At 41.1% G+C, this 72,089-nt stretch overlaps 1 protein-coding gene across 1 annotated transcript; it reads left to right on the top strand.

The window, feature by feature from the left end:
* Positions 1–13,012: 13,012 nt before the first annotated feature.
* Positions 13,013–52,941, top strand: UMODL1 (uromodulin like 1). Its single transcript, XM_065740850.1, has 20 exons — positions 13,013–13,130; positions 19,955–20,120; positions 20,522–20,624; positions 21,183–21,375; positions 22,599–22,739; positions 23,465–23,584; positions 25,280–25,534; positions 25,977–26,089; positions 27,665–27,884; positions 30,820–30,957; positions 31,989–32,666; positions 35,526–35,638; positions 42,636–42,849; positions 43,782–43,919; positions 45,755–46,212; positions 46,699–46,841; positions 47,520–47,756; positions 48,534–48,693; positions 50,973–51,057; positions 52,754–52,941. Exons 1-20 carry the CDS (start codon positions 13,013–13,015, stop codon positions 52,939–52,941), a joined length of 3,981 nt encoding a protein of 1,326 aa, XP_065596922.1.
* The last annotated feature ends 19,148 nt before the right edge of the window (positions 52,942–72,089 follow it).

Genomic DNA, 72,089 nt, shown 5'->3' with positions numbered 1-72,089 from the left:
GCATGTGTTTGCTGTTGCAATCAGCCTAGCTCTTACTTCCTTAAATCCCTTGCATGTAAGGCATAGAATTTTTGTAGCTTGTTATAAATCCTTTTCAGACTTTGCCAGGGGTCCTGGTCCATCCAAGCCACTAGATCTCAGAAAAGAACAGCAAAATAAATGAAAATTTGACAGATGAAATCCTATTTCATATGCCTCCCACTTCTGAGGAAGTGAATGTGCAGATTTATCTCGTGTAAGTGATACATGTAATGATATCAGCAGTATAATGTTTTTGAGGAGGATGATATACCTTGACTTCCACATTTCAATGTCAGTTTTAGACACTGGATCTCATAAAGAGCTCTGGCACTTGAGCAGGACAATATTCAGTGCTTTTTATAATGTCAGAAACTAGTTACAAAGATGAAGAATGATGGACTGTGTTGTGTGCTGGTATTTATTCTGGGTGTTTGAATGATAAATCAATGTTAATCAGACAACAATTGTATTATCAGCCTTAAATGTAGTGTTGTCATTACTATATATATATAAAACAAAGACTCTATCTTTCTCAGCAGCAAATAATGAAGAAAGTACTCCCTGTCCCAGAGAAACTGCATCCAAATATCACAAAGAACAGAGTTACGTGCCTCTTTAACCAAAGCCAGATGTTGGATTTCAAGAAGAGAATTAAAATTTATTTTCACTAGAGAATTTTTCTCAAGCTGAAGGTCAGCATGGGAGAAAGCACACAGGAAGTTTCCCTACTGGCATTTGAGCTAATTAAGGGTGCAGAGCAGATTCAGTAGATAACTCACTGCTTTCATAAGCCAATGAACATTTTGAAAACTACCTCCTTTTCTCAATATCTAGTAAAATGTGATCGAGTTATTTTTAGCTTAATAGAGCTAAATCCTTGTTTTGCTTTTTTTTTCAATCAAGAAAATAGCTCTCCTTCTATTCTCACAGTATGTAACTACAATTTTCTCTTCACTTGAGGATGCTGAAAGCTGCATTCAAGTCCATTTGTGCTCTGAAGATTGAACTCCAGATCACCTTCTTGCAAGACATCCCTCCTTTTTCTTTAGATTCGCAGAGAAGGTGGATGGTTCTTTTTTTTTTTTTGTCTTTTGTGAACTAGTAAACCTGTGATGCATTGTTATATTTTTTTCAAGCCAGTATTTTGATTTTTTGCTTCCCCTTTTGGCACTGTGGTATAGCAGAGAAACTGTAAACGTTTGTGGGAGCAATCCTTCCTTTTAGGAGACAGGGATGATTTTCCTGAGTACCTGGGGAAGCAGACAAGAGATTACTAGGCTGCATGGAGGAGAGAGTAAAGGAACAGAAACAGTTTTCCTGGCATCAGAACTGGCTCAGAGCTGAAAAAAAAAAAGTGCTGTAAGGGAGTGTGGATCTTCCTCGGGATTTTGGGAAATTCCTGCTGTAAGGAAGGAGCCATCCTCCTGCCTGCACAGAGTCCTGCTGAGTGCACCCCTTCCCCTAGGACTGGGAGCCAATTAGACTTCCTCTCTTCTGTTACTTAATTCAAAAGTATTGACAGAATAAACCTCATTAATGTACAGAAAAACAGTGCCAGCTGGAACTTTGTGCCGCTCGGTTTAAGCGGAAGCTTGAATTTGACAGACATTTCAGATGACAGAAGATATTTGGTGGGCAAAACCATGGTGAATGTATCTGCAACAAAATGTGGAGTCAGGGCAGGATGCCGGTAGCCTCCTGCTGAGTAATTCAGAGGGAGTTTTAGCCAATCAGTGCCTTCCTGGATAGTTGTTCAATTTTGGGTTTGCTCTAATGGGCATCTTGAGAAGTGGTTCTTACTGGTAGTTCATTATGTGCTTTTGGTGGAAGGAGACAATCAAGGGCTTGGAGAACCCATAGATCCTTTGATTCTAATCGCACTGGTAATTTATCATGAATCTCAAGGTAGAAGTAATTTCAAAAATAACAGCTACACTTAACAGAATTCCAGGAATTTTTTGGGGTGGAAGGGGGATGAGGAGGAGCGGGTCTATAGAGAGGAGGTAAGCATTTCCTCACTGGATGCAGTGCAATCTATGAAACTATGGGGGAATTTGGTATTTGTTCAGATTCCCACAGGGACACTGATTTGGATTCATTGCTTGTCTGATCATTTTGGCACAAAGATTAAATTGGTTATTGTTTTTCTTGCGGCTGAAGCTTCTGTTCCTTACTGTTTTAAATTATTTTGTTTTTGTGCATGTCTGAGAAGCCTATCCTCCCCCATCTACTTTATAATTAGTAATCCAGTTTGTCTGGGTTGGTCACAGTTACAAGAATTAACAGGAAAAGGAAGGAACAATATATGTCCTCCAAATAACTCACTGCATTCTTTCTTCTAAAGAAACTTATTCAAGGGTTTGTACCTTCTAACAAGATTAAAATGTGCTGCTCTTTCTTTTTCCAAACCTTTCTTGAAGTCCTTCCTCAGTATTCACACAGCAGGAGGGGGGTGCCATAGTTTGAGTACAAACTGTCTGTATACAATAGCTTCCCTTAGACCAGTGTTTCTGCTTGAAAAGGCTCCACTTTCTTGATGAGCTTCTTGCTTTTAGTTGAACTGCCTCAGAACCATGCGGAAACAATTTTCCTTTAGGTCCTTCAATGTGAGTTGTTTCCCATAAGTGCTTAATTATCAGATTGTTTATTGATTTGTACAAATACGAAACATTGTCAGGGGTTTGGCTTATGGATCAGATTCTGCAAAAATGTAGGTAAATCTCTCATCAGAAACACACGCAGTTCTGTGTGTACTGTAAGAATCAGGTCTTTTGCTGACTAAAAATGAGAAACAGATTGTACACTTTATTTTATGCTTCAGACCTGTTTAACAGAGGCAAGTAGTGTGTATGTGCATACAGAGATGGATCAATGAGGGTAACTGACAGTGGATTGCATAGTCTTGTCATTTCCACCCATATTGTGGCTGCAAGTCAGGCATGTTTGGGAGATGTAAGAATTGGGAAGTTAATCTTCTTTCAAGAGGAGCAGCATACGCAGCTACCTCTACTTGTCTTTTGATTGAAAGTATCTTTACAGTCATTGCTGTTCTTGAGTCCTATAGTGTTGGATCAACAAAAAAGACCCATGAGACTGGTATCCTTTGCTGCAGTGAGTCAATGGTCCAGCCAGTGAGATAGAGAGGAGAGCCTCTGGTTGCACAATACCAGCCACAGTAGTCTTGCCTGCATGGGGCCTCCAGATTGACTTCACCAGAGAGCAGAGTTCAGTGCAGCCCCTTGTTCCCTTCTTGAGGAGCTGCAGGCTGCCATGAGGCCTCCCATCGGCCTTTTTTGCTCTGGGCTGAACAGACTGAACAGCAGGGGCCTCCGTTGCTTCTCACACACCTTGTCTGTCAGACCTTCACCATCTTTGTAGCCCTCCTTGGGATGCTCTTTAATACCTTTATGGCCTTTTTCTACTGTGGCACCCAAACCCACACCCAATGTTGGAGGTGAGGCTGCACAGAGCAGAGGGGATAGCCCCTTGCCTTGCCTGGCAGCAGTGCCAGACCTGGTGCACCCCTGAGTACAATTGATTCTTTTGGTTCCAGGATGCACTGCTGTCTCAGATTCAGTGAGCCAGCACCTAGACCCTCCAGGTCCTGTTATGCAGGGCTGTCCCATGGCCACAGGCTCCCAGACTTCAGGAAGCATTTGGACAATGTTCTCAGACATAGGGTTTGAATTTTATGTGGTCCTGTGTGCAGTCAGGAGTTAGGCTCCATGATCCTTGTGGGTACCTTGTGAGTCACGATATTCTGATTCTAAAATTCTAGACTTCCATGGATTACGCTGAGCAGAAGAGGCCTTCTGACTTTTCTTCCAAGTAAACCTTCCATAGAAAAGGAGCCCACCACCGGAATATGAAGATACCTGCCTCTAGAGTTATAAACAAGTACACGATGAAATGTCTAACATAGAATGTACTTCACTGCACTGCTGCTAAACCATGTAGGGGATGTGACCAGCCCTTGCATCTGATACCAGACTCAATGTTGGAAATGAGACCATGTCATCAAAGCATGGGAGAAAACAAGACCTCCTCTGTGCTGAGATTGTGCAATCAGTGCTCAGTCAGAGGAGCAATGGCAGGCAGAGGTTCAGCATGACTTCCGCCTGACTCATATTTTTTTTTCCCCCCCACTGTTACCAGTAAGAACTTTTTCCTCATGAGTCACTTTAATACAGTTTGTGCGTGTTCAGGGAAAAACAAAACTCAAAGATTTTCCTGAGGAACAGTTTATCTGGAAGACAGAACAAATCACTGAATGTAGTTAAGGGCTATTTTGTCTGCATAGATGGGCTACTTAACTCATTGGGCTTCCAGTGAATATATTTTTTAACAATTTTGTGAGTATCTGCTGGTCTGGAATGCATTTGTATCCAAAATATGTCTGTAAAATATGCCACTTTTTTTATTCTTTTCTAAAGCTCAAAGAAACAAGAACCCCTTCAAAAATCTTCCACATTAGCTACTGTCCACTGTCACATAGACGTAGCATATGATGGCAAAATAGTAGTTTCCTACTTTTTTTTTTTTCAGATGACAGAGGCAAAAGTGTATTTAACGTATTGTAAGCATGGCTTCCATGGAGTCTGAAATGTATTTTCTGCCACCTCATGACTTCACTGCACTGGCAAATTCAGCCTTTGGGTCTTGCTCATGGCCACGCACAATGCTGTGGTCAGGGAACCCAACTCTCTCAAATCTCAGAGCAGCATTTTGACTCTGAGAGCAAACAGCTGAAGTGTCAGGCAGTTTCAGTCTTCTGCTGGGAGTAGGCATTAAGGTGTTCATATTGATTTTCAGAAGCTGGAATAAGTTTGTATGTTGATCACAGGATGGGTTTATTTTATTTCATCTTTAAGTGCATAAAAGCTTCTTCTGGTTCAGTCTTTCTGTTCCCCCGTTCTAATGCTTTCTGATCTCACTGTCTGATTGGGGCCAGTTTTGACAGATCAGCTGAAGACTCAAAGGCAATAAATTTCTTGCAGGCTTTACAAAGATCAAGAGCGGAGAAGAGAAAGAAAGCGTCTGAAATGCTGACTAAGGGAAAGGCTGTGGTTTGAGCTTAGCTCTTTCTTAATATCTGAAATATCACAGCACAATTTTGCCTGCATGTTACTAACTCAAGTGGGTTTATTTTCACTATGAGGACCTTAGGAGTGATGATACCTCCATCTATTCTGGTTAACTGCTGTGGCTGTAGTCTGGGCTTTCTCGGGCTGACAGACTGTTATCAGATTTATGTGATGGGAGACTGAAAGAGGTTTGGAGAAATTTACTGGCAGCTGATGTTGAGAAGTTGAGTTGAATGAATGAATGGTTCTGAATACATATGGATTGACATGATGGCTTCTGAAGTGCGGAGCGGCTTGCGTTAGATTCCCATGAAGCCCAAATTCGTGGTTCTGTATCCAGCATACTAACTAATTTGTCTTGAAACATCATGACTACTTTTGGTATTTGATATAGAGATTACTTCATAGAAAAAATAATGTAAAGCAAAAAAATGATGTTGCAGCAACCGGTCCGTGTCAAGCTCCTGACCTAACAAAGATCAGAATCTTCTAAATGACAAAGTAATCAGAAGTGTATCTCTCTAAAGAGGTGTGTAAGAAGTATGATGATGACAAAGTCTGCCCTTAGACACAGTGCTGTAATTACTGATAGTACAGTCTAGGTGAGTCAAGTCCTCTGCATTCCATCTCTGAACATCTGCTTCTCACATAGATTTTACCTGGCTTTTATTGGCTTATCCCTTTCTTATATAAATTGTGTGCTTTGAATTGATTTAGACATTACAAATGTAATTGCAGAAAGTACAAACTACAGAGCCAGGAGAACTGATCAGCTCTACATTTCTGGCCAAAGTGGGCTCTAAGGAGCTTCTTCCAGGGTGCACTCCAGAATGCTACCAGCCCCACATAGCCACAATTTTTATTCCACTAAACATCTCCTCTCCATTCCTCTCCTTTGAGCTTCCTCATCACCAAAATGAAAGTGAGCATATTTTCCACTGGGATCCTAAGGTAAAACATAGTGGAAAGGAACAAGAGAAAAAAAAGACCAGAACCAACTTTACCTGTGAAATGGTCACTAGAAGTATCATTATGTGTAATCAGTCATATGTGCACATGTGGTCAGTTTTCTAGAATGATTGATCAGTCTATCTAACTTTGCTACAGAAGTCTTTATTGATCTGCATTAAGTAAGCACAACTCATTACAGCAATGACTATAATATGAGGAACATATGCTACTTGCCTGGGATGCAGAGCATCATCTTAAACTTATTGTAGTTGCTTACTGCAGTGAAAGAACTTGTCTGGAAGATTAAACAGAGTTTATAAACCGTAGAGGGGCTGAATGTTTCCACAGTCTGATAGTTGATAGGACAAGGGGTAATGGTTTTAAACTAAAATTAAGGAGATTTAGGTTAGATGTTAGGAAGAAATTCTTTACCCAGAGACCCTGGCGCAGGCTGCCCAGAGAAACTGTGGTGCCCCATCCTTGGAGGCACTTAAGGCCAGGTTGGATAGGACCTGAGCTGGTGGGAGGCAGCCCTGCCCATGGCACAGGTTAGGGCTGGGTGGGTTTTGATGTCCCTTCCAGCCCAAACCATTCTATGATTAAACAGCCACCAGTTTTGTTTGAAAAGGAATTTCTTTATATGTATTTATGAACCATTTTGTTCACTCCTGCACTGAAATGTCAACTCACTGTTGTTTGCCTTACCCTGAGTATATGCCTGCTACAGGTGACAGTCATAAGACTGAGCTGTTGTTATGCAAAGTTGTAAATGTGCTTTTTAGTTGTCCCAAAGCTGAGTGTGTAACTAAATCTTTTAGAACAAAACTGTTTATAACTCTTCCGAGAATTGTCTTCAGCCATGGAAGTACTCAGCAGTGAAGTGGGTGGCGTTTGTTTCATAGCTAATTCTGGAAAGCACCAACTGTTTGAGATGTATGGAAGTCCTATCCAGTAACTTAGAATCTAAGTGGGAGAACACAATGGATGTGGAGGTACTGGTAGATGGCAAGCTGGATGTGAACCAGCAATGTGCCCTCGTAGTCTAGAAAGCCAAACATGTCCTGGGCTGCATCCAAAGAAGCATGGCCAGCAGGGCAAGGGAGGTGATCCTGCCCCTCTGTTCTGGTGAGACCTCATCTGGAGTACTGTGTCCAGATGGGGAGTCCTCAGTACAAGAGAGAGATAGATCTGTCTCAGTGTGTCTGGAGGAGGGCCACAAATATGATCCAAGGGGTGGAACACCTCCTCTGTGATAATAGGATGTGAGAACTGGGACTGTTCAGCCTGGAGAAGAGAAGGCTCTGGGGAGAGCTGAGAGCAGCCTTTCAGTATCTAAATGGAGGCTGTAAGAAAGAAGGGGACAGACTGTCACGGTCTGTTGGTATAGGACAAGGGGAAATGGTTTCAATCCGAAACAGGGGAGATTTAAACTGGACAAAAGGAAGCTTTTTACAATAAAGATGGTGAGGCACTGGCACAGGTTGCCCAGAGAAGTGGTGGATGCTCCATCCCTGGAAACATCCCAGATCAGGCCAGAGAGGACTCTGAGCAACCTGATCAAGCTACAGATGTCCCTGTTCATAGTAGGGGAGTTGGATCAGATGTCCTTCAAGTGTCCCTCCTAGCTCAAACAATTCTATGTTTCTATGAAACTCAATCTAATTCAGATGTCACTTTGGAATTACCTATATTTGAATTTGACTGGGACATGCGCTTCTTGCAGAAACTGACTAGGCATTTTTAGGAACTATAGATTCTTTTTTTTTTGTAGTGCTCTCTGAAAATTTTCAGTCAGGATTTTTTTTTTTTTTTCAGAAAAGTTTGGATTGATCATTGAAAAAAAATGTAAAAAACTGTGAAGTAAATCTTTTTGCAAGCCTTCTTTTTTTTTTGTTGTTGTTGTTTAAAATTTCATCTTTTGCTTATTTCTTTAGTCAGATTACATGCTCTGTACAGTCTAAAGGCAGAGTCTCCCTGCTGCCTCCCCATGCCATTGGGAGGTATAAATGGTGCACCTGAGACTCACAACCCAACCAGACTGCCTGGTGCAGGCAGGAGGAAGAGTCCTGTGGTACACATTCTCCTTTGGCACAGCTGCAATGTTTCCAAGATGGTATATATAAATATATTCGGTTGTTATGTAGGTGTTTGTTCTCCTATACCCATTTTCACCAAAGGCATTTTTCATTTGAAGGCCATGACCTTGTGAGTACTGGAAAGGTATTTGCCTGGTAGTGTTTTATGGAAGTGATGTTCTGATATTCTGCATGTTGAGAAATGAAAGACTCTGTGGTTCCAACTCCCTTACATCTGTCTCTATCTTAAACACAAATCTACCTAATAGACTGTTATTTATATTTTAGTACAGGTCTGAACATATTGCAACAGCTCAAAGAACTGAACCTGTGATTTTCCATATCTCACTGTTAGCTCCTCATAAAAGATTGTGTTTTGTTCAGTCCTTTATGCTGTATAAGCCAAGTGATGTTGAATTGAAGTTTATTGTTCTGCATTGTAAAGCTGCAGGCACATTTCCCCTGGGAACCTGCCGTCCTGATTTATGTGATGAAAAGAAAGGGATTTTAGTGCCTCAGATGTACTGATTCATGATCGGACTACTAGGGGTTGGCCTGATATTGCTCTAGTTTATGTGAAGCTGAACTTGCAATGAAATGAGGAGCATTGTGAGAGCAGCCTGTAAAAGTGCATATGTCTAGTAAAAATCATGGACAGAGACATTGTACTCCTAAGTGGGTTTGTTTTCAAGATACAGAGTTGTAAGACCTAAAAGCAGTGCCACCTGATGTGTGAATGAAAACAAAATTCAAGTTAAATCTACCTGACAGCTGAGGTACATAAACCTGCCTCCTAGCTGTCAGGTGTTCAGGGTAAAGAAGGAATATGTGCTGGGAAGCATAAATATGGACTAAACCTGGAATTGTTAAAAGCTCAGCTTTCGGGGTGATGCTGAGGTGTGAAGCTGGGCAGGCAGAAGATGAAGGTTCCCTGGAGAAAGCATGGAGGAGAGAGAAGCAGCAGAATTCCCACTGGAGTCCCTTTGTTTCCGTTGCTAGTAGCTATCATCTACCTGCAACAGGCATAGGAACAGCGGGCTGCTTCCCTTAATCCTAACATCGGAAAGTGAGGAAGACTGACTTTAACCATTCTGCAAACAAAACAGTAAGAAGGCCCCACCTGAGACGGGCAATATGATGGCCAGAGCTGCTCTTCTCATGTCTGTTCTTATGCTCTGGGCAGCCACACAGCAGGGAAAGGGGAATGAAATCACAGGTGAGTGATACAAGGCTGTGCAGAGAACCACAGCCTTTATGTAGGATAGTGTGTGTTGGGTATGGGATAGGTCCTTGTGTGAAATAAATAAAACTGTCTTGAGAGTGGGCAAGGGCACAGTGGCCACTTAAGAAAACGTTGTTGTAAATTAACCAAACAAAGCCTCACCAAGCCAAAACAGAGCTTTGTTCCCAGGCCTTGTCTTTCCCTTGCCCTATAGATGCAGTAGGATTGCTGCTTTGTGTTCAGAAATGTGTGAATTTTTATGAAAATTGCTTTTAAAATAAACTTTTGTAGGAAACCGTGGTAATATGTACCTGGCAAGTTCTGAGATTGGTGCCTAAAGTGAGACTGTAGGTGTCATGCTTAACTTTCATATGCATTGTAGGCTGCAAGTTGGAGGAACCAAATCAAATTGCTAGGTTTTAACTGCTAAATTAAATCCTAATGTGTTCTTAATTTCTGGGTTGATTTATTTCAATAAGAAGTACTGTGATTCTTGGCTGGGTTTTGTTGCATTTTTTAATTAAGTGGATTTGCAAGTTTCAGTTAAAATCCAAACAATGTTTTTAATGTCTTGCTGGCTTTTCTGCTATTCTGCTAAAGCCACTTTAAAAGAAGTTGTTGCAAGAGATCAGAAGTTAGAAAAACCCTGATTGCTGCTGTTAAAATTCAGTGGTACGGACTTCAGAAACTACAGTTTGGAACATCCAGACAAATTGAGTTCTCAACCCATTTTTTTTCTCTGTGTTTTGGAGCCTTTGCTTCTTAACAGTGCTGCTTTTGACTCTGCCCCCTGTGAACCTTTTCCAACAGATTACTTCTGAGGTTATGTCAAGACAAGAGAGGGACTTGTCCCTGGCTCATGCTGTCTTCCAGCTGAAGGTTTTGCAGATTCCAGGTCACAGTGGCATTGCTGGCCCTGGAACAGCTCTTGTGAGGCATCTAGAATTGTGTCTAAGTCTGTGGCACAAATGTTGTCAAACATTATCGGTTTCTTTATTTTTTTTTTGGCTGAATTTTTGATCATACTCCTAGGTACTGGCTCTGTTCCAGATTTAGCTTCCAGTTCTTAACAGCCTGCTCTTAACACTGATTTTCCTTTCAGCTTCTTCTAAATATTGGTTTCTACTAACAAAACAATTGCTTTAATGGATTTCCCTCTTGTTTAACATAATAAAATTAATACTTTCTCTGCCAGTGCTGAGAACTGGTGATTGCTAAGATAAAAAACTTGAAGCCCAAAGATGACTAGTCTTAAGGTAGCATTACCAGGTGATTCCTTTCTGCTTTGCTATTGACTTCAGCTCTGTTCTGCTGAAAAAAAAAAACCAAAAAAAAAAACAACAGCCAGTGCTACTTGATTCTACTTGATAGTGCCCTAATCCCATAGATGGGGAGTAATGAGAACTGACAGCCAATTTACTAAGGAGTGCAAATTGACCAAAGCCACATTGCTCAGCAGGAAACTGCTGTCAGCAAATAACTGAACTCTATGAGTGCAAAAATTACTTTAAACTGGATCAAAATGATAGGTGATGGTAAGGTTAGTGGTGCTGCCTTCTGGTCTAATCTCTTTCTGTACCACCACAGCCATGTCTCAGACCTTCTCTTTTGGCTTTGGCAGCCTCATTCCATACGTAGGATCAGTGTTTAAGTATGAAATATGATTTCATATCTCCACTGACAGCTGTAGCTTCTAATTATAGACTGTGTCTAATTCTATACCATTTTATTCTGTTTCATACCTGTATTTATGTTGCACATTGCTGTAAAGCCTAAGCCAGCTCAGCTGACTCTGGAATTTCTAGCTTTCCAGTGCTATGTCCTTGCTGCAGCCTCAGCTCTGCACCAAAAAGCACTGGTCTCCAGTGTTCTCCTTACTCAACTGTTTGCTTCAAGTTCCTACATTGCTCTAAATGTGATAATACATCCATAACCAATATTTTTTTCCCTCTTTTTTCGTCTCCCTGAGTGATACTCTAATTTTAACCAAGTGTAGAGGCCATGGATGGATACAGGCTTTCACGATCCCTCTGTTCTCCTTCCTGGAGAAAAAACCTCCTAAGTCATTTGATGGAGTGATCCAGCTTGAGAGACATATTGTGATCTATGGTGTCTATCCCCTGCATTGTTCTCAACTGCCCTTGTACAACAAATGGATCGCCTTCTTTTACCATTGCTATTCAGATTGCACATATATCATTTGTTTTGCTGGAGAGTTAGGCATAATAAAAGTAGAGGAGTCCCAGCAGTCTGAAGAATTCTTTTGTTTCTTGTTTTTACATTTTTCATCTTTGAAAAAAAAGGCAAGCTGTACAAATAAGGCATACATATTTTAATCTTACGTTTATGCACACTGTGTTAACTTCAGTCAGTTTGTTGTCAGGCTCTGGTCCCTAACAGCTCTCAGAAACAATCTTACCATACTCTTCAGATAAATCATGTTTATCCTTATTGAAGCTTCTTTTGCTTTGACTAAAGGATGTTATAGGCCTTTTTAATTCTATCCCATCTCCTTTCCAAATGGGACACAGAGTGAGTCAACCCTAAGGCTTGTATAATATCTAATTAAAATACAGCCTGGTGTCTGTAATATGACTGTAGGTTGCTCACTGCTAATTCAACTCCATCTGTTTGTTGTTTGTTTTTCTTTTTACTGCTCCCCATCAAGCACTTTAGATTTAAGCAGGACATGTAATGAAACTAACTTCAATCCTCATCACCACTGGTTTCAGAACATCAAAAATGGAGTTCCATCTCAGACCTGTGTGATATTATGTAGCTAATGAACTTACCACACCTTTCATTTAAGTTGAAGTCAATGAACTGCCACATTTCTCGGAGGACTTGATCTAATACTGTTTACCACAAATGCAGAAAGGCAGCACAGAAGCTCCAGGAATACCTTTTGTGCCAGATAACCTGAAAGTGCTTCCCACTGATGTATGAGTATCCAGTTTTAGCCAGGGGCAGTGTCTAAAGGATGTCTTTTCCAGACATCTCCTGTGACTCATCTGCCCATGAGTTGCTCGTGCTTCATTCCATTAATAGTCAGCAGAGCTAGACGAACACTTCTGCAGCATGAGCCTCAAGTGGACATCTAAAGTACTGGGATGACTCTGCTCTGGAACTGCCTATTCTGTTCCACAGTTCATTTATATTAATGGATATTAATTTACTTTACACTTACTTGAGTTAAATTGCCTTTTTTCTACTTTGTACCTAAAGGCACTGAAAACTCTTTGAATTCTCTGCCAGTATGCATTCTTTTATGACTGAAATGGTTGCTATGACAAGCAGTCACTACAAATTAATTCTTCTGTTCATTTTCTGAAGTGACATTACTCCTAATATCAGCATTCCTGGATATCATTCATCTGTGTTGATTCTTTTAATGTTTTCCTACGATTCTTAGCATTTTATACTTATTTTTAACTATTTAACTAATTTTTAATTATTTTTAACTTTAATTGCAGAGAACATGTGCTGTGGGGTGAAAAGTTAGGTCTGATCCCTCTTTTTTTTTTTTTTTCCTAGAAAGAGGCCTCTCTTTGCTAGGCTATCATCTGTGCAACTATAGCCTGACCAAAAATGTTTTTAAGATGGTTGCCTACCAAAAGTCCTATGAGAAAAACACCTCCTGTGGTGGATGGATACCATGGATGGTATGTCCCCAGATGTACTACAAAACACAGTATCACACTGTTGAAGTCCCTGAGACCATCAACCTTATAGATTGTTGTGAAGGATATGAACAAGTTGGGCTCTACTGCTCTTTAGGTAAGTTTTAGTCAGATTAACTATTGAAATAAATGCTTTTGCTGAAAGAGAATTCACTTAATGCAAAGACTTGATTCAGGTCTGGGCCGTTCACTGAAACAGAAGTCTGTAGAAATTCACAGTGAACTTAGTCCAACATGTTAAGGAGTAGACCTGAAACACTAATGCTCCTGGTTCTTCCTACATACCACATTTATTCACAAATTCACCAAAGTTCCAGGTGAGCAAGATGGCACTTGCTTGATACCTCTCAAAGGACCTGTTATTTGTCGAGTCTAATATCTGTGGCCGAGTAACTCATAGACTTGAAATGTGCTGTATCTGCTTTTGGGATGCTTGCATTTACTGTAGGAGTTTTTTCTTATTTTTTCTTAAAAGTAATTTAGGATGCATTTAGGATAGCATTTCCTTTGATTTGGAGCAGGATCAGTTTCCTGTCTGTTAATTTTGGTGTTGATTTAAAACAACCTGATGGTTTGGGCAAGACGGTTGCACCCTGCTTTCTCACCAAACCTACATTAGGATCTATTCTCTCAAGTACTGCTTTGGTTACTTAGGACTATGTTGTTGAAAATGGTGAACATTTTAGTGGATCTGATCTAACGTCTGAGTTGCAGTAAGACACTACTCTAGAGGACTTAAACATCTTTGACTCCAATTTGGAAGCTTTTCCCACTTTCCACATTAGTATTACCACATTGCAACAAGAAATTCTTTACTTTTAGCAATAGTTGACTCAGAGTTGGAAGGGATTCTTTGTGGAAAATGTGTATCCGGAGAATCTCCAATGGGTTCCTTTGACAAAGTCCCAGTATTTGTTGGTCTACCAAAGTAAGTTTGTGTAACTTAACATGTTTCCAATGGCATTAACATGGAGCAAAACGTTTTGTGAATCCTTTTTGGTAAAGCAGGGATTTACTTACGAAGTTCTTATGATTTACTTATGTGAAGTTCTTTAAGAACGTCTGTCATCAAGCTGAGGTTATGCTTGCAAAAAAAAAAAAATTCTTCAGGTACCATTTTGCACTGGATTATATGTATTTGTTTGAGAAGACTCAAATTATACCTATAAACTTTTTTTTAAGTTAAATGTAGCTTTTTATTGAAGTGGCATAATTTTAACCTGAACAGATATCTTGGATTAGATAGGACAGCACTAGACTATTCCAGCATCCAGAAAACTTCTACAAGACTTGTTGTTTTCTTTTGTCCCTGGTTTTCAGCATGACATTGCTTTTTCTTCATTTTCCTCTTTTCATGGGAATTTACATAATGTCAACATTGTGACAAAAGATCAAAAAGGAAAGGTCCTATTGCAGCCCTGGCTCTCCTTTTGGGTCACAAGATTTAAGTGACTGAGTTCTATGGGAATGTCCCTGAACTCATCCCTGCATCAAATCATATAATGAAACATGAGAGGCTATGAGCCATATGTCTTGTCATGGGTTGCGTCAAGACGAATGTGTTTATCCTGCCTTTAAATTACTTCAGAGCATTGGAGAATGAATCTCCAAACATTTCTTTTATAAGATTCTCTCAAAAGAAGAATAGAAGAATATTGTATCTAGCAGGAGAATGCTTTTGACAGAAGGATCAGAACCTAGAAGTAGTCGTTGTGTTTTATTCTTAAAACAATTTGCTAGAGAAGAAAAGCATAAGGAGGCACACATCACCCCTCACTATTGTATCCTGCAATTGTTTTGCCTCAGTGACTGTGGTGGACTGTCAACAAGGGCAAAATGTGACCTACAGGTTACAGAATTTCCAGGCAGTCTTGTTTGATGAGCAAAGGACCCACCCAAAATAGTGTATACTTTCCAAGCAGCAGTTCCAGGACTGAGGAAGTCTCTAGTAAGTCTAATTAATGTTGAATAGTCAGTTTAGTAAGGTCCTTTCAATATACACGTGTGCATGCATGTATGCACATGCATAGAGTAAGTAAATTAATCTGATGACAAAGTTGAGAAGCAGTTGGAGAAAACTACTTTCTAATTCCCTAGTACAAGGAAATAACCATGTTGGCCAGATGTTGAAGAGTGACTGGCTAGTTCTGGTTCTCTCTATTCATGCAAGAAACCCCTTGAACTGTGATTTTTGAAGTGTTTCAGAACCTCTGGAAATCTTCCTGGTTGGATAAAGAGTCATCCTGGTTAACACTTTAAATAATTTTCCCTCTATAATTATATGCCTTTTAAAAGCATCTCTTCAGAAATTGTAGGCCTAAGAGGTGTCAGTGAGTTTATTTCCTGTAACTTAAACAAATCTGTAAATCTCCTGTAAAGTTTAGCTGAAAGATTTCTAATCTGCCCCCACCACATTGTGGATATATGCTCTGGGCAGGTTTGGTTGTGAAACACTGTGGTCACCTTGACTCTTTTCCTGTCAAAGTTAATTGGGAATATTTTAAAACATAAAATGATTTGTTTGGCCTCTAGGTGATTTCTCTGTTTAAATTATTCCAGTATCTTTGCTTTTCAGGGCATTAGTCATATATATATATTCAATGAATGGTAATGCACTGTCTAGACACAGTCTTAAATAAATGATGAAAAGAGAAACTGTAACTGCTGAAATTACTGCACAGGATTCTGCTGAACTTCTGTCATTTTCTTCTTGGTGTTATCCATGCTGGCACACTTTCCATCCTATCAGCAGTTGAAGAGGCTGCACCACCTTTCAGTCATCTGGTTCTGTCTGCCCCTGACATTTTCTTGCCAGAAGGAAACATTTATCCCTGCCTAGGATACGGGAGACTCTGCTTTTCTTATTTCTTTGCTGTTGGGGCAGAAGTAACTGAATTGTTAATCAAGTTGCTCTGGTAGTTCTCATTAATTGCCTATCAGTCCATTAGGATAGTATTAGACATGGGCATGCATACATAGAAACAGCTTCACCTATTTCTAAAATCAAGTCTTTAAAAGCAAGGAAGTGCTAGAATTCTAAAATTAGAACTAGATGAAAACAGCCATTGTTTCCTCTCCTTTTGCCTGAGGACAAATAACCCTCTTCATTTGCTGACCTGCTGCCTTGCCCTGAGGACCATGTTTCCAAGGGCAGAAGAACCCCCCTGAAGAGCATCCCAGCAGTGCTCCTTGTTCATTGTGTGGTTCAGTGCTCTGCTAAGCCTCTCTCTGAGCAGAGAATTATTTATCATCTCCTGAGGTGAATCCCAGGGTTATCCCCAGACAGCACTTTATATTCACACTGCAATAAGAGGGGAAGGATGCTATCTGCCTTTTGCAGCTGCAGCAAGGTTTGTATCACATCATTGTGTATCCACTGCGAGACACCCAGTATGTGATTCCTGTTTGTCACTTACTTATTTTTACCCCCAGAGCACTCTATGCTGCATTCAACACAGTATGGAGCGTGAAGCCTGGTGCCTTTGATGGTGACAGCAAGTGGTCCCCAGACACCAAGTAGATCTTGAGGTTCCTCAAACTTTCAGAAAACAGCTGTAAAGCCAAAAACCCATTCATTTCAGGTGTCCAGGTAGCTCCCCTGTGGGGCTTGGACCTTTCAGACCTGTATGCAGATGTCTGCTTGCTGGGTGTCACTGGGGCAGAGAGAGCTGTGGTGTGGCCCCTCCCCAGTACTGCCACCAGAAAACTATGGGACAGGAGTGTTACTGCATGCAGACAATGCTGGAGCACCCCTCCCCCTCCCCCCAGAGCAGGAAGGTGCCAAAGCACTGTGAGTATTGGGAATGCTCCCACATCGTATCATTGCTGTGTCCTGGCCAAATTTCCTCTAGCATGAGTGTGTTCTGGTAAATACATTTTAGTTTTTCATAGGAAAGGGCACTAATCATTTATCAGTTGCTGAGCTGGCATGCCTTCATGCTGCCTGCTGTCCTACTTAAGCCCTGGATAGGCAATCAGGATGGACAATGTCCATCTGAGCAGGTAAAGGCTAGGAAGGTTAGAAGATGCCCAAAACGAGGTTGTTTGATGAGAACCACTGGTCTGTCTATCATAGAATCTTTAAGGTTGGAAAAAACCACAAAGATCACTAGCCTGTCATGTCCGTGCCCACTGACCATGTCCCTCAGTGTCACATCTCCATATTTCTTGAACACCTCTAGGGATGGTGACTTCACCACCTCCCTAGGCAGCCTCTGCCAATGCCTGGTGACACTCTTTTGGAGAAGAAATATTTCCTAATATCCAACCTGAACTTCCTCTGGTGCAACTTGAGGCCATTACCTCTTGTCCTGTCACTGTTACCTGGGAGAAGAGGCTGATCCCCACCTTGCCATAATCTCCTTTCAGGTGGTTGTAGGGTGTGATAAGGTCTCCTCCGAGCCTCCTTTTCTCCAGACTGAATAATTTGTTCCCTCAACTGTTCCCTGTTAGACTTGTCCCTCTAAACTTTACTTCCCTTCTCTGGACACATTCCAGGGCCTTAATACTTTTCTTGTAGTAAGCAGACCAAAGCTGAACACACGATTCAAGGTGCAGCCTCATTAGTGACAGCTTTAGAGGGATCTTTGCAGCAGACTTCTTCAGGAGCTTCTTCTTGTGCATCATGTATTTACTCCCCATTTTGATGACGGAGAGGGATGCCATGTTTTAGTCCCCAGCCCTCTGACACCTGGAAGGATGGAGGGCTAGATGGAAGCCAGCAGTGTCACTTAGCACCCACTGCCTGGGATATGCCCCCAGCTCTCCTGGGCACAGGCTGATGATTTCATTTGCTAAGTCGTGGATGCTCTGTTTCTCTTTCTGAATGTTTATACAGAAAATGAGGAAGGAAAGCCTATGTTTTCTGACTGATGGACCATTTGGCCAGATTGTTCCCCAGCTTGGTGTATGGCATAGCTCTGGGAGACCATCCCCAGGCTGATCAAAGGGAAAGTGTAAATCAAATTTGCAAAGTGATTTTGTTGAAATTAGGTAGAAATGTGATATGAATCTATCTCTGTTTCCACTGATGCAAAAATGATGGTCTTTAGATTTCAGATAAATGGCTTGTGTGGCACCGGGCCAGTACTCAGCAGTGATTTCTGAGATTGCATGTGACCCATTAGATTGTTTACACCATACACATCCAACCTGTTAGTTTTGTGTTTTTATTACCTTTTTAATGTTCTAAGAATTATATAAAATAAATATTAAAAAAATAAGTATTGTTTCTATGTACATTAACTATACTATATATTTTACATGAGGCCGAAGATAATTCATTTTCACTCAGTGCTGCCCAAGCAAGCCAAACAGCTGGACACCCATGGTTTATACCATGATTCAACATGGCAGAAGAGAACCTGGGTAGAAGATGCTGCTTTGAATCTCAAACCTTTTTGAACTACAACTGAAATCAGGAGGAGACTTTCTAGCAGTAGGATCCTCTTGGAGGAAAGGCTTGCAAAGTCAGTCCTGCAAATCAGCAGAAGGTCCTGGTTCATTCTGGGGAGTAGAATAGGCTTACTAGGCTTCCCAGATCCAGAACAAACTTGGTTCAGATTGCACAGGGTACATTTTCCTTACCTGCTACCCAAAGATCTTGTAGATCTAACACTGGCTCTGCTTAAATGCTGCTCACAGACCCAGTAAAGTGTGTGCTCACTGATGGTATATACACAAAGTATATACATGAAGTATGTTAAATGCGATATAAAGGTGTGGAAAGGTGTTGTCCCATATATGCTGCATACAAATCTTTAAAATTGCACGTTCAAGTAGTCTATGAACTGCCAAGGGGTCTCAAAGCTTGTGGGCTTTGGCTGGTTTTTCAACAGAGATAGGGACTGTCATTGTTTAATGATGTTTTGTTTTCTTAATTAGCCTTGGCAAGTATAATATGAGACACCCCAAGAAACACAGATTAAGAACATTGGTTATAATGGGCTATTTTTGCAAATCTGACTGTAAGCCCTGTTGTAGAAGTGGCTGAAAATTATACATTTTGAGTTTTGTGTGGGGTGTTTTGAGCTTTATCCCTGGACTGTAGATTGAACTGGGGATTCAGACTGCTAAAAATGAGATTTGTTCTGGAGTGTGCTACAAAGTCAAAACTCTCTGCAATAGGCTTCAGTCTACCATGGATTTGCTGAGAAAGGAACCTGGCACATGCATGTAGCAGCAAGTGTCAGAGATTTAGTCTAAAACTTGACTAATCAACATCATTTACTTATTTAAGAAGCTTACTTTGCTGAGGCCAGAAGGCATAGATTCGGTATTCCCTTCAACTTCTTGGAAACCTCAGATTTACTTTTATTCAGAGCCTTCTGGTAAGAAATTGAAAACTCACAGAAATGGCATTCAAGATGGGTCTGTAATTTGGTATAGACTTCATTTGCTATGAACTTTGCTATGTTACAAGTAGTTTTACTGAGCTGCAGCCTTCTTCTACAGCAAGAATAATTTTCATTTTTCTCCAAGCTGACATCAATTACCTGATATATTAATCCAGAGTTTGTAGGATCAAAAATTTGTAAGAGTGGAACGAATAGAAATGGTTAAATGAAAACTCCAGATTTCTAGTACAGACACTACCTGTTTACTTTGATCTTTATATGTTGTTCAGATTAGTCATAGCTGGCACTGAGTATGTTTTCTGTCTTGTAGTGCTCTAATTTCTTCACAATTAGAATCCGTCTGTCTGTCTATACATTATCATTAATGGAAAATTGGCAGTTCAAAAATTCTGAGTATTTTTAATGACTTTTAAATGAAATAATAGACTGCTGTTTTTTCCTCATGAAAATCTCTGAACAGACACAATTTTATAAAATGTAAGGACATGTTTGCTATAAATGAAACGGCAGTTTTATGGAAACAATTTTCTATATTTTTGTCCTCAGAAATATTTTTGTTACTTAGCACTCAACAGGTCGAGTGTATTTGCCTCAAGACCTGGTATTTGTCCAATGGAGAATATGGAAACATCTGATTATTCTTGCACGTTCGATGCTGAATGTCCAGGGCTGAAAAAATGCTGCAACTCATCCAAAGGAACAGGCTGTGTGAATCCAAAGCCAGAGGGTATGTTCCTGATAAATTCAAGACTGCTTCTAATAGAAATGTGCTCAATTTTTCCTTTTGAGAGTGGGAGTGGGCAGAACAACTGTTACCATAACTCTTTATAACGCAAACATGGGGATCTGATCTGCCTTGGGTTGACTCCAGGAAATTTGGTTTCTGTGCTTGTGCCTATGGGACTGAACAGAGTGTGCTATGGGTCCATTGGACTTTGCATGGCCTCTCCTCCTCAGCTGGCACTGCTGTCTGCAGCATGCTGGAGCAGGAGCCAGTGGCTGCACATGAATCCTTGTTAATCTCAAAGTTAAAGCTTGCTTTGGTTTCTCAGAGCCTTTCTACAGCTCCATAGCTTTCTGTGGCATCAGACCTCAGGTGACTTGGGTATTTTGTTTTGTACATTTCAGAAAGGAAGTTCTGGTACAACGTGACAGTCCTTGTGAAAATGGATTTTAATGAATTAATTAGAGTGGATTCTCACCTTCTGAATCATTCACGTCTTTTGCATTCCGTGGTATGTATGAACACAAGGGCTCTTGTGCATGGTTCATTGCTTCCACACTTCTGTTACTCACTGACTACCACTTATTTGAGTCCAGGAGGGAGCCCATGGTCTCGTGAGCTGGACACCACCTTGCCAGCTGTTCCTCCTATAGTTTGGGCCTAATGTATTCCTAGTTGGTGAATGTCAGCCTTGTCCTCATGGAGCTTGAGTAAAATTGATCTAGTAGTTTGTTAAGTAAATTTTTCAGGTCTCAGCCAAAAAGCAGAGAAAGCTTTCATGTTCTGAAACAGTTTTCTTCTTGTTTAAGCAGTGTGCGCTACAGCTCAGCTCAGCTTTGAGTTTATGACAGATTGGGTCTAGACTTCATGATCTGCAGTGTATGATGCTTTTGTAAAATGTGATAATAATAAGAGGGTCACATTGTATGAATACAAACCTAAATGTTGTGGTTTTACTGAATTTACTGACGGTGCTTTTTGCACTCAGTTTCTGATGTTAATCATTGCATAGGTTATGCCCTGTTGGCATACATCTGTACTGATAAAGGTTTGTTCACTTGTTTTCCAGATTACTGGTGCCTTACAGCCCTTGAATGCTTCTGTGCACCATATCCAGAGTAACCATGCAGAAATATATGCTGGGACAGTGGCCTCTCAGGTTCTGATTGGACTGCATCAACCAGCTCCACTAGCAGAGGTTTCTTCTTCCTTGAAGAACATGGTTAAGCGCGTGTATGAAGTGATTGATACAGACGTGAAAGGTTATTTATTATAATCCTGTCCCTGAGGGAAGCATTTTCATGGAGTTTTATTCCACTAGGGGTTTTATCTGTATGACTATCAATTATAGAATCACAGAATTATTGAGGTTGGAAAAGACCACTAAGCTCATCTAGTCCAACCATCAGCCCATGCCCATTGACCACATCCCTCAGTGCCACATCCACAAGGTTCTTGAACACCTCCAGAGATGGTGACTGCACCACCTCCCTGAGCAGCCTGTGCCACTGCCTCACTGCTCTTACTGAGAAGAAATTGTCCCTAATATCCGACCTGAATCCATGGCTTTATAGTCATAGTGAATCTTGTAAACTTTGCAAAGATTACTGAAACCACTATTATAGGGTGAAGACAGAGTTGTAGTTAATTTTGGAGTGAATAGTTTGGAGGGTATGATATTGCTTCCTCAGTTATTATTCTTTTCTCTTAATAGATAAATGAAATATTTTTCTATTAGGTATTTGAGAATTTATGTTTGTCATGCAAACTTTAGTTGTATTATGCAGTCTCTTTAGTGTTTGCATTGTTCTTGTGAAGCAGATACACTCTGTTTTATTAGACCTGTGATGCTTCCAGTAACTTTCATTAAACAAACAGTATTTGTGGTTTGCTAATTACTGCTGTTTATTAACCTACTTCTTTGAACATTAAGTATTTAATGCATTTGGTTATTGCATAGTTATCTGAACATCTTCACTGCTGACATGCATCCATAAATACTGTTTGACATTACTATTATTCTGTACTGACTTTTGAACACTCAGTCCAGCTTTCAGCATGGTCCGTGGGCAGATTCTCTTCCCCGACCACTGACTTCACTTAGGTTTGAATGACACCCTGGAACTATGAGTGAGAGCTGATGCTAATTGTCATCTTAATCCAAACAATCTGAGTAAAAAGTGACGGGCTTATAAGTGAATGGGGGCTAGTTTCAGGGAAGGGCAGCATTCTGATTTCATGGAATTGTGAAGGATGGAAAAAAACATGAAGATTGTCTAGTGCAACCATAAGCCCATCTCCACCATGCCCACTAAGCATGTCCCTCAAATTCAAGTTTAATTGCATATATATATGTATCTATATTTATAAATCTGGAACTGTTTAAGTAGAGTTGCTACCGATTTACACTGAACTTATCCTGTCCAGAGCAGACCAGCCTTGATGCTGCTGTAAGTATCTGTGTAAGTTGTGTTCCTCTTCCTAGATATTGATGAGTGTTCCTATGCTGAATTCAATGCTTGTCCTGAGCAAAATTCGTGTGTAAATCTGGAGGGTTATTACAGCTGTAGCCCTGAGAACCAAGAAGCTTATGTCAGCCCTCACCAGCTGAGCACAAGAAAAGATGGTAAGAAACATAGGTCTCACCTTGGGAAATACTGAGAATGCTTCTGCAGGAGCCATTTGCTTATAGATCACACAGGGCTCCTTCTCCTCCTGCTGGCAGGAGGTGCTGCATGAGGTAGCTTGCTGTCTGTGTCTGATGAAATGCAGTGTTCTTATTTCCAAGACCCAGGCTGTTTGTTGCACCTCACCCTCAGCTGTCCTTTCTCACCTGACAAAGAGTCTGGCTTCCAGCCCTGACTACATGTCACTCATTGTCAGTACACTTCCCCAGCACCATGGGTAGCTACAATTAGTGACATTACTTGTACTTGAAGTCTCATTCCCATTTTGTGTGACTGGAGCCTGGACTCTGGCATGGTACAACCCTGTCTTCTGCTGCTGAGTCCTCTGCTGAAAGCAGCTGGAGTTGGGCAATGTGAGAAATAATTATTACCAGCAAAATATATAGGCATGCACAGACACCAATAGGCCTGCTAACAGGCTTTAAGATAATGGAATAAGTGTTTGCAGAATCAATGATTTAGTTAGAAAACAATTTTGCAATCCTTTAATCTCAAATATTGAGATAATGTATTGATTTATCCTTATGTGATATGAAAATATGTTTAATTTCTATTTATAGTACTTTAATTGCTGCTTTTCAGCTGATGGAAATGTGAATTATATTACTTAGGTTTTGCTTTGTTAGGAATGCTTTAACCCTTTAATAATGCTGTTTCCCCATAGGCACGGCAGCATCCACTCAAAGCTCAGTGTTGGATCCCATTAACACCAGGAGTAGCTTTCCATCTATAAGTAATTCAAGTCTCTTGTCCACGACTAACCAATCTATCGATGCTGAATGCTGTAAGTGACTTTGGATTTGAATGAATCCAAATAATCCTTGCTTTAACTCAGGCACTCTATGATCCCTTTTTTCTGGAGCTGGTTGAGTTACAGGAGGGCATTCACAAAAATTGTGGTAGTTTTGGAGTGAATCTCCTCCTATAGAGAAGGAATGAGAGAGGGTCCTCCACCAGTCAGAGAGACAGACCAGGAGCTGTGGTGCTATGAACTGACCCCTGGAGAAGCCCTACTATTAACTCTATGACTGATTTGGGGGATTGGCCTCCTGGCAGAGGAGGTGAACACGCTGAGCTTATTGAGTCGTTGGTGCCTGGCAAGCTGTCCAATTGCAGGACCCATCATGGGACTTGGTGTGGGTAATCAAAATCCTGCAGCATGAGGAAGCATACCAGCAAAGGCAGTGGAAGACTGCCACCACATCCCCCTGGGCTGTACTGAATGCATATCCTGAACTTGTCCTGGATAGAGGTGCTTGTCCTGCTTCCAGTGAAGGAGCTTCTCTTGGCCAAAGATACTGGGACACAGTCCATGGAGATGGTGGGGGACACAAGTCAGGGAAGCTCTCCGCATCCACATTACATTGGAGTTAGCCTTTGTGAGCTATGCATTATGGCTGCCTGGGGACTATAATGGGAATAAAGACTGAAAGATGTACCTTTATTTTAGTGACTTGGGTCCTTTCAATTGAGAGTGGTCATAATCTGTTTTTAACAACATCCTGTTCTTCTTGTGGGAGGAAATAGTTGTCAGTGGTTCTTTGCCTAGTTCACAGAGGTAGGCTGGGCTTTCTTGATCTTCATCTTTGCAGCTTCTGATCTGAGATTTCTTTAGCTACGTCCCTGTAGAGGAGAGAGAGATATCACCTTGTGAGTTTTTGGCAGCCTGCTAACTCAGAGACCTGACAACAATGGTGTCCCACTGTAATAACTGAAGAAAACAACCAATTTCTTATCCTAACCATTAGCATGAAGGAATAGATGCTGTAGCAGCAGCACGCCATTGTCTCCAGATTAGTATGAGGGCTGATGTTCGACAAACCTGACCCCAGCTGTCTATGGGAAATGTGTCCAATCTAACACTGTCATCTAGCTCTCCCTCTAGTTGGTGGAGGTGGATGGGCTGTGCTATAGAGTAGTTCACCCTGCCTCATTTAGATGCCTCCTACTGCTTCAGGGAGGGGAGTCACCTCTGAAGGGCCCTGTCTTTTCCCATTGACCTGACAGTGATGGTATTGGACTAGCATGACATAAATAGGTAAAATGCATGCCCCTTCCTAGCTCCCAGCTTGTAAAAGCTACAGACTGTGTTGTTTTTCCAGGCATAAATCAAGGCAGCCTTTGCCTGAGGAGGTGCATTTTGATGATTTAAGTGACGAGCAAAACAGATGTAAACTCCTGTAGATTCACTCATACAAACTAATTTCTTCTGGAACCTGATTATTAGTGTTACTATTGATTCAACAGAAGTATGTATAATAAAGGGAAATAAAAGCAATAAACACCCAATAATCCCTTTAGTGTGATGGTTTATGGATGAGTGATCTTAGCACTGTGAAAGAGACAAAATCTGTCTGGACATGATTTAAAGAGGAGCTTTCCCTATTGACTGTCAAAGTGCCTGTATGAAATGGATTTGGGATAGTAGTGTTTTAAAGATTAAATGTTGTTTTTGATGTGTTGATTCTTCCTTGGATAGATCCCTCTGCAATTATAAACCATCGAATCTTCAGTGTTACCAGCAACAGTTTTGAAATGTCCTGGCATGTCACATCTACTCTAAACCATACTTTTCAAGTCCAAGTGTTCAAGGACAAGGAGATTGTAAGAAACCTGAAAACAGAGGAAGTGAATATAGATGTGTCAGGACTGGAAGCTGGTGTGATGTATTCTGTAGAGATCAGCTATGAAACCTGTGGAAAATCCATCCTCTCCCAACAAAATGTTAGAACAGGTAAATAGCCACTTAAATATATCTTTATGAGTCTGATGTAAGTGCACGTGCTAAATGCATGGGAGGCTGTAGCAGAATATTGGCTTAATTTTCTTGATTTAAAATCAAACTCCCTCACCTCCCAACAAAAGCAAAAAAAAAAAAAAAAAAGCAAAAAAAGAAAAGAAAAGAGGAGAGTGAACTTTTCAATACCAGTATTTTTTATCCAGCTATATTTCTGTTACTACTTGCACATTCAGGTATACATTTGGGCCTAAAAATGTCTGAAATTCACTTCCAGATTTAATTGTTTTACCCAGCCCATGCCTGAGTCAGGTGTGCTGACTGATACCATGTTCCTGCTGGGTCTCCCATTTCAGATTTTGGTCTGAGTGTGTCCATTTTGACTGAGACCTTTTTTCTTCTGATTTGTTGTTGTGTGTTTCGATGTTGTGTGCTACAGAGGCTAAGATATTTGGTGTTACTATGAGGATTCTCAACTACAACTTCACTGATGATCTCTATGATGCCAGCAGCTCAGCATATGAAGAATTTTCAAGACTGTTGCTTATGGAGGTAGTGTTATAATATCTCTGGGTGAAATATGGTTTTTTTTCAATTTAGAATTTATTTAAGGTAATGGAAGATTTTGTGCCCAGATGAAATAACCCTTGGAAACCATAATATTGTTTCCTATGATGTTTCTTTGTAATTAACACAAAATCCAACTGACAAAAGATGTCAAATCCTTGGTCTTATTAGCAATGCAGACAAGAATTTTCCCTTACAGAAGAGTAAAGGAATTAAAAATCTAGACATGCCACAGGGACTCCTTTTCTTGGATCTTTGGCAGTAAACTCTCACTAAATTGACTTGAGGCTTTTTAATGGATTATTGAAATGACATTGCTGGCATCTGTTTCAGTACTGTCCCCTCAGTAAGTGTTAGACTGCTTACACAGCTCTCTTTAAGGAAAATTGACTGAGCCAGGCTTTCCTTCCCAGCCCCATTCATTGCAAGCACACATACAGCCATTATCAATGCTCAGGTGTAGTCAGCCACCAAGGATGCCTCCATCATCAGCTCTGTTTCCAGTTCTCTGGGGGATTTGAGGGGGAAAAAAGCACATCAGCAATGGAGCCAGCCAAAGACAGGCCAGGAGAGGTACTTACTCATGAGAAATTTCAAGTTGAACCTTTTGATGTGGTTTTATTTTCCTTATCTACAGTTTGCTCACTTTTGTTGCGCAGTAGAATTTTTGTTAATGAATCTCCTCTGAGGCTGATGCAGTCATAATCAGAATTGTGAAGTTAGGAGGAAAAAGGAATAATGTTTGTCTGTGTTGTTTTTTTTTTCTGCACTGGGAACATGGTATCCCCTTCTCTCTTCCTCTCTCCTCTTTTTCTTGTGTCCTCACCCAGATCTGAATGTAGGCCACTTAAATAGCTTGTTTATAGTGTTCTTGGTTGTTTTTTTGAGCAAACTGGCTGAATGGGACCAAAGCTGGGTTGATTTATAATGCTGCTTACTCAAAGGCATGCTTTGAGCTGAAGATAGGAATAAAAAGCTCAAACACACACTCAGCCTACATCTGTGCAGTTGCGTCTTCCAGTGTACGGTGGTCACATTCAGATTGCCTACTGGGAACAGCCCCTGGCCTGTGCTAATTGCCAAACTCTGCGTGGATATTGTCTGAGGGTCTATAGCTGCCAGATGCCCAAATCACCAAATTCCAGCTCCTGGGAGCTCTCCCCCATTTCCTATATAGCTGAATATAGGAAAGCCTTGAGATGCATGAGAGCTTGTGATGTGTGACCTGCAGTGCTAACTCGAAGGGTGTAATGCATTTAAGCTTACCTTGTAAAGCATGATTAGTAAGGGAAGAAAGAATTCTGCTTATTTGAACCAGAATGGGGTCTGGTTTGTAAGATAAGAGGTAAGATGTATACTGTTTTCAAGAGTGCATCAAGGAGATCCATGCCTCTATGTGCCTAAATAATAACTGAAACACTTTGAAACTTCTTTTTACTACATTTCCTACTAATGTTTACGAATATAAGTCTTTAGAAATGGTACCACCATAGCTCAGTTTTAAAAAGCAGCTATTGATGCTGGGTTCCTAATTGTCAGCGGTTCTCTAACTCTACTCAGATTGGAAATTCATTTCCACCCAACATTTCTACTTTATATGAATCTGGGAAACTGAAAGTGCAGATTGAATCCCTGCAAGCTGGGAGCGTCATTGTGAAACTGAGAATTGCAGTGCAGGATCCTGAGTTTCCAGTCGATGCCTCCACCTTTGCCCCAGTGCTTTCATACTTGTACAATGGCTCCATGCTTTTGGTGGATCAGCAGAACTCTACAGTAGAAGGTAATTTTTAAATTATTATTTTAATAGTAGAACAGTGTTGATATTTTGATCGTTTATAGCATCACCAGCATTCTTCTTGAAAAACAGGGAGACAAAGGGTGTGGATCTAATGGTGGTTTGTTGGTGGGAAAGCCAAGAAGGAACATGAGCTGTCCTCAGGTATCTACAGGCACCACCGCCCTCCACAGAAGCAGAGGAACCCATGGTTTCACCATTGATTTTCCTATCCTCTCTCCTTTTTGTCAGTTGCAGAAAGTTTGCATCTCTTCCTGAAGTGAGGACAGGATTACTTTGGAGTGTTTGTAGCCTTTAGATACTCATGCCCCCGAGACAGTTTCGCGCTTCAAGGCTGTGGAGTTGTACTTGGGCCAGGGTCTAAAATAACTATCTGGAGAAATTCCCGAATGTCTTCTCAGTGAGTAGGACTGAAGGAACACATATGGAATTTATGTTAAATTGGGCCTTTGTTTGATCTTCAGTAATTACCATTTTTATCTACAAAGGACTTATTTCTGTCTTCAGGTTTCCCAGCTGGCAGAGCCAGTCGGAGCTCAAAGTTGCCAAAGTCAACAGAATAGGCTATTCTTCTCTCTTGGTGCACTGAGCCCTTAAAAGCTTATTTGCTGTGATTAGGGAAAACTCCCTTTGGAGTTTCAGAGCATATGGAGGTTAGAGAGGACGGGAAAAAAACAGAAGAGAAACTGTACCTGAAGCCTACAGAAATCACAGTGCTAGCAGGAACTGAATTGCAAGATACACACATGTGCCAACATCCTTTACAAACATTACTGATAATCTCCTGGCTGCTCACAGTATCCTGAGGAGTGCACAGGAGTGGAGAAGAAGGTGGCAATATTTTAGGACTGTTTTTTAATTGCATAAAGCCAGTTGGCTTCCAGTAGCGCCACTCTTATCCAGGAGTGCAGACAAAGTCCCTGCTTCTCCTCTACCCTCTCTAGGAGTAGAGTAAAGGCATCTATTTCCTATCCGTGCCCAAAGAAACATTTGTTTGACATGAGTTTCTTAAAGTCAAATGTGAAAAATAAGACCAAGGTGGCTAATGTGCTTGGCTTAGTGACAGAGGCAGAATGGGGAGACTGGCTTTGGAACAGCAAAGATGAGAAGTCATGAGAGACAGCACCACTGCGGGGAGAGGAGCAGTTGTATCTCTCTTTGTAGTCTCATACAATTACAAAACTTTCTGTAAAGATTAATTGAGACACTGAAGGTGCTGTCTGTTGTGTGAGGCATGGCAAGGAAGGAGAAGGGGACCTGTGTGGAGTCAGGCCCAAGGTCAATATAGCAATATCACATCCTCAGTACCACCAGGAGCCAATTCCTGGAGAAGTTAAACAATATGGCAAGTGCAGGGAGTGAGTGTGTGTGTGCATGTGTACAAGTGCATGTGCTACCGCCATGGAGGACAGAAAAGACAATGTGAATGTTTGGCCTGATGTGTAGTTGAATGTGATTTCAGAGGTGAAGTCTGCTAAAAAAAAACTCTGCTAAGTAATGGGAAAGGAAACCCTCAGAGCCAGTGGAGCCAGTGAATGTAAATTACTTGGCATTAGCACTGGATCATCTCTCTGGTGGTGTGTGAAGCCATCAGGAGTCATATTTACCTCATGGTACAATAAGTCATGAGGGAGAGCATTTCCACTGTTGGTGTCTGAGTAAGTCCTACTTGCTCTTGCATTCTCCCTGAGTGGCTTAGGCTGTAAATTAATAGCCAGATGCTGGCCACAGTCACATGGAATTACCTAATGGAAACAATCATGGATACACTGATTATCTAATGGGGAAGAAGGGGGAAAAACTGAAATATTAACTGGGACGAAAGGGGATGCCTGTGTGCAAGCAAAGAAATGCATGCCTGTATGTGCATGCACACATGCCCCATGCTTTTTCTTTCTAGATTGGGGCTTTCCTTTGTTTCTGAAAAATAATCACAGTGACTAATCTCTGTATGTTTGCAGAACAAGCACTTATGATAACACATTGTTCAAAACAATTTTCGAGCTTCTGATCAAAATTATTTAACCCAAGACACGTCGCTCAGGCTGGTTTTCTGCTCTCCTTCACTCTGCCCAGAGGCAGTGGACGTATATGCACAAGTGAGTGCATGAAGGGAGTGGTCACATGGAATTCGCTAGGGTTATTCATATGCAAAGCATTAACTTGCCCTTTGCCTGCTGGCTGGAACCGGGTGCAAGAGGTAGTATGAGACTCCAGAACAAAATTCTTCATAAAACTGATCTGTGAGGCCATGCAAGAAGCAACTCTAATCCATTCAGAGTGGTGAAAATTAGATTTAAGGAATACCCTGACAACATACTGATGCCTTCATGTGCTAGGCTATCTTTTCTGAGACTATCTCAAAGAGAATCACGTTTGTTTAGTGTTACCTGTGAAAATGAATTATTTATAAAATGAGATTTTGCCGCTAGCACTTCCTCTATTAAGAGATGAAAAGTGCTTATTATTTGCATTTATTTTGCATTATTTGAAGCAGAAAATGATTTGGATTCAGACTCTATTTACTGTTCTAGCTCATGATAGCTAGTGGTAACAGAACTATCCATTACTAATGGAGCTATGCTATGCAGAATCGTATACTTGTGAGGTAGCCCTAGTACAAACGAACAGCATTTTTCTCACTACAAGTAAGTGTTTAATTGTAGAGCAACAAAAAAAGTCTGAAAAATATCAGTACCTGGAGAAAATATTTTTAAGTGTACAAGGACGAATGTTGATTTTTATGTGATGGACAAAACCAGTTTTAGCGTCCTGCATCACTCAGAACTTGTCTGTCATGCAAATGACCAATCACATTCTTAAATTCAAATACTGAATAAAGGACTTCCTGAGATGATTTCCATCTCAGCGCAGAAAGGGAGGCTGTCTGACTGATCTTGGGCTGGTTTTGATCTTACAGACTGGGATGAATGTGCTTCTCGCACAGACAATGACTGCTCCGTGTTTGCACATTGTATCAATCTGGTGGGCTCATACCTATGCAGGTGCAAGACAACCATGGACACCAATCCATCCCGGCCTGGAAGAAACTGTGAGGGTGAGCAAAAGACTACCATGTAGTTTCCCTTTGCCATGAAATTCTGAAATAAGTTATAGTTTTCTACCTGTGTTTTTACTGCAACTGTTCACATAGCACACAAAGTATATAGAGATGCACCTTTGGAGTCTCTGGCCGAAGGAGAACCTTTCTAAACATGAAGGTAGACCTCATACACTTGTTGTTCAGAAAGTAATGCCTCCTGTTTATTTCTAAGAAACTACAACATATACAAAACACACAGTAACACTATTTGCTGGAGCAAATTCTCTGCTACAAAACATTATTTGTTGACACAGCACTAACTTTAGCTCTGTATTTTCACCAGCAGTGCACAAGAGCCCACATGTTGCATGCATAACAGTGTGCACCACTGCTGAAACTCAGCACCCACCCCTCACTGTGCTCACATCCACTGTTGGATCAGCAAGTGTCATAGGTCTATGGGTGCCATTTTTTCTGCATAGAGGAATTCAGCAACGCACCTTTGCTTCATATGCCCTTCCACATTAGATGCCGTTGTGTCAGTCTGCCCCTCTGCCATCTGTCACACATCAACAACATATAACAGGATGTTGGTGGGAAGGTTCAGTCTCTACTGCCTCTGACACAACATCCTCCTCTGAAGTCATGGGCCACCATATTCATAAAATAGTAGATGTTACTTTTGGAGCTGCTTTTGCATCTTTGCATGCAATCTCTCTGAACTTCTCCTAAGTTGCCTAAAGACCGACTGCAGAGAAATACCATTTTGGTATCTCTGTGGCTAGTTTCTTCCCCAACACTGACCCATGGCCTGCCAACCAGAAGAGAAGATTCAGGACTCAAATTTGCTTCTTTGTGTATGCCCATACCAGATTCAATACCACAAAAATCATGAAGGCTATAGTGTCTTTATGAAATATCCAATGTTTATGTACAGCTATTTCATGTGGCTGCGTGTCCCAGCCCAATTTCCAGGACAGACACAGCATGCTCTGATGCCTCCTTGTCTGGTTTGAGGTTCTAGTGCTACATCTATTGTGTTGCAGGTGAGATCGCGAGCCCTCTGACTGAAAAAACAGCCCTTGAAGAAGCAAGCAGCACACAGCTTGCTCTTGAAGCAAGCCCTGCAGCCTTTGCCTTCCCTGCCATCACTGTGGGCTCTGAGATGATCACAACCACCTACCACCCTGCTGTACTGCCCCTTGGTGAAAGTCAAGCACCCCCTCACCATTCTCCCACCAGCGCTCCTCCAGTGCCTTGGAATAAAACCCTGACACCGCACGTGTCCAAGGACAGCAGCCCCACAGCTGTGACTGCAGAGCAGCAGACCACCACGAGTCCATCACAGCAGAGCTCAGTGGCTGCATCTTCTCCCTGTACATCACAACAAGTGGCTACTCTCACAAATGCATCCTTTGGCACAGGCAAGCAAGAGCAACAAACTCCACTGCCAATGTTATCAAACCCATCAGCATTTGGTATATCTGGAAGTCATGCAGGTTTTGAAGAGCCTCAAGTCTACTCTCAATATGGCCCTATCACAGCTCTGCCAGCCACAGGGGATGCAGGAGTTCCCACTCTCACTGCCACTCTCAACACACGCACACAGACAAAAAGAGAGAATAGCTCTCAGGGTGAGAATCACACCACGAACCTGGGGTTACCAGCTCTGCCACGTGTCTCCCTGGCTCCCAAACCAATGTTGAGCCCAACTGTGGACCACAGTGAGTATGCATCCAGCTGTGCATGCATGCCTTGGCAACATGACTGCATGAAAAGAAGAACCTCACCCAGAGTCCAGAAAGATGCACAATTGTCTCAGGGATCTGGAGTGAAGGTGGCTGAAATTAGTTTGCCTATATCAGAGTTATTTCCTTGCAGGAATTGGAACCTTTTCTCTAAACTGATATGTCAAAATAATTTCACTTTTAGGTTATAACTTTACTGATATTACACTTCCTTTTCCCAAAGCAGATGAAGTAAATCATATAGCATGCTGTGTGTCGCTTGTGGAAATATACGCTTCTTGTTCTGCTGCTCTGTCTTGATTTCTCCTGTGTGCTCTGCAGCAGCAGCTCACAGTTATCTCAAAGACCCAGGATGGCATAGCACTGCCCTCCTGTTACCTCTCATGGAGCATGAGCTAAGCATAGCTCTGCAAATTTTCCATGGGATTTCCAGGAGCTGTGTGGAAACCTGTGAGCCATTTTTTCAAGAGCTATAATTGCAAGTAACTGGACTAATGGGAAGCGCTTCATTTGCTTGGGTTTGGGCAGATGTAGTGCATCTCTTTATAGGGCTTTTCTGTTGATTGGAGCTGAATCATATTTCAAAGTTAGAGTCAGATTTGATCCTTAAATTATGTTTTAATTGTTTGTGATAGGGATGCTGCCATGTCTGCTCATCACTGAAGATCTTTTTTCTTTAGTGTGTTAGCTACTGGCACCTGTTTATGTTTTGTTTCAACTTGTCCTTGTTCTTTTCCTCTCACCTTCCACATTTTCCTGACCCCAAACCACATTCCTATGTTCTTTTCTCTTTCCTTGGCCTACAGTTTTCTGTTCCCAAAGGTCTCAGATGACCCAGCCCCAGTTCTGGTTTCCCCTTCTTCCTTTTTCATTGTGGAAACTCTCTTTTTTGGCTGTGAGTAGCCATCTCTGCTACTTCTCCAGCTTCTCTTGTACCACCAACACATCACCCATCCTGATCATCGGTGCCATAGTGTCCACATCTCCCATCCTACTTTCCTGGGCAGCAGCCATGCTCTTGCCTTCCCTCTTCTTTATGTTGTACCCTTTGCTGCCTGCATTGACAAGACCACGGAAAAGATAAAGGCAAATAACTAGTTTGGGAGCTTGCTGGCCAAATGGGGAAAGAATAATTTTGAATTCAACAACATACTGACCTCAGTTGAAAACTCAATTTGCTGCTTAAGCCTTTTTCTTTTTCATTCTTTCTTGTTCCTGGGGAACAAGAGGAACACCACAGTGATGTCTCACCAGCTGGAGGCAGGAAATTCAGAGGGCAAAGCCCCACATCTGATGAAGTTTAATGTAAAGCTCCTTCTTGTGGCATCATCTCTAACCTGGAAGGTCAACAATCAACCCTTCATAATCTGTTCATGTCTTTAAAAAACTGATTTTTATTTTATTTTATTTTATTTTATTTTATTTTATTTTATTTTATTTTATTTTATTTTATTTTATTTTATTTTATTTTATTTCCATTGGAGAATTGTTTAGAGCACTTTCCCCTCTCTCCATCAGACAGAAGTGGTTTATCTCCTAAATATCTATGCCTACAGAGCAGGACAATCCATAGCAGAAAGTGAACCTCAATCTTTTGATCTTGCTGGTGGTTGCTGTAAGGGTTCATTTGGGATCAGAAATATACTGGGACAAAGGAACCCTAATTTTGTGGCTTCTTTCCTCTCTTCTCTAATGCTTCACTTTATTACAATTTATTCTAGCATTTATCCCACCTGAAAATGTTGTCTCCAGTATGACTAGGACAAACTTCGATACAGTGTGATCCATATAGTCTGTGCAAAGCCCTGCTTTTCCATTCTTGTTCCTTCAGAAAAATCACTTAACATGGAGAGTAAAGCTCAGTGTAGGAGTCTGACAGTATCAGGGCTGGAAATTAGTGTCTTATGCACACTTGAAATCAGTACAGAAATATGTAGGGAGGAAAGCAAGATGGTACAACAGAAAGTAAAACCAGTAACTTCGTTCAGAAACAATTTTAAGGTGAATCCTTTGCTAGATTGTAGTGTTCTTGGAGTCTTTTGTGAAGACTGTCCCATACTCATAAATGACATTATTGTGTTAGAACTTGCTAAATCTAGGAGTGATTTGTTAGCAGACTGAAGGCTTCATGAAAGTAATTGGGTGGCAATGGTCATGAGATTGGGTGATATCAGTCAGCTAATAAAGGATACTAGAGGTATGAATCATGTCTTCAGAAGTGCTTTCTCTTCTGTCTGTAATCACCTTCAGTGTCTGTGGTAACAATTCCAAAACAAATGATATCAAAAAATGACCTAAAACATTTGAAACCATTTTAATGTGATACAGCACACACAACTTCAGAGAGGAGATGTATACTCTGTTGGATTAATCTCATTTTACACTGTATAAAATGCAGAAGTCTAATCCCAGGCATCTGGGTAGCCTTCCTCTGAGGCTAGAGGGAAAGACTTGGAAGGGTTTGCTCTCTGGAGGGGCTGGTGTATTCCCATTACAAGTAGAGAGAGCTAAGACAGGAGCTGAGGTTGAAAGAGCAGTTCAGCACCTAACCGTTGCTGTAGAGAAACATTTCAGAAGTCCCAGACCATCTGAGGCAGAGCTGACAGCTCTAAGTCTGATGGGAAGTCTGTCCTTCAGAGGCATCCGGAGGCCAGAAAAAGTGGGCCCTGCTGCTGTACACCTGTGTTAAGGCTATGTTTTAGATGGCTAGTCTTTGGCAGTTGTGCGTACGTATTGCTGGGCATGCTTGGGCCTGTCACGTATTTGTCCCTGGGCTACAAACCATGGAACACATAATAAAATTGTCCCTTTTTTTTTTTTTTTTTAAATCTGCAGCTGTCCAGAAACTTAACGGAATGGTGCAGATAACAAATGTGGAATACTCACCAGGCTTTAGCAATGCAAGCAGTGAGGAATATCAAAATTTTACACATCTCTTTGTTGATGAAGTAAGTGGCTAAGAAGGATGGTGACCTTCTACTGGTCACAGTGAAACCACGTGTGTGATCTGTTTCCCATGAAAAGTGTATGCCACCTGTGAGATCTGTGTCCTCCTGAGTGAGCCTGCAGCACTGTTTTAGCCTGAGAAAAGTATCTGGGGATTCTCTGGGGCTTCCATTTCCTCTGCTTCTTGTGTCTGGTTATACAGGTTTATTTGTTTCCTCCAGGGATATGCTACAATGTTAATGAATATTTGCAAAGTGCTGCTTTAACCTATTACCCTATGCATCAGTGTATTAATGAACAGTGTGATTGTTATTACCCTTTGTCACAGGCTGACATTCCTTCCAATCACCCTTTGTTGTAGCCCTGTATCTGCAAAGGGTGTGGTTTCTTGTGGAGTCACCTTTGCCCTCACCTCTAATTAGAGCACAGGGCATCAAAGCACACAGCCATGTCAGCTCCTCCTTTAGCACACTCTTAATGCCAGGGTATTGCCTCTGACAGCATCGCTCTTCTCATTTCTCAGTCAATTTATCAAAAGTGTGTTTCTGCTGATGTTTGCTCAAACATGTCTGTGCTTGGAAAACCTTTGGTTTTGCTGGGCTGCTTTATTGCCTCCTCTCTTTGTTTTCAGAGGGCTGATAGCTCTGATGATCACTACTGACCATTGTTTGCCTCTTCAAACACTGTAGAGATTTCCTCAGCCTCTCACTGTGGTCAGAGCTACAGTCTGACAGCAAACACATCTGTCTGCTGGACGTTCACTGGCAACAGTTGGTAGTCATGCAGAGCTCAGGCCAATGTGAAGTTGGAGAACACTGTAAGGAGGGAAATGTGTGCTCTGCTTAGCTATGCATGGTGTTTTCTTGGATATCATATAGGTTTCCTGCCGGTTGTTACTGGTTTGCACCTTTCTGGATGTGTTAGTGCACTGTAGCTTTCTCCGAGTTGTTTCAACCCTAAGCTGTCACATCAGAAAGGCAGCCACAGTATGATAGGGACGTGATTAGCAAAGTGAAGAGGGAGCAGCTCTCCACTGACCTCTCTTTCATTCAGCTTCACTTGCTGCCTGAGGCTATTTTGCAATAGGACATTTAAAAGGGCTAAAATGAAAGTATTTTTTTCATGAGCTACTCATTCAGATGCCTTAATCCAAAAAAAAAAAAAAAAAAAAAAAAAAAGATCCATGTAGGTTTAGAGAATCTGTAACATAATTACATAAAGGAACCAGAGTAGATCTTGTATGGGTTTTACCCAGTTCTCAAAGTTCCAGGTAGAAAACGACTGCTTGTGATTATAAGGCACCCTCTCCTTTTTCTAGCACTCTAATTCTGTGGACCAGCCACAGATGAGCTGTGTTAGTGCTGATTTCATCTATCCCTGAATCACTGTCTGTAGCTCTAACAACCTCAGGGGAGCCCGTTCAGGTTGGATATTAAGAAGATTTCATTCTCAGAAGGAGTGGTAAGACACTGAAAAGGCTGCCCAGGGATGTTCAAGAGCCATGTGGCTATGGCACTGCAGGACAAGGTCATTTGGCATGGTGGGGTTGGACTAGGTGATCTTAGTGGTCTTTCCAACCTTAGTGATTCTGTGATTCTATAAACTTTGTCAAAACCTGTCATGAGGTTTTATTACAGGTGTTGTGTTTCCAGACACTAAAGTAAGGGAAGTACAGGATAAGGTCTGCATATTTCTTGTCCAGATTACAAAGGCCAGAAATTGATTCTTTCAAGATCGGGAGGGAAAGTTTAATGGACTTTAAAGGCACTCTCAAGTTCCAGTTAAATAAATGTTGCTGAAGATTTTACTTAAACCTCTTTAGAGTCACCATCTACAATTGAGAGGATAAGTCTTAATGTGTATCATGGCCTTCACTGTAGAGCTATCCCAGCACTTAAATGCCACGTGGTTAAATTGGCTGCACAGACAAAATAAATACTGTTCCTTATATAATGTGTAGATGAGAATGAGGTAATAACTTGCACTATGATTGTCCAGACTAACTCCATCATCCTGCTTGCATTACACCTGAAGAACAACATAGCTAAGGGTAAGAAAGTGTTTTAGTCTTCTTTTGCTACAGCCAAGAGGAAAATCCTGAGAACTAGGACTTGCCCTCAAGAAAACAAACCAGGAATACAAAAAGTCTGAATTGAGAATGCATTCACTGATGTGCATTCCTGAATCTAAAAGGTAGGTTTGAATTCTGGTGTCTTAAATGCTGTCTGACACAGTGCAATGCTAATAACTGGCAATGCCTTATCAAGGTGACCTCTCATTTGGAACTGACATAGCCCTCGTTTTACGTAGCTTAATGCACTTAAAATAATTGCATTTAAAGCCATCTGAGTGTGGAATGAGGTTTGATACAGGGATTAAAGCGTCTTTGCTCTCAGAGTGCAGTTGTCTTATTTTGTCAGGGTCATTCCCTTCCATTGGTGCTGGTATTTGTTCTGCTGGTGTTGCCTTGCTCTCCTGAGGGTCACTTCTGGCACACCTTTTTCTCCTGGTTTGGTTCAACTATGAGTGCTACAGAAATAGTAGCAACAACAGATGCAAGGTATTTCATTTTTCTCGTGAGAAAAAAATGGGGTTTTCTTGTAAAAAGTTCTCTCTTTTCTGTCTTCTTGTGGCTCGCTTCATCAACTGTTCTGTTAGTAGCACAGGGTGTGGTGGAGTCATGCAGTCTTCTGAATAAAAGGTTTTGCAGTGTCACCTAGTGGCTAAATTCAAGTATGGATGAATATCCCAGTGATGCTTTTCGAGCTCTGAGTCCTTAGTGAGGAAAAATGTAGAAAAGGACAGAAACAAGCAAACAGACATACAAAAAACAAGTGACCAACCAAACATCCCAAACTTAAGTTACAGGGAATGACCAATAAAATGAAAGCTTCAGGAGAAATCTGAGAAGGAAATAGTGGTAAGATTAGGGATGAGCTAAGAGTTATCTCTGAAATCAATGAGTGTCCAGAAGTTCAGATAAAAATATTGGAAATACAAAAACTTAGGACTTAACACCAAGCATTCAGCATGGCTATTGGCAGAAATTTCTTCTCAGGAAGAGCAGTGAGGCAGTGGCACAGGCTGCCCAGGGAGGTGGTGCAGTCACTGTCCCTGGAGGTGCGCAAGAACCTTGTGGATGTGGCACTGAGGGATGTGGTCAGTGTGCATGGAGAGGGTTGGCTGGTGGTTGGATTAGATGATCTTAGTGGTCTTTTCCAACCTTAATGATTCTTCGATTCTATGAAATTGTGAAAGGGCAGAAAGGGAGAAGGGACTGTGTCCTAAAGCCTCGTGGCCTAGGAAATAGGGGATTTTGGGGCTGCCTGGGCTTTACCAGGGCTTTACCCCTTACTTCCTCACAGTTTTGCCTCCACATCCAATAGGGCACTTCAAGCTTTGTTGTGTGGGACTTACTGTTGCGTGGGAGCCCTTTGTGGGTGCAAACAGATGATTTGTTCCATACAATGCACATTAATTCCAGCAACTCAAAGAAGGGCTATGGCATGCCTGCAGAGCCTGACCTGCTTGCCTGGCTAATACACAGTGGGCAGAGATGCATCAGCCTTGATACATGGAGTTATGGTCACCTGGGACAATCCAGAAAAAAAAAAAGCATGGCCTACATGCACAGGTGTGAAAGAGATGAGGATTCTGACAATTATCTTGTCAAATCTCACAGCTGCCCCATGGACTCTCCCTAGGCTCTCTCTGGCAGCAGTCACAGCCTGCACCCTGAACAGTGCTCTGTACACAAGCTCTGTCAGAACTTGTGGCTGAGCTCCAGCTCTTCTGCTGCAGATATTTCCTGAAGGAGATGTATAGAGGAAGAAGGGGTTGGAGGTGATCACAGCACAGCCCCCACCCACCCCCTTAATCCTCTAGGAAGCTGAGCGAAGGAAGGAAGTGCCTGATGTATCCTGAAGGGATGCTCTTAAAGCAGAGGAGGGATGTGAGTTACCAATCTGCAGCTGCATTTCTGATGGCAGTTTCTAAGCATTATTATAATATTGAGAACTCAGGACCACCTGGTTCAGGCTTGGAAGTGATGACCCACTCTTTCTTTTGCTGCATCTTTTAGCTGTAAATGTGAAAGGATGCAATAAACCTTCCCAGACATGTGGGAAAGATGTTATGAAACACAGGGGATCCATAAGCATCCCCTGGGCTAACTTAATGGAAAAAGTCACAGTGTTGTTGGGCAGTATCACACATCCTGTGCCTACCCTGGCACCTGGCCTTCAGGTGTGCACTGCACTATGGATGTACTGTGGTTGGGTGCTGGATCCGGACAAGTGTGCAAGCCCGTGTGTGTGTGTTCTCTGCATCCCCTTGGGATGTGCATGTAGGCAGGGAGTCCTGTTTAGTCCTGTGAAGCTCATTGCGTGGGCAATCTAAAATGATTAAGGGAGGAATTGTTTTCCAGTTTCTCTGAAACAAGTCTGTCCTTCTGTAAAATGTTTTTTCAACATAGTCTTTACAGCTGTACACTTATCATCAGCCTTCTGTCTCATCTTGAGTTGGTCCTGTTAGACAACACCATCCGGCCTGTGTCTGCTCTTCCTCTGACTGGTGCTGAGCCTAGAGATGGAGGGCAATGGTGCTGCAAATGCCAAAGTTGCTGTGTGTTTCTGAGTTCCTATGCATGCCTGGCAGACTTGTCCCATTGGCACTCTAATGCAGGAGAAGGAGATGTTCCTGTGGGTGGCTGCCATGCACAGGTACCAAAAGGGGCAGTTCAGGTTGGATATTAGGAAGAATTTATTCTCAGAAAGAATGCTGAGGCACTAATACAGCCTGCCAAGGGAGGTGGTGAAGATATTCAAGAACCCTGTGGATGTGGCACATGGTTAGTGGGCATGGTGGAGATAGGTTGGTGGTTGGACTAGATGATCTTAAAAGCCTTTTCCAGCTGTAATGATTCAGTGATTCTATGGAGACTGGAAGAGAAGGAGGTCAAATCCATGTCTCCAGTCCCTTCTTCTCTCTGCCTCCTGCTCTTTGAAGTGGAAACAGAGAAGCGGAGTAGCCTGGCAGACGCAAAACCTTAAGCAGAGCTGTGTGGTCCCACCCTGCAGAAAGCTAACCATCCTGATCTCTGGTGTACTCTCAAGGCTGTTTCCAGGTTGCCATGACTGAGGCCCAGTGTGTTTTGGCACAGTGATGTTTTCTCTCTTTGGCCACTAATGAGTTGCAAAGTGACTGTGTACATCCTGTGAACTTTCTTGGCTTCTCCAAGATCCCCTCAGCTCAGCTGTGGCTTAGCACTGCAGTACTTTGAGGGTCTGTGATTCAAAGTCATGTGGAGCCATTCCTTAGCCTGGCTCTTGGATGCTCAGGGGGTATTTGTGATCCACCTTGTATAGCATTCAAGAAGGCTAAATGCTGCATGCTACACTTGGGTCATGACCACTTCATGAGGCAGTATGACCTCGAGGAGAAGTGGCTGGAATCACAGAACTGTAGGGGTTGGAAGGGACCTCCAGAGATCATCGAGTCCAACCCCCTGCCAAAGCAGCTCCCTAGCCCAGGTTGCACAGGTAGGTGTCCAGGTGGATCTTGAATGAGACCCTCAGAAGGGGACTCCACCACCTCTCTGTGCAGCCTATGCCAGTGCTCCGTCACTGCACTGGGAAGAAGTTCCCACGCACATTTGTGCAGAACTTCATATACTTCAGTTTTTGGTCATTTCCCCTCATCCTATCCCCATATTCTGCTGAGAAGAGTCCAGCCTCATCCCTTTGCCTCCCACCCCTTAGATATTTATAGACACGGATCAGATCCCCTCTGAGTCTTCTTTTTTCAAGACTGAACACACCCAGGTCTCTTAGCCTTTCCTCATAAGGGAGGTGTTCCACACCCTTTATCATCTTTGTGGCTGGACGCTTTCAAGGAGATCCCTGTCTTTTTTTGTGCTGGGGAGCCCAGAACTGGACACAATACTTCAGGTGAGGCCATACCAAAGCAGAATAGAGGGGGAGGATTGCCTTCCTCGACCTGCTGGCTATGTTCTTTTTAATGCACCCCAGGAAAGCTGCCTGACAGAAAAGGTCCTGGGGATTCTGGTCAATGGCCATCTGAACGTGAGCCAGCAATGTGCCCAGGTGTCCAAGAAAGCCAATGGCCTCCTGGCCTGCATCAGAAATAGTGTGGCCAGCAGGACTAGGGAAGTAATTGTCCCCTTGTATGCAGCACCACTGACACTGCACCACAACAGTGTGCTCAGTTTTGTACTCATCACTACAAGAAGGCCATAGACTTGTTGGAACATGTTCAGAGAAGAGCAATGAATATTGAGATGGGATGAGAAAATGACATGAGAAATGGCTGAAGGAACTGTGATTGTTCAGTCTGGTGGAGTTTGATTGGAGATCTTATCACTCTCTACAACCACGAGAAAGGAGAGTGTAGTGAGCTGGCTGTTCATCTCTGTTCTCAGGTGACAGGTGATAGAATGTGAGTAAATGGCCTCAAGTTGTTTCAGGGGAGGTTTAAACTGGACGTCAGGAAGAATTTCTTCTCAGAAAGAGTGGTGAGGCATTGGAAAGGGCTGCCCAGTAAAGTGAAGGAGTTCCCGTTCCTGAAGGTATTTAAGATGCATGTGAATGCATTGCTTAGAGATGTAGTTTAGTGGTGGGCTTTGTAGTGTTACATGATAGTTGGACTTGATCTTATAGGCTTTTCCAGCCTAAGTGGTTTTATGATTCCGCATTCCTGCAGTTTCTTCTCTCCCTTGCTGTTATCAAAGGCCTTTGCAAGGACTTGTGCCAAATGAAGTATCTTAATCACTTATCTTGTTCACAGTTAAATACATGCCATACACTTCAGCTGCTATAGCGTGGAAATATTATAAAGCAAAAGAGTAATTTTTATGCTGTTTCTCACCGGAGTATGAAGCACAATTCTAATGCATAATATTCTTTTCTAGGTAATGTGCAGTGCCTAAAATATAATTGCTTCTATTTACTCATTTTAACATGTACTTTGTTTTCATTCCAGGTACATAGATCTCTGCCCCTTGACATTCTTCAGCAGGTGGATGCTGGTCTGATTAAAGTGTTGATAACTGATGTTACTAATGGGAGCACTGTGGTAAGTTTCCATTTACTGATTGCAGAAGGTGTGGATATCTACTACATCATCTCTGCTTTTCGCGATGCAATTGAACACAGCTCCTGTTTCACAGTGGACAAGAACAGTCTCTCCATAAACGGTAAGGAACAGCTTACAGCCCAATTGTTCTTTAAAACTAGAAAGATCATAAAGCCTGTTATTATTCTGTATTTTTGAGGTGAACGTATCTGTAAAACGAATGAAAAGCCTTTATCTCTTCTATATTGCTTCTGCTTTCCATCCAATAAGCTTTTTCAGAAAACATCAAAAGATAAGAAGAGAGGTATACCTGATCAGAACAAACTGGTCTTTTTGTCTCTAGCTAGCAATAATTTTTAGAGAAGATTTGGGGTTATTAGAAACTGGAAGAAACTGAGGGTTTTACTGGCCACCGGTGGAAACATGTCATTGTACACAGACATAGTTATCTTCATTTAAAATTGTTTTGGAACACATTACTCTCTGCGTTGTACTGATCATTTTGAATAAGATAGAAATCCAAGGAACAAATGAGTGAAAAGGAAAATTCCTGCACTGGGAGTATATGTTTCCTTCACACACCTGTGGGCTATGAGTTCAGACAAAAGTAAACAGCTTGTCGAGACAAGCACAATGGCTTATTGTAAAATCTCTTTTTCCTTATGAGATATAAGTCACTAACAATAAACAGTAGTCTCCTGACTAACTACTGTTGACTCCTGTTCCACAAACTGATGTGTCATCTCTGAAAACAATATCAAATTATATAACCTGAATGCAATAAATTTGTCCAAATATTATTGTTACAAGCTGCCAGTTAAAATCTCAAGAAAAATGACATCAAAAGCAAGTATGTGGCCTGTTCTGTACATTCCTGTTGCCTGTTATCCTTGCAGCTGTGAATCTGGAAAGTTGCATTTCAGGTTGATTTTTAGAGATCGTGGCTCTTTGTAGCTCTTTGTGGGATGCCTACCCCTTGGACCCGTTTCAAAAATAACACATTTCCATTTATACACTCTCCACCTTTGTCTTTTGCTTAAATATACCCAACAGATTATGATGAGTGCAGGAGTGAAGAAGACGACTGCTCCCCAGATGCATCATGTTATAACACACTTGGGTTTTACCAGTGCATCTGCAACGACGGATTTGCTGATGTGCAGCCAGAAAGACCTGGAAGAAACTGCAAAGGCAATTTTTTTATTACTGTCTAATGGCTAACTGAACTCTGAGCATTCTCTGTTGGATCAAGGTCATTCTTGCCACAGGCCTTGAAATTCTGCCAAGGTTGAATTTGATTTGTTGTATGCAGCTGCATGCTAATGGGGAAAGACTTGCCGTGGACTTTATGTATTTCTGATTGCGATAATCCCTTATGAGAATTTATTATATTAATATTTAATGCTATCTTTCTAAGGTTCTTCTAATAGTCCTGTTTTCTCTCTCTCTTTTTTTTTTTTCCATTAAAAGTATGTTAGTTATTTCCATTGGCAGTGACAGAGAAGGTGAAAGAAAGCAGGTACATGGTGTGACCTCTGTATTGCCTCAGGGTTGAAAAGTTAGTACAGTATGACAAATGACTGTTTTCTATTAGTTGATTCATCTAGCTTCTTCCGTCTTTCCTTGAATCATTTGTTAGCTGACGTATAGTCAGTTTTTGAGCTTCTAAATCCTTTTAGGTTTCTTCCGTAATTTGTGCTTGTTTTTGTAACCACAGAGATAAGCTACTCATTGGCTGAAGTCACAAGGATCCGTGAGCTGATACTAACTTTTGCTGATTTGTTTAACCATGACATTTATTATGATAATGAGCTTATGGGGAAGAGCTTGGAAAGAGCATGGAAAGAGCACTAACTTCTTATTCATCTTGCATTCAAATCCACAGCTTTTCAATTTGGGGCACTCCTGAAAGCTGGGAAGCTCCAGAGGTTATATGCTTATGTATGTTTCCTGGGGAAAAGGAAGATGTCACTTGCATTTGCAGCAGTTGAAAACTGATTAAGAGAATTTTTATGCAACGAGACACATCCTGTTCCACTGCAAATGAAGTTTATTATATAGGTGCTCTCTAAGTCTCTTACTAAAGTACTGGCACAGGCTGCTCAGAGAAGTGGTGGATGCCCCATCCCTGAAGACATTCAGGGTCAGGCTGGATGGGGCTCTCAGCAACCTGATGTAGCTGTAGGTGCCCCTGTTCACTGCAGGAGAGTTGGAAGGGACCCTTAAGGGCCATCTGGTCCAACTCACATTATTCTCTGATTCTAAGTCAGACACATATGTTGTTTCTATTACCAGAGTGCCATGGGGTAACCCCAGCACCTGTGCTGAAGGCAGTGAGTTTGACATACATTCTGATCTCAATCTCTGCTGTTCCTTTTCCCCTGCTTGCCTTCTTCCTAGAACCCTTACAGATTCCTACCAGTGTTTTTGTTAACTACTAACTGTATTTCTCCAGGCATAAGTGTGCAAGATGAGCCTGCTTCATAAAGTTTGTCCTGCATGTCCCTCATAAATGGTGTTTCCAAAGCTCTCAGTGTAATATTTTCTGAATACAGTCTGCTCAGAAGGGGACCAATTTTTTAAACAAATTCTGCTCCTGTTTATACCTCACAGCCAGAGGTGTGTGGTCAGCCATAGAACTAGGCAAAAAGATCCAAACACTTGTTCAGGGGCTTGCAATTGAGGATTTCCTGCAGGCCCTGATCATCCAGAAGCTGTGTATTCGTTTTGCTCAAGCATACTAGTTATTACAGCTCTCACGAAGTAAAGTACTTTGGCTTTTTTCACAAGTGCTTTATATATTTCATGGGTTATTTCTTAAAACAAACAAACCAACCAACCAACCAAAAAAAAAAAAAAAAAGAAAAAGTCACAGCTGTGACAGTACATAGAGCAGATTGAAAATATGGAAGTAGCTATCTTTCTGCCAGTAACTGTAAGTTCCCTCAAATGGGTTTGCTTTTATGTTATCAAATCAATCTGAATCTGTAAATGACATAAGTACTTTTATTTTTGTTACTCTTCAGCACTTCCTACCAGCCAGGAGGGAACTGTGGTGGACAGGAAGCCTGAACAAAATGCAGTTTTACCTGTGACATCTTTGGAGACTCCGACTTCTGTTTCCTCCTTTGTTTCACTGAACTTCTCTACTACTCAAAACAGAGCTCTGGAGGACACTCCATTCTCCAGCGTGATGCTGCCTATTCTTACCATGGGTTCTGTGTCAGCTCCTGATGTTCCTTCTCAAGCATCTCCCACCCCCCTCATTAAACCTGCCCAGGCGATTTCCATTAAAGATGCAGTGACAGTGTTCTGTGAAATCGAGAAGACTGTTCTTGCCATCCAGAAGGGATTTTTACATCAGGAATCCATCTCTGAGTCCTCTCTGTACCTGGGGGAGCCTCTCTGTAACGTGAGCATCAGCAATGGCACTCACGCTGTGCTGCAGGCTGGCTGGAGCGAATGCGGCACTGAAGTTGAGACTGTAAGTCCACTGAGCCAGGGAAAGCCAAGAAGGCCCAGAGTACTTTCCCTTTTTGGGAGGGGAGGCTGTTCCCTGTCTTTGGGTACAATCTGGTCATTGCTGAAGTGTTGAACAAAGAAATGTCTTTGGAAAAATAAAAATTTCCTAATGTGAATAGAAAGTCGCCCGTGTGTTTTGGGCAGAGGGCAAGTGAGAATGGGAAGGGCATCTTTGGGATTCAGCAAGAAAGCTCAAGATCCTTTCCAAAATCTACTTTTTGTACTGCTCTAGGCTTGCTCTGCAACTATCAGAATCCTTTTTAATTTTTTTTTTCTTAAGAGCAATTTCAGCATCATATTTAGAAAATACCCCAGTTGCTCCCAGTAACTGGGAACGGTGGATGCCTCTATGGATCCCAAAACAGATTTTTTGCTCAGACCATGCATAAGTACAGAAATGGCCTCACCGAGCACTGATTGAGTTATGTTTTTTCTTTCTGTGTTTCAGAATGTGACTAACACCATAGTGAAAACTATATTGCGGAATGATGGTTCTGCTCAGGGAGTAATCCGTCACTTAAAAGTTGCCAGTCCTATTCACTGTGTGTTTCAGAATGATCTCTTGACTTCCTCTGGGTACACTGCAGAAGGGTAAGGAGTATCTCTCTGTGCTTTGAAATGCTGGTGTGATACATGGCCGTTACCTGGCTAAGCCATAGGTGAAAATAAAATTTTGGGAGCTACTGGTGCAGCTCTGGAAAATATTATTCCTACCTGTTGCATTCTTGGGCAATCACATGTAACTATAAGTAGTACTAGTAGTAAGATGGAACCAAATCTACTGTTTACACTCTCAGCAAAGGCAGCAGCACAAGTTTTGCTCTGCTGCTGAACGTTCTCCCTTTTTACAGATCTTTCTCCAGCCCCTTCTATCTGAGCTGTCTAATTTTCTCATCTCTCTCACACATTGTTCAAATTTGTTTCTTTTCTTTCCTTATCTTCTGTGCTAAGCTATTACTGTCCTTATTTGGACCTTTAAGACAGATCATAGACATACTGCCCCTTAAATCTACTAAAATAGCTATCTGCTTTATTTGCATTGCCATGACATCCCACCCTTAGAGTTCTTCCTCTTGCATTTCTGTGTTTCTTAACATTCCAACTGAAAACTCGATGCATCTTCATCCTTTTTTCTTGAACATTTCCCTGGTAACCTATACTGCAGATTACATTTCACTACTTAAATGCACGGGAAGTAGGGGCACCATTTTATGACTTACTGAAGTAGTCAAACTTGTTGTCTTTAAAAGAGTTAATTTGTTATTTCAGAATTTACACCATTTTTGAGGATTTACATGGATCTGGATACTTCAGAACAGAAATGCAGTTATTTATTGGAAACTCCCCAATACCAAAAAATTTCAGTGTCTCTGCCAGTGATGATGTACTGATTGAAGTGGGGATTCATAGAGCAGACAGCAAGCTGAAAGTGGTCCTCACTGACTGCTGGGCAACTCCGACCAACAATTCAGTGGATCCCCTCTCATTTGCTTTTATCAACAACAGGTAAAGTAAATGTCACTTGTAAATAACATGTGCCCTATCTTGAATCTTCCAGTGGCACTGACTGCAAATGTGTTTTATTTAAAATATCTTTTCTGTGTGTATTCTTCATTTGTATGCACTGTCCCTTAACTGGTCAAACGTTAGAACAAAATACGAAGATAAATTGTTTTTAAAGAAGAATGTGGTCATTTGTTTGAGTTTGGCTGTTTTCCCCATAGTTTTGTAAAGGCATTGTACCTTTGACTGGAAGGAATAGGTGGTTTTCATGGACAACGATGAAAAGAATATTTGAAAAATGTGTGCTTCACCCATCTCTCTATGATTGAGGTATTACCAAGAACTTGTGTAACTCTCCTCACTGAAGTTGTAGGTTGATTGATTCTGATTTGTTATGACTTGCAGACGGTATTAATGCAGCCTCTGGTAACAGAGAATGTTTGTTTCTATCTGGACACCCAAATTCACCTTGACATCATGTTCCTTATGTTCTCTTTCCATCTTAAAACACAGAATGGTCACTATTCCCAGTAACAAAAACTATTCCTATTAATAAGTTGTTGGTTTCCTTTTTTTTTTTTTTTTTTTGTGAAGCCAATTTAAGTCCTCTCTGGCACCCTTTCTCTTCTTTTCTGTCCCCACAACTACCTCTCATATCTCCTGTTTTATTTGCTGTCTGTGATAATAAAGCAGCAATAATCCCTCATCCTTTCCATGCTATATCTACAATGTGACATCTATAGCCCTAGCTGCTATGTGTGATTTTCTCCTTCTTTTCAGCTGTCCTATTCCAAATACATACACCACGCTTCTAGAGAATGGAAATTCAAGCAAAGCACAGTTTAAACTGAAAATTTTTTCCTTTGTCAACAACTCTGTAGTTTACCTACACTGCAAAATTCGTATCTGTATGGAGACACCGGGAAGCACCTGCAGGACGGTAAGGGTTTGTTATGTGCTGTTATTCTCTGACATGACATTGCAGTCCTTCTGCGTAATTGAAGGAATCATGTTTCCAAATTGGGTTTAAAATAGCTCCTTCATCCTCCTCCACTGAGAACAGAGTGGAATGGGGAAGAACAGCAGCATATTGAAATGTCCACCTTTTTTCCTATTTCTCATCCTTGCAGTTAGAAGCATGGAGAGTGCACAGCAATAGGTGTTAAAAGGCTGGGAGACTTGAGGACTGAACCTTTCACCTCATCCTAGGGGTGGCTGGAAGGCAGTGAGCAGGAGTTACAGCAAGAGAAGCTATTCAGAAATGTGTCAGAACACATAGACATGTCACAGTTACCACTCATATTGTCAGTTTCAGTGGGAATGTCTGAGCAAATGGATTTGGGATGCCTTTCTGTCCTTTATTTCTCCCCTTGAGATGTGTTCCTCTGAATCAGGATTTAGGTGTGAGGAGAGGAAGCTCCATGACATTAAGTTTCTAGGGCTGTGAATCTGAATCTGAGTTTATCAGAGTTTTTAAAACTTTATTGCTTTCATAATCAGACAATGTTTTCATAAAAACTTCACTTTCTAATTATCTTCCTCCTGTGCTCCAAAGCATTGTTTGTTGTTTTTTTTTTTTTTATCTAAGCAAGGGATACACACTGCTTAATCTAAAAATGTGTTGCTACCATGGAAATGAAATAATAATAACAATCAGGCTTTGCTGATAGCTTTTTTTCCTCCCTTTTAATTTTTTTTCTTCTCCTCTATGCTCTTTACACAAGAATTGTCCATTCTGACTGCCAGTTTTTTTTTCTTTTTTCCCATTGAGGATGTTTTCACTAACAGTTTGGTGCTTCTCCATTGTTCAGCACCTTCCTCTAGCTCTAAATAACTCGGCTTAAGCTCATTATAAAGTAAATGAGCTCTTCCTGAAAGATTAAAAACAGCAAGCTGAAGATACTAGCTTATTTTCTCAAGGTATAAAGCTTTCTCCAGAGTTAAATAAAATAAAAAACGTAGGATCAGAAAACCTGACTGATGGATGGAAAGGTGGTTCCAGGTTTCACAGCTGATTTAATAACAGTGTATGACCAGTGTATGACCCACCAGTCTATGCCCTGCTTTGGGGAGCTGGATCCCTCCCCATATTCATGGAACAGCTGCACAAACAGTGTCCTGCAGAGCTGAGGAAGGATGTGGAAGAAGGTGAGAGGCAGGGGAAGAAGAGGGATGGGCAGAACAGGATCTGAATGGGCTGGTGTTGCTGCTGTGAGGAATCAAACGGTTTCTTTGCTAGGTGCTGGTAGGTTTGCTGTTAGAGCAGTTTAGTTGCTTGGGTTAGGCTTGAGTAATGACTTACTTGCTCTATATTATCCTCTTACTCGCTCTTTTTATTCATGGTTTTATTGGAGAGTAAGATGCTCTAAAGATTAGGGAGGATGGTAGTAAGAAATAGGTAGAAGATATGACTTTGGATGGAAGAGAGCTGTGCTGTCACCACCTGTACACTTGGCAGAAGGAGGCTGCTCCACAGCCACCAAGGTACCGCTGTCACCAGGGAACAGCTATGTGAGAGTATTGTCTAGCTGTGGATCTGTCTAAGTGGGAAAGCTGTTCAAGGATAGACCAAAGTTTCACCAACAGGGATATTTTCTGGTGGGGGTGGCCTGTCTAAGGACACTTGCTGACAGTGGATTATAGGGGTGCGTCATTGTAACCAGGCTGATACATTCTTGTGCAGTCAAGCTTGGTGAGACACCCTTGCACTTCCCTGCTTTCTTTTGTTTCTCAGCATTTACATGCGCTTCTGGGAAAGCCACAGTATCTTCTGAATAACCTCAGCAGTCTGCTGTTCCCAGCAGAGACCTTTAGGTTGAGTCTTACAACAAAAGGCCAGCAAACAAACTGAACTGTGCTGCCAAGGAGGTGTGAGAAATATGAGGCTGCTGTGTGTTGTACACATAGAATGAAAAGCTTATTCCCCTGTAGGGTTTCTTCAAAACAGAGTTAATGAAAAGAAAGAGGCTGCCTAGGAGAAAAGTCTGTTCACAGCCCTGTTTTCCAGAGCATCTAACTACAGATTTTAATCCATTGTTTCCCTAATGTCATTTTCTTTGAACTTTGATTTACTCATTTCAGTGAAACTAAGTATAATATTAAGAAACACAAACCTCCATGGGTCAGAATAGCACTGGGCTTTCACATACTAATCAGAAGGTTTTGTGTTATCCGTTAGTCAGCCATGTGACTTGTTGGAGTCTGAATTGATTGTTGCAGAGATGCCATGCAGCTCGATCGCTGAAAACCGGTGAATTCGTCGCTACCCACAGAACTTCCTGGGGACCTCTTTGTAGATCTGCTGGTGAGTTATAAATAGGTGCTTGCAAAAAGGGGGACAGAGAGTAACCACCATTTTAAGACTCTTTTTCACTGCACAGGAACCTGAAAACCTGCGAAACAAAACCCTCAGCATATTTTTCTGAGGAGCAGTTCTCGCTGAAGCTGTGTGACAGTGTGAAAAAGTGTGTGCCCTCTGGCAAAGAGACTATCAGATTGTCAAGGGAATGAAAAGGAGAGGAAAAAAGTGTAGCTATTTCATAGGGCAGCAAGTACAACAGCCATGAAATCAAGGAGCAAATAAATTTGCAGAGTGCAAAAGTGGCTTGCGTCTTAGATTGCAATCAGTTTTTCTAGTGTTTACACTGTAGTTAAATAGCAATTATTTTGAGCTCTCAATGCCTAAATCAAAGGATGTCAGAGATTGTATTGCTGTGTTTCCTTTAACTTCTTGACGTTGATGTTCTTATTACTGTGAGGGAAGGCAGCAGAGCCTTGCTGATGCGTGACACCTTGGTCAGCCTGGTGGAGTGGTGCAGCATAGGTTAATAGTTGGTCAATACCAGCTAGTAATACAAACAATTTGTTGTACTTCTGCCTTTTCTGCATTTATCCCAAGTTATGTTTTAAAGGGCAACTGCTGCTGTTAATATTTGCAATTATTTGGCCTCCTCCATCCATTTGTATTCATAATGTATAGGCATAAAGTACTCATTGAGAGTATTTGTATACACCAACACCACAGTTTTAACACATGGCTACTGGGAATAGACAGAAATCACCCTCCATTCTCTCAGTGATTGCCTGTTTTGCAGTCACTTCATGTTCTTCTGACTGTTGTCTGGTAATGGATCTGGGGTATTTTTTCTTCTATACTGTTTGCCACGGTATTCATTTGGAACCTGAAACAGACTCTTATTCAGCTTGTTTTATTTTTCTTCCCTTATGTACAGGTATTAGTCTGTTAGAATAGGCGTTTGGTGTTCATTTCTCAATTAGTTTTTGTTTTAAAACTTATCAATGAATACAGCTCTGTTTGTACAGTACTTGCATCACGTAGGGATCACTTCAATTTCCACAGGAGACCCTGACACATTTCTAATACTGCAAAACAGCCATCACACTAAAGGATCACACTAAACAAACTGTGAACCAGGTGAACATGTTCTGTCAACAGTCACTGGAAACTGTGTAGAGAGCTGGCAGGGGAACCTGGTTCTTGCCTACACACAGGCATCTCATTCTCAGTGAGATGCCTATGGTGTCCAACTCCCTTGTTCCCCACAGGTCTGGGTGCTAGTCCAGAAGACTACCGGTCTTCAGCAGGTCCCATACACTGCAGATAAAAGTAAATCAATGTTTTTAATAACCATAGATGAATGGTAGCAAGATTAAGATGGAGGAAGACCCCTCTGGGGTCATTACAAAAGCAAGACAACATTTCAAAGTCACCAATCCTCATCCTTTAATTCTTATTTTTTCAGAATATTGTAGAGTTAGATTCCCAACACATACCAGACAAATGTCTGTAGGGAGACTGCACTTTTATGTAAAAAGAGACCTTGAACCTCTCCAGGAGAATCACCTTCCTCAAAATGTTGTATTACTGAGATATCACAGTTCTACTGGCTAATCTGTAGGCAAAGTTTGACTGCCTTTGTAACCCAGAAAATGACTTAGGAATTTCAAAGCTTTTGTATTTCACCTCTTCTTTTTTTTAGCATCTCATTCAAAGAGAGAGAAGGATCCTGGTGTGGGAGTTGGATATATCACCCTTATTGTCATTGCTGCGTTTGGCTTTGTCCTGGCAGTTATGAGCCTTGTCATTTTCCACTGCAAGCGAAAGATGGGAAGATATAACTTCAGAATCAAATCTGACAACTTCAGCTACCAAGTGTTCTATGATTAGCAACTGCCACGTTATCAGATGTAAGTACTGAATCATGGTATGTTACTTTCTTTAACTGTTAGCTCTTCATGAAATGATTAAATACTTGTAGATGAACATCCTCTATGTAAGGGTATTAAACCTCCTAACCTTCTATGGCCAAAGATCATAGAAACATGAAATTCTCACTATTCTTGCATCTTTTTCAGATGCCACAGGTTGTGCAGGAGGATGATAGCCTCCTCTTCCTTCATGCCCTCAGTCTAAGTCACTTGCCACTTTTGAAGTGCATCAATGACCATTCTCACAGAAAGTATATCTCTTTTAGTTTTAGATCATGGATTAATATAATAAAAGATGGAAACTCTAAGTCATAGAATCATAGAATGGCTTGAGTTGGCAGGGACCCCAGGGATCATCAAGTTCCAACTCCTCTGCCACAGGCAGGGCTACTGCAGAAGCTAATTCGATTCAGAAGTTGTCCCTTTCTGAAAATGCTTGGGTTTCACTTTATTTCTCAGAGGGGGCTGTTTAAAAAAAAATAAAAATAAATGGTGGGATATTAGACATAAAGAACTGGAATGTCGATAATGATTGTTTCTTGCAAGAGCCTCCAGAGTCTGTAAAGACAGTTCTGAGGAGTGTTAACCACTGTAACAAGTTCTGCTGCTGTAATTTTGGAATTTAACACTCTTCCAGATTTAGCAACAGATTCAGTAGAGGGTTCAGCACTTTATTTATTTATTTTTGTGAAATCTAGATGCTCACAACAGTTTATATGTTTGTGCCTTTAAGAACGGAAAAGAGAGGTGCTGAAAAATAATACCTAACATTGCTTCATAATTCATGGCTGTTTACTGTGGATCTGATTGCATTTTATTCTTGGGCAGGGTCTTATCTGATGTTGTAACCACAGCTAGGAACTCCCTCCTGATGGAGGCTTCATACACAACAGTGCAGCTGCCATGACCACACCAAATTCACTAGATTCATCATGATGGTATTTGCAGATAATGTTATTTGCTTCACTGAGTGCAGTGTTTCTCACCTACAAGATAAAGAAAGAAAAGAGGAGACTGTATCTCAGCTGGCTGCTTGTAGAATCTTGAACAGTCACTATAAGCTCAATTTCCTCTGGACCTATGTTACAAAGACCAACACACACAGTTGGATGTGGGCAGTTCTGTGAGACCTCTGAAGGTGATAGAGATGCCCTGGTTGCATCTGAAGGGCTGGGCAGTCTCTCTAGTCTGGAGTCCAAAGGGAAGGTAAATTCCCTTCCAGCAGCTGTACAGTTGCATCAATAATACAGGCCCCATAGCCCAGGGTAAAAGGATATCTAGGTCCATTAAATTAAAAGGTGCATATAGAGACTTTGAGTCTTTCTACAGAGAGAGAAGTGGCTTATCTTCATTTGTCACTCTGCTCTCTTGAGTGGTTGTGAATGATTGCAGCACTTGATATTAAGGACAATTACAGGATTGTACAATGACATTGTAGCATAAAGGATATTTTCAGGATCATAATATTTATATATAATAAGCATGTTGGAGTCTCAGACAATATCTCCTTTTAGATGCTGGAACAACTCAGCTTTTCTTCCCTATACGCTTTCCCTTTCATTGCATTTTTTATGATTTTTTTTTCTTTTTTTCTAGTTGGAGAAGAGAATCGAAGCTTGACTTTATTCTGCATTTGGCATTCATTACATTTCATGATGGTGGCCAAAACACTGGCTCTTAGCATTGCAAGTAAAAGGCTTCTGTATTTTGTTTTGGTAGCAATTTGGCTTTTTCCTAATGTTCAAAGAGTTATTTGTGACTGCAACTCCAGGTTGAAGTCAGCTTGTTTTTCAGTTTTCCCATGGAAAAAAGTACAAGATAAAAAGGAAAGACTTTAATGGTTCTCTGTTCGTATTTCAAGACTGGGCTGTCCCACTGTGCCATGTTGCAGTTTTCTTCTCTTAGCATAATTTATACCACTACTACTCACAAAGAACATGTTTCTCTAAATATTTCAGGAAGTAAAGCAGGAAAATGTTAGGGATTTCATTTTCATTTTGTTATTCACTGTGTACTTAAGGTGAGGTTGAAACATTGAGATGCAACAGTGCTGAAGACCTAATCGTGCAAACGCCTTAAGTATACAGAAGCTGGAGAACAAGTGCTTGATTTTTCACCGAATAATGAAAATGCTCCATGAGTCTGTGACTAAACCTGCTCAGTGTATTCTTCAACAGGAATTGTGATGTTTGATTGTAAGTTCTTTAACTGATAAAGGCTTGGTGAAAAAATAATAAGTAGTAAGTTTTGCCACTGGAAATCTGTAATCTTCCATATAATTCCATTTTAACTAGACAAGAATAATTTTGCAGTTGAGGTACAGAATGTGCTGCCCAGCAAAGTGAGAGCACTCCAACTGCATACAGTAGGTATTTGACATACATACTGACTGCATGCAAGACTCTACTATTACTACAGCAGTAAAGGTATAGTTTCTCACAACAGATGTTCCACTGGATAAACTGAAACTGCTGGGTAAAAGATTTGGCCTGTGTTTTGCAAAAGGTCAGACTGGTTGACCTTAGAGGATATACATAGTTTAAAGATTCATAAGTTAATCTCAGAATTATCTTTTATATTCTGTTTTGATTCATGTGGATCTGTAAGAAGTAAAAATCTTCGACTTGTCTTTTTGTGGCTGAAATATCAGTTCTCAGATCCTGATAAAAAAATAATGTTTAGTTACAATTCATTAATGAAACTGCATTTTACCTTTGTAATTTTGAAGTTTGATAAACGCAGTCGTTAACTTTTTGTGATGTAGGTGTCTCCTCACTTTTGCTGTTTGCTGTCAAATATATGTGTTTGCTTTCTACACACTATCATTTTACTAAAAATATTTTTATAGTTTGTAGTGTGTACAATCCTAAACCTCTTCTAGTGGCAGGGCTAGAGATTTGCCTATTGATTTCAGCGGAGCTATACCACTAAGAGAAGTTTAGCACCAGACTTCAGACTGAAATGCAAAGCAGTTGCTTCTGTTTGATACCGTGCATGCTCAGCAGAAACTGATGTGACTATCTTAATAGATGTGTTGTCGTGTCTTAATAAAAGGACTCTTATACCTTATTTTTGTTTTTTGTACTGTTATTTTTTTCCTCTGATGAATTAGTCGCAGGTATTAAGGCATGCACTGTGTGGATGCAGCATCTTCTGAAGAGTTGTTCAAGTATCAGAACAATGTTCAGGCCATTCAAAACACAACACATGACCTTATCCATGGGTCTGCAACTACCAAAAACTGAATTTGTTTATTTATGCTTATTAAGGGTCTCCTTCTTGAAGGCTTCAGAGGAAAAACAATGACCAAAAGAGTATTCATCATTCGCAGCCCAGTAGTAGAAATGTAGTTATGTGCTGATCCAGTTTGAAACTAGTGTCTCTGAGGGTTCTGGTGGGCTTGCCTGGAGCTGTGTGAAAAGCAGGGAAGACCACCAGCACTTCCTTTCTCATCTGTATGTAGGTGTGGCACAGCTGTTGCTCATTTTCTTTATTCATCATTTTTTCTGTCTGCTTTCTTCCAGCAGTCACTGTTTTCTTTACACTGTCTCCTTTTCATGATGAGGCACAGAACAAGTTGTTTGGTGGAGGCAGTACACACAAGATGCAGTAGGGTCCCCCTGTCCCTGCTTATTTCATCTCATCTGCTGCTTAGACAAGTTCTGATGGCTTTGGAGGACTCATTTTAGACTCTGTGGTCAGTCCTTCACACCAGTGATAAGGTGGTTTTACCAAATAAGCAGCTCTGTGACCAAGGAGAACTCTTCTAGGAGAGTCGCACTGACCATCTCCCCTTTGCAGTCTCCTGCTGCCCATTTTTAGTTCTGTTAATATCTCTCTAGATAATTGAGACAGAGACAGAGGTTAATAAACGTATAAAAATGAAACCTGAAGATTAAGCTTTGACCTCTTACACTGTTTCCTAAGAACCACTTTAGACCAGTGGTATGTGTGCCTGATGTTCCCATTGTTCACTGAGAACACCGTAACACTGACACGTGATGCAAAACATGCATCATTATTCCTTTCTCTGATATTATAATGTTGCCAAACTCTGGTCCCACTGGGTTTGGAAAAAAAAGCTGAGGTAATTGGAAAATTTCCTTGTCCATTAAAATATAAAGGAGCGGACATTTTAATGCCTGTTTGGAAAGTTTTCTTGTAGGCTGAGGAAGGAAACAAGTCGGAGGAGCTGACAACCTTCAATTGCAGTTGGACTAAAAATATGGTTAGCTACAATCTGATGGAAAAGCCTAGAGCACAGAGCCGCCTAATGGCTGCTTTGGACTGCTCAGCACTGCCTTGGGGCTTGAGTTGCAGGGCTTGTATCAAATGTACAGCCAAGCAGTATCCTTGCTGTAGAGGTGCTACCTTTCAAAGCTTCTGAATTTTTTTTTGACATATTTTTATTCTCTCTTATCTCCCTCCCAGCACTGGCAGGCCTACAGATGACTTCAGGTGAGGGGGTTCAGGAATTTTTCCCCAACAAATGGGATTTTTTCTTCTGATACTCTCAGAAAGAAAAGTTTTAGAGACTTAATGCAAACGGGGTCACAATGATACATATGCTGTAAGTAATCATAAATGCAAGTATAAAAGGGGAATTGAGAAAAAACTTGAACATTTGGAGACGCCATGGAGAAAAGCCCAAAACAATGAAGTTCCAATGCAGTTCCTATGACAAAGTGTCAGTGATTTATTACTGTGTGGTGATCTAGAAATATGCATACTGTTCTCTTTAAAACCGTTTGTGCTTGCCCTACCTGTAACCAAAGCTATAAAAATATTGGGACAGATAGGGTAAGTGTGTACTGCTGCCTGGTAACTGGTTTTGTTAACTGTAAGGAATGAAAACAGGTAGCAGATGTATTGAACCACCTTTGTTCTTTGGGTGTGTGACAGACTGGGTTTTGGCTGGTTAGGAATAGTGCAATTGTACAGAGAATATATGCGCCAGTTGGGTTATTGATGGTGCTGTAAATATTTGGCATCTTGCTATACAGGTCATTTCACTCTTTTCCCAGCTGGATGGGTTCGCCAGAAAAATCTATGGGAAAAATAGGAAGAACTGAGTAAAACACTGCGCTTTGAGGAGCATCAAGTATGGCAGCTGATGTGTGGAAGTTGATCAGGCAAGGTGCAGGAGGTTATGGGTGGCAGCATTCTCAACAGCAATTCATTCCAGTTTACCAAATAAAGTCTTGCTCACTTCGCAGTTGTGACAGTGCCCTCTAAATGGCAATAAAAACTGCCTTTCTAACTGAGACTGTTGGGTAAAAATTTTCCCTTGTATCACCATATCCTTTGGAATGTGCTGACAGCTCGCAATAATATTGGCAATGTGAGTTCTTCATGGCTTATGCTCAGTAGCGTTTAAACTCTTCAGATCCACTCAGGGAGGATCTGGCTTTGCCTCTCACACTGCTTAGAGCTTTGATATGAAATGCTCACATCAATGGAAGGCCAAACAGTGCTTGTATTTATTAGCTGCCTTTGGCATCTGGCAATTTGAAAGGATGAAGGAGGTGCTTCACCTCAGTATTTACAACAAATGTAGCTATTACTAGCACATATAAATAGAAGGGTCTTGTGTTTGTTCTAGTGCCAATCCTGAGAGGCTTTCTCGTGGCTGAGTGTTACATATGAATAGCCTTATCCAAGTTAAATTTTTACAGAACAGCTTTTGCACAGCATGAAGCCAAACCAAATTCCACAGCTCTCATCTTTTTCAGTAAGGCAAAAGTCAGGAGTAAAAATCGAACACGATGTGATGGCTTTCAAAAGCTGTTTCGCTTATGTCCTTGAAGATGCTCAGCTAATAGTTTGAGGCTGCATCACACAGACCATTTAAAAATCAGATTCTGAGATTATAGGCTTTGCTGCCTCTTTCCTGTGTTTGTCACCATCTATTTGACCCCACTCTCCACATTATATCTTGTTTGGCTTCAGCTGAGACATTTTATTCTTAAACAGGAGGAAGAAATGTTTGTTTTCTTACAGGTGTACAGGAAGTACCATGTTGTAAAGTTCAGTCTTTCCCCTGAAAACAACATCTAACTCTCTTTTGAATTCTATGAAAGCCAAAGTCAGTGTGACAGCATGTCCAAGCTGTGATCATAGTCCAATATTCTGCTTGAGCAGGGGCTGGACCTGACAATCCCTAAAGGTCCCTTCCAACCCCTATGATTTTGTGATTTATGAGTCAGTACTGCTGGAGATAATATAATATACCTCTTTTGCAATTCCTTAGTACTGACCACTGGAGGCCACATGGCCTCTTTGGGAGAATTTATATTGAGTAATTTCTAGGTTTATTTTTAGTACCTGCTCCAGAATTTGTTTATTTGACTGTTATTAGCATTTTGTGGAGTAAAGCCAGACATGATACTCTCTCCCCACTGAAAAGAGGAACCAAAATTTGTACCTTATTTTCATATAGGGCATCACTGTTTTGACTTCTTTCACTTGCCCAGTGAAGCACCAATGTTATTTGTATTCATCCAGCTGATGCAACCATTTTGGCCAGCTGTCACTGAGTACAAAATGTGATAATGTTACTTCACTGAGAGCTGAGAAGACAGACTAGTAATGGGAGGAAACATTATGTGAAAGAAAGAACAAAAAATGCAGTTGAACTTCACACAGTGGAGCCTGGGATATTTGAAAGTGAGACACTGCCTAAAAATACAGCCCCCTGTCTTGGCAGCTCCTGGTGCTTGAGGTCAGCCGGCACATCAATTTCCTGTTGGAGCTCCTGCTGCCTTTGTCAGGTCACAGATGAAGTGAGAGATCTGGTAAAGGCTGGAAGAAGTAGGTCGTGACAAGGTGGAGGTCAGCTTCTTCTCCCAACAGCGTGAGTGAGAATGGCCTTGACTTGCACTAGGGGAGGTTCAGGCTGGATATTTGGAAACATTCTCAGAAAGAGTGGTGAGGCACTGGAACAGACTGCCCAAGGAAGTGGCAGAGGGAGAAAACCCTGGTTTGCACTATGGGGCAGCACTTGGCCAGACATGCTGAGGGTCTGGGTGCTGACCTCCATGCATGCAGCATGAGAAGAAGAGGGGCCATGGACACAGCCAGACCAGGGAAGTGAAGTGGCTGCACCCCACCACCAGGCTGTGCCTGGATGGAAGCTGAGGCTGTCACTGGCAGATTACAAAGCTCTGGTGCCATTGGGCATGGCTGCACCCCAGCCTCAGATGCCTTGCCATGACACGATGGCATCAGGAGCTAGTTTCCCTGCTGAGTCCTAGTGCTGGGCAGTCTGTGCACAGCCAGCCTGCTCAGCCATGGGGCCCACGGCTGGGAAGTGAAGTGTGGTGGGGGTAGGGGTGGAGAGGGAGGTGCCCAGGCCCATAGGAAGGGTGGAGGCAGTTTCAGAGTTTGGTGATGATCCTGCTTGACACTAGGGTTTCTCCTTTTGACCCTCTGCTCCACCATGAGCACTGCAGGCTGATGGGGCTGTGTCTATCCATGAGAGAGAGTTATACTATTCCCACCATACCACTCTGATGGGTCTTAAGCCCCCTCTGCAGCCCTTCTGAAGGAGACTGCAAGAAGCTGACCCGCTGAGCAGGGCCCTCAGCCCGCAGGCAAGCAGCATGCAGAAACTGGTGTGAACGCCAGCCCTTCTCTGCAGCTTGACTGGGTTATTGCTCTGTATGGGGATCTTCTGTCCATGCAGCACACAGACCCCAGAGTCTTTATGTGAGGCTAGCCCCTCATCTGGCCATTGTGCTTTTACCAGAAAAGCAGCCAAAAGACGAGGGGATAGTGATGATGGTTCTTATCACTGTGAATAAACCCACTTGCAGGATACTCTCTACTGAGAGAGGTTGGTGTGGAAGATATCTGAACTTCTGCTTCACATCACTAGGAACAAGTTATAAACTTTACCTGTTACACTTACACTTAATTCCTGTCAGGCTATATAATACTACAGTTAGCTGTTGACTTTTCTTTTCCTGGTTCTGCAATCATGAAACCACATGCAATAAGGTAAGCCAGTTAAATGTGGGGAAAGGGCTGTTATGCTACTGACCTGCCATGTAATTTTGTCTTGCTGGGGTGTGGTTTTTCTCTGTGGTTTTTTTTTTTTCCCTTTTATTTCCTTGCAGGAGTTTTCTAGTGGCTTGGCATGTTATTCCTGTTATCTACTGAAATGAAGATGACAAATCATTAACTATCCAAAGTAGTCTGAAACTGCCTAAAACTTATCAGTCAATGCAAGTTTTAGTGTTATTTCCTGAATATAGCATATGAGTAGTGGGACTGTGCTCTGATAAAATTACTTTGATACTTAGTACTGAAAAAAAAAACCAACCTTGGTTGGAGGAGTTAATCTTGTTTCTAACGCTGTGACGCTTAACAAAACACAAGAGCTGAGTATGGGCAAATTCTCATACTGCTGTGAAAACTGCTCACTTTCAACAACACTGGTAGATAGATACCTCTGTACATATTGGAAAGAGACCATCTGCTGTGTCTTGTCATGGCTTGGAAAAATGGGGCCCTTTCCTAATGAGAAATTTGCTGATCTGTCCTAAAGGATACAGAAGAAGGTTGTCAATACTATTGTCAATTGCCTTTAACACTACTACTGCAGGGATGTTGTGAGCATTCTCAAAAGCTTCGTATTAACTCAGACTGCAAGAATGCTCAGCCCCTGCTTACAAATTCCTGTATTGCTCATAGGTTCTTTGTAGAGGATTCAAAAGGTGCTAGATATCAATAAAAGAAACAGGGGTTATCGCATTCTTTACCAGTGAACAAAAACAGTTTTTTATACTGTGAGCATATTTAATCCAAGGATTATCTTTTTTTTCCTTTAAATTTTAAAGCTTAATGACTTGGCATATCTTGGCAGTGTGTGTTTATTGCTGTAATGCATATGCCATATTATCTCGTGTCAGATATATGTGTATTCTAGATATGTGCCTTTATCTCTCAGAGGGATTTATGGAACCATGCACAAAAAGCATATCATCAGCAGACAATCCTTGTGTGATACAGGAGACACACACAAATCAAATAAAGAGCTTTCTCCCAGATGCCTCTTCTGTAAATATCTTTAAGGTCTGTGCTGGTGGTATAGACCTCAGAAAGTAATATTCTTATTCCTTCTCACCTTTCTAGACTTCTTCACATACCAACAGATATCGTAGTTCAGTTGTTTGCTATTTGTTGCTCTTTGTTGTGTGCTTTTGTCTTATAAATACCCAATGCCTACTATGTCTTTCTGTTGCTTTTTTTTGTCCTTTGGCAAACAGTAGATTCTATATAATGCCATACAGATCCAAGCCTACTTTACAGAGCTGAGTACTGAGACATTTATAAGCTTCTTTTTACAGAAACAGTTCTCGTAATACAGATCCCGTTCTACATCTTTAAGTCATCCAAATAACTCTTACTGCAGCCACTGGTGCAATTTGAGCATCTGTGGTCATCTGAGTTGGTATCAGAGAGGGAACGCATTACTGCAGCACAAAGCTTGACCTCTAGTAGAAACAAAGGGCCACATTTTAGAGGGCATGGGTAGTGTGCGTCTTTCTTCAGATAGCTTTGCGTCTGCTTTGTTGTCAAATGTATTATTTCCTGCTCATTTGCTTGTTTCCGCTCTGTTTGGAAAGGATCTCCTGGATTAAAGAGTGTTTGAGGTCTGATACATCTGATATTTTCTCTCTCTGGATTTTGGTATCCACATATGTGTATGAGTATGTATTATAAAAATACTTTATTTATGCACAATAAAACATATATTTGTCACTGACCTTTAGACATGACAGAATGAGTCAATTTTATAGTTCCACTGATTAAAAAAAAAAAAAGCAAAGCTGTAAATAGCCTGTGTTTTCTCAGGGAATTGCCCTCGTTAAGAGAACAAGCAGAGCAGAAGTATTAGGCAACATCAAGATTAGGTGAGGTGTTAATTCTGTCCTACACCTGCTGGTTTTTTCCAGTTTTGATTAGCTAGAAGGTAAGGAGGAACAGTATCTCTTGATTAAAACTCTCATTTATGCTTGTATCTATCTGAGGTATCCTGCAGTGTGGTTGCATCACTACTGAAAAATGTGTTTTAGTTTTTTTTCCCCTGGTTCAAAGATCTCCCTTTCAACCAACAACAATTTGGCTGAAAATACCTTGAAAAAACCAGACCAGTGAGCCTCTGGCAAGGCTGGAATTTATCAGGTAAATTCACTGCACCTGCGAAATGGACCTACCCACGGTGGCAAATGACAACACTTTGGGAGGTCTTTCACAAGAAATGCTCAGTGATATTGTTCTTTCACAGAAAGAAGCCTGGAAAAGCAAAGGGTTTCCTTACTTGGAGGAGGGAGGAGCAGCAGAGAGTTTAAGGGAGCCAAATCTTAATCTTTGTGGTAGAAGAGTGGGTCCTAAGAAGGACCTATGAGAGCATGTGACTGAATGAATAATTTATCAGTGAGAGAATATGCTTTTCCAAACAGAAAATGAGCTTTTATGCCCCCCTCTGTACTTCTGGAGTGGTAGAGGGATTTACAACTGCTAATTCCAACAAACATGAGTCAAATATGATTTGGAAATTTGTTGCTTCCTGGTGCTAGTACAGAGGAAACAAGGTAAAATGAGAAGCTTGTCTATCGTTATGGGCAGAAAGTTATCCTGTAAAGGAAAAAATTGTACATAGAAACACAAATAGTCATAGGCTAATCAGTGCCAGTGTGGATTAATCTGTTTATTTTAAAATACCAAACCAAATAGACAATGTCAGAACAAATGGAGAAATATGAATGCATATTTATAAGTTCAATCCATGTGTGCACTGGCTAATCCAGTAAAATAGACCACTTTTAAAACTTTTTTTTGCTGGGTCATACCTAATCTTTGTGCTCTTTATCTCCTATCATATGCTCTTTGTAGGAACAGGCATGGCTTCCTGTCTCGTGCTGGACACAGCTAAACATGTTGGGGAGAGGGAAAGATGAAGAACCCGGAAGCAAATCTCACAAAAACTTGTAGTTGAAGAGTGATAGTGTCTGGGAAACAGTAAAGGTATGATAGTTGTTTCTGACTAGCGATTGCACATCTCCCAAAACTTTTGACAGTGAAGATACCTCCTAGGGCTCTTTGCTTTACCCAAACATGAAAATGTCCTTTCCTATAGACTAGTGTTGTCACATTTGCTTATTTTGAAGTGGCGACAGTAGGCGTCCTCCTTTGAGGATGCATTCGTACCAGAATTGGTGAGCTGCATAGGAAAGGGCAGAAGCTTCTCTAACTTAAGACCCCTTCATGTTGATCTAGCTAACTTGCATTATAGACTATCCAAGAATATATTTGGTTAAAAAAGGAAGACTTGGGCTGACATCATTTGCTAGTACAAGCACAAGACACACATAAGACCAATATTTTTAGCAGCACAGGACGACACAGTTTCTATCTCTCTTTTATTGCCTATAGCGCCTAAGCCAAAGCTCTGCTTGCAAAGCTATGGTGAAAGCAACCTGGAATGGTGTGTGAATATGTTACCCCTGAACAATCTTAATCCGGGGGATTTTCTCCACAAATGTCCCAAGGGCTAGAGTGCACCTGACCTTGGACTCTTATTTCTTCCTGTTTTTGAAGAGGAGCCTTACATATATGTTTTGGAGTCTTCACAGCTCACAAAGGTGCTTATCTGGGACTACACAAACTTCCTGTTCATGTGCCATCATAATTCATTGAGGTAGAGCAGTAACAACAACACATTGCAATCCACTACTCCCAAAAACAATATTATAGGAGGTAGAGGTGTAGCCTAGGCACAGAGTATCAGGTGATTCTTCTCTTAGAAAATCCACATTTCAAAGATTGGTGATACATAAGGGTGGAAGGGATTCTGAACACTGAAGCTAGATTGGAAGTGTGTGTTCAGCAAAGGTATGTGCAAGTCTGTAGCACACTGTAGTGGAAGTTTTGTTCCTTCTCTGTATCCAGTGAGGTTTTTGCTCAATAAGAGAGGTTGCTACAAAGCTCTGAGACTTCTAAGGCAAGTGCTGAAGCTTGTGCATGATGTGTCAGTTCAGGCCATTGTATTTCTGGCTTACAGACTTCTATTTCAGAGAGCTGCACACCTCACTCCTAAATGCTTAGCCCACTGAGTGCCTTTTTTCACCTTACTTTACGGAGGCTAGCTGTGTTACTTAGGCCAGTGGTTTTACCTAGCTTTCCATGGGACTTGCTGGTTTTAGGAGCTGATCTGGTTACCTGATTCCTGCAACCATGTGTGAATCAAAGCACAATTTCCTCCCTACATGTGCAGCAATGGGAAGGAGCTTTGCAAGGCAACCTTTTGGAGAGGGTAAAGATGGCTTTAAATGTCTGAACACAAGAGTAAAAAACCAAGTATTTATAATGTGACTAGAACTAAGTCATTTAGCACTCAGGCATAGCTTCAAGGTGTTTTTAGGCTGTTGACTTGTTTCTAATAGTGCTTAGGAAGAGACAGGCAGACTGTCTTGCTCTCTCTCTTCCACTTGCTAGGTAGCACAGTCATTCTGAACATGCTTTGACCCTACTGAAGATCTACCCTCTTGTGCTTGGAGGAGCCTTGTGTGAGTGAGCCTTGGTTTCTTCCCAAACTTCCTCTTAGGCAGTGTAGTCTCAAGCCTCTCCTCATGTGTCTGGTGCCAGCAGAGTGCAGTTTGCTGCAACATGCCACTGTAGATATAATGGATGATGGAAAAAGCCCTTAACAATCCTGGTATCACACTGTGCCAATAGGCACTTACACACACCTCAGCTCCAGGAGCAAGCACAAAAGAATGATGTGAAGAAAAAACAAGCAAGGAAACACAGAGCTACAATGATGAGAACTTGCACTATCTTTTTTTTTTTTTCCCTCATTGAACAAGTGCAGATTCTGACAACTGTAGGTTAATTTTATATAGCTGAATACGTGGAGTCATGTTTATAAATATATTTTTACTAAACCAACAGAAAACAGTGTTAAATAAGAAACCCATATGGGTGTATGTTTCAAGGTTACTTGTATTATTGTATTTGTTTAAGCATTCTGGCTGTGTACTTTTCTTAACACTTGTATATAAATCTTTCCCCATAAATTTTATTCACGTACTGTGTAAGTCATCAACAGGATGACTGGAGGTTAGAAAGCACTTTCCATCTCACTATTAGCACCACAGTGGGCATTCTTGATTACACAACAGAGGAAAGACACCTTCCTTGTGCTGCTTCCCATCCCCTTCACTTCACCTACCAGTGGGCTTTTCCCTTTCCTTGTTGCCCAGTAGAGCTGAATAGAGAGCTCGCAGCCAGCAGCCAGAGGCAAGACTGATTTGGAATCATCTGGTTTGTACAGCCTGATTCTGCTTCATGAGACTCAGCTCATGCTTCCTTTCATCTCTTCAACCAAAACTAGAAGAAAGGGTTGATGGAAATACTAAACAAACATTGTCTGGCTTCATCTACAGACGATGTTAGGAAAGAGATAAGAAGGGTCTGCCATCAATATCTGTTTTTTTTTCTCCTACTTTTCTTGATGGAGAATGCCAGAAAAATTGCTATATGAAGAGAAAGACAATAGCAATCCAAGAGTAAAGAAGTGTTCTCTGAGAGCCAGGAGCTCTCATTGTAATCCCATGTTATTGTTAACCTTAGGAAGACAGCTGAGAGAGAACTGATGGCAGATGCATAGGTGAATGCTCTCTGAGCCAGGGCAGAGCACATATGCTAGCTGCTAGCTTTGTTCCAATTCATTGGCATAATCTGGTTATCAGATCAGTCAGAAATGGTGAGATCTTGACTGAAATGTCAGTAAAGAATTCCTGTCTGCTATTAGTGTAACAATACTCCTGAAGAACTAAGGTTCATACTGGTTTTAGCAGAAATGCCAGCCTGATCTTACATAAAAAGCCAGAAAGGAACAGATTCTTGTAATATAATGTTTGTGCTGGCAATCTTGTAAAGAAATGCATGAAACTTTAAGTCATTCAACCATTTTACACCACGACTGTAGCACAGACATCACAAGGAAGTGGCACAGCTCTCTTCTCAAAACCAAACAAGGGACTTAAAGTGTTATTCCTAAAGTTTCTCTGACTCTGTTCACCTACCACACAGTAAGAGTTTCTACATACAGTTCTCACCAACTTACTCTGTTTACATTCATACTGTTAAAATAAACCAAGGAGATATATATCCTTGCTTTGTTTAATCACATATATTTAAGTGATTTAAATTTTCTTGAGGGGAACAGAAAATGTCCCAAGTGTTAGGAATTCCGGCATACCAGTCCTCCACCTCTGCCGTACCAGTTGCTTGCTGCACCCATTCACTTGAACACTGTCTCTGGGAGAAGTGGGCAGATTTCTAGACTCTGAGCAGTAGTAGTCAATAGTCTTCAGGGACTCCTTTGTGTAAATACTTTGAACAAGACATGTAAGCACTCAGTTTCTCTATTAATAAAATCAGAGAAATGATACTCAGCAAAACCCTCAAGGGAGATATGCTGTAAAATATACAGTTGTGTATAAATTGTGTTCATAAAATGTTTTGAAAAATCTCAAATGGCAGTTACTATGGAGATCCTTGGGCATTGAAGTTGTATATGTTTCTGTAAAGCTCCCTGGGAGAAGTTACCACAACACTTCCCTTGAAAATAGTGTTAAGCAGGTTTTATTTTGCCTTTACCATGTTGCATTTTAGATCATGTTGCGATTAATACAGTTGGGAAAGCAAAGGGTTTAAATTCAGATAAGAGTCAAAAGAAGACCATTCAGTCTTACTGCAATTGGAAGTTTAATTAAGAGTGAAAAGAAATTTGTTTCACAGTTCTCTGGGGAATAGTGATGTTTCTGTCCTGAGTCAATATGAAGTAAAAGTTCAAAGCATGAGCCCAAAGAAGTTAAAAAACTCTGGCTTATTTCTTGGAACTATGAGGAGAAATTGAGTTTTAAAATACTGTTCTCTTAAAATTCATGAGATGTTATCTGTAGCAAAAAGATGCTACATCAAATGAGTGCTTGGTTCCAATATGCATTGAGATAAAAGTATTGATCACTAACATAGATAAAAAGTATTGCAGTTCTAGTTTTGGGCCAGATGGAACAATCATAATGAGCTCAAAAATTTTTGGACACATTTGCTGGTTTTCAGTGGGAACTGTTTCACGGAAGATGGTGAAGCTGCGATATGGAAGTGCAGTCATGTCCATTTAATATCTGGGAACTGTCAAGAGGGGCAGTCACACCCTCTTTATCCATTATGCCTATGTCCCCACTTGTTTCAAATCACATTATTCTGTGGCCTCAGGAAGAGTCTGCTTGCGTGTAGGTCCTGTTAAAATGAATCCTTCAAAAAGATAAGAATTTTTGTAAAGAGCTTCCTGATAGGTCAGCCAACTCAGCCAACTTATTTTTGTGGCAACATTATTCAAATGGTGCAAAAACAGGCAGCAAGGAAGCAGGATAACCCTTTTTAGCAGCAGTTTTAGCTCAGCTATAACATCAAACCATATATTGAACATAAATCTTCTGTTTACTAATCTTAGCAGTATAAAACAACTGCCCCTCAGTGAGGATGTCTATATGCTTATACATGCAAGTGCAGCTGTCTGTTCTTCCAAGAACAGCAATTTGAATAGCCCACATTATGAAAGTGAATTTTCATTTTGCAGGGAAGGGATGGTTGTAATGGACCTGGGAAATGAATTAATCACACAGAGCTCCAGTAAGGTTCTCCTGCAGTTCCCCCTGACATTAGCTATGTACCTGCATATACAGGAGGTTTAATGTGATCTATAAAGTCACAACTGTTATACTACAGAATATATATTTCCTACACATAGGGAACTTCTCAGAGTTGCTAGGAAGTTCTAGGGAAGGGGAGGGGAAGGGAGGGGAGAGGAGGGTCTCATTCTCCTAATCCTTAAATACACAGGGGGAAACAGATATCAAAATGTTGAGTGTCAGTAGCCATGTTGACAGCAGCCTGCTCTCTCTGTGTCTAACATAATCTTTCTGTTCCTGAGAGCAGAACTAGATATCCTGCAGAAAGCTTCAAAGGCAGCATGATCTTCCTTGGAAAGTCACTGTTTTAGTTTTGCATGCCAGCTCTGTGTAATGAACTTACATCGTTATTGTTGGCAATAATCCCTGGCTGAGCAATGTCTTTTGAATTCTACCCTGGAAATCACAGCTAATTTCTTAATTCTCATCTGCGGTTTATGATTAACACGGATATTTGTTCTCTGGCAATAAGCTATTGGATGTGTTTCTGAAGCAGATGCTGTGTGAGTGATGCTGTTTGGTGGAGAACTGGACTTTCTTGTTTAGAGTCATTTTCTTCTCTTCCTTTTCCTGGACAGACTAAAAGAGACAATTTTTCTACTCAGCATTATGCAGTACTGTGTTACAGATACTTTGCAAGTTGTCTGCTTTTTAAAGCTTCAAAATCCCACAGAAAAAAAGGTCTTCAGTATTCATATTTCTTCCATTCTAAATTTCTGATCACTAGAATGACAGTACAATGTATCTCAACATGAACGTCAGAGCTTTGCAAATCCAGGAGGTAAATAAAAGACATACATTGCCTTTGTACCCTTTTTGTTTCTGTCTTGATTTTTTTTTCAAGCCAAGACCATGATTTTTCTTAGCCTGATGGTGCTGCATTTTGAATACTTGGGTACGGAGAGATGGAAGTCAGAAGAGTTCAAGGCTCCTGGGAACTGTTTCTCTGAATTAGGTCTTCTGTGTTTTTGCTGTGATTTTATAGTTGTGAGCCAGAAATGTGATTTTGCATTAGGCCCACTGTGTTTCCTTCTCCTGAGCTTTTCAGAAATGGTAGCATGGTTTGATGAGATATCTGAGAACTCATAAATGGCTTTTGTAAGCAGTAAAAATGTGTTTTGAATCACAGAAGAGGATTCTGGGTAAGCAAGTTAAAGAGAGTTGCATTTTGCCCTTCCTTCAGCAGGGACAGAGGACTCAACTGTTGTTGACGGAACTGACGCTCAAACACTGTTAGTAAAAGCGTAGGACCTGTATAGGCCGTGAGAGAAGATGTGGTCTAAACTAGTAATTACCAAGGAAACATCAGACTGTGTCAGGAGTTCCTACAACAAACAAAGCATGAAGCAGAAATCTGCTACTGTACCTCACATGAAAGAACAACAGTGCCATTTCCTTGGTTCATTTCAAGGACTGTTTGCCTTGGTCTCACTTCCCTGTCAAAGGAAAACCAAAATGAAATGAAGTTAAGAAAACACACCTGCTTCTGTAAAATCTAAGACTTATGTAATTACATATGTGCTAGGTCTTGAAAACTTGAGGTCCTTCCATGAGGTCAGTGACACAGCTATAGTACATAGTATATTCTTGATGAAAAGCCAGAGCGACCATCCCAATAACAGTGAGACAGTGTCTTTTACTCTCAGTAATATCCTTCATTTCCTCATTCTTATCTAAAAAGAAGAAGAAAAAAAAAAAAAAAAGAAAAAAAGGGTATCCTAACTTGTGTGACTAGGAGAACAGGACCCATTTAGTTTTAGAGAGGCAAAAGGATGAAAAAGAATGAAAACCACCCAGGGAGATGTAGAAGAAAAGTAAGATACAAAATAATACTTTTTACAACTGAGGCAGAGGAGATCACAGATCAAAGGCCAACTAATGTGAATACACATAATACAAGAAACACCCCTCCAGTCCACTCCAGGCAGGTAGTGCAGAACTTCAGTTACATTCACAGCTCTGGCTGTGCCAGCAGTGGCAACATCCCTCAGAGACATTAACTACCTCTGAGCTGCAGAGTAAGAGGGAACCTTGCCACACTGCAAAGGGTAATAAGTGCTCTGAGTGTTTAGCAGTGTTCCTCTAAGCACTTTATGGCTGATGATAAACATGAGCCAAGAAAAGGTATTAAAAATACAAAATAATGTAAATGTTTAAGTTATCAATGAGCCTCTAGGCACAGAAAAACGTGGATTTTCTATCATTAATAGTCACTGAAGTGAAGGAAGGTGAGCATACTCTCATCAGGATGAAGATGAAACTCAGGGCAGCTGACCAGCAGTATGCAGGTGACCTGCATATCATTAGGAGGAGCTTACTTACAAAAGAACATTTGGACAAGCACAGCTAACAATGTGATGGTATTTGGTATTTTTATTTTGTATTTTCTACTTAGCACAAAGAGGTGAACTAGCAGAGAAGCACAGTTGCTCTGCTCTCTCTACAGTGTTCAAAAACAAAAGGCTGGTGCATTTGTAGTAATTTGGTATTCTAATCCAATAAAAATCCAGGTTATTACCGGAATAACTACTTCTAAAATATTTCAAATTACTGAAAATATTTGTAGAGAGAAGTTGTATCTCCAGATTAGAGTTAGGCTTTTGAGTTCAAGGCAACACAGGACTGTATCTTAGTCACGCATGACCCGTGCCCAAGGTTGTTAAAGTGTCCTGCTAATCAAATATCGAACAGTGTTTCGGTGTGATGCACTGCACATGAATTCTGTAACTCTTTCCTTTTGATGCACTGGACTTTGAATCACATTCCAACTTTGTTCTACTATAGAAACACAAGCATACTTCAACTGAAAACTTTGGAATTTATGATACTAGAAGTCAGGTGTGAGAATTTCATTACATTGGCTGTGATCCCGCCTGTGTGAAGGATTAACTGTGGCTGAGACGTAACAATACAGCCTCACCCTCTTCAAATTACTGACGCCTTCAATCCAAAATGTCAGTTTCACAAATGGACAGAGTACTGTAAGGAGGTGAAAACTCATCATGGAGATTTGGAATTACCTCCGGCATTTCATTTTCTCTCTTTTTCTGGGTAAGTTAAAATCTATTTGACTATTTGCATTTGCAGTATTTTTAGAGGATTTCCTGAAGATAGATTTGAAACAAAAATTTGGGGAGAGGGTTGGCTAAAAATCAATATAAAATAAATACACACTGTTTACAGTTGGAATTTATTTTGTAATTTCTCTTAGATGTGTATATTTCAGTAGGTATTTTAGTAGGGCAGAAAAATGCAAATAAATAAATAATTGAGGGAAAAATACGTGGAAAACACATCTAAAAATGGAACATGTTGTATGACCAGTTTTTATGATGTTTCT

Source organism: Cyrtonyx montezumae, unplaced genomic scaffold (genome assembly GCF_038088225.1).
Source record: "Cyrtonyx montezumae isolate F1298 unplaced genomic scaffold, pur_monq_1.0 scaffold_3, whole genome shotgun sequence".
In the NCBI taxonomy this organism is placed as follows: Eukaryota; Metazoa; Chordata; class Aves; order Galliformes; family Odontophoridae; genus Cyrtonyx; species Cyrtonyx montezumae.
The sequence above is the reverse complement of the archived record's forward strand: the minus strand, read 5'-3'. Positions and strand labels throughout refer to the sequence as shown.

Coding starts and splice junctions, on each gene's coding strand:
- UMODL1 (XM_065740850.1), top strand. CDS start 13,013: ATGGTATGTCCCCAGATGTACTACAAAACACAGTATCACACTGTTGAA. Junction 13,131..19,954: donor TGGGCTCTACTGCTCTTTAG/GTAAGTTTTAGT, acceptor TTTGTTACTTAG/CACTCAACAGGTCGAGTGTA. Junction 43,920..45,754: donor ACCTGGAAGAAACTGCAAAG/GCAATTTTTTTA, acceptor GTTACTCTTCAG/CACTTCCTACCAGCCAGGAG.